The 72,089-nt window shown below is 34.2% G+C and overlaps 3 protein-coding genes across 3 annotated transcripts; all 3 read left to right on the top strand.

Moving 5' to 3' along the window:
* Positions 1-17,396: 17,396 nt before the first annotated feature.
* On the top strand, positions 17,397-23,146 carry LOC139845208 (transmembrane 9 superfamily member 1-like). Its single transcript, XM_071835450.1, has 12 exons — positions 17,397-17,631; positions 18,815-19,007; positions 19,081-19,185; positions 19,371-19,388; positions 19,483-19,577; positions 19,664-19,816; positions 20,290-20,424; positions 20,502-20,668; positions 21,650-21,744; positions 21,827-22,200; positions 22,374-22,647; positions 22,787-23,146. The coding sequence occupies exons 1-12, from the start codon at positions 17,521-17,523 to the stop codon at positions 22,852-22,854; spliced, it is 1,788 nt and encodes a 595-aa protein (XP_071691551.1). The 5' UTR covers positions 17,397-17,520; the 3' UTR covers positions 22,855-23,146.
* Positions 23,147-24,421: 1,275 nt separating this feature from the next.
* Positions 24,422-25,053, top strand: LOC139845207 (ferredoxin). The gene has a single exon (XM_071835449.1). It carries the CDS (start codon positions 24,496-24,498, stop codon positions 24,937-24,939), a length of 444 nt encoding a protein of 147 aa, XP_071691550.1. The 5' UTR covers positions 24,422-24,495; the 3' UTR covers positions 24,940-25,053.
* Positions 25,054-47,261: 22,208 nt separating this feature from the next.
* On the top strand, positions 47,262-64,126 carry LOC139842690 (multiple organellar RNA editing factor 1, mitochondrial-like). The gene is given in 5 exon segments (XM_071832806.1): positions 47,262-47,300; positions 47,302-47,648; positions 63,571-63,679; positions 63,769-63,823; positions 63,921-64,126. Coding segments are annotated over 5 exon segments (756 nt in total).
* The last annotated feature ends 7,963 nt before the right edge of the window (positions 64,127-72,089 follow it).

Here is a 72,089-nt window from a genome sequence, read left to right as displayed (position 1 = left end):
AACAATTACACTAATTACCCTTGAATGTAATCCACCCCTGTTTTAATGAGTCCATTGACTAATAATCCATCCCCGTGTCCGGTCAAATGAACAATAATTTGTATTTATAAATATCCCGCCCATCGTATCCGATTAAGCGTATGTGGTTATATATAGATACATCAAATTGTAACCTTTATATTAAATTAACGAGGTATCGTTAATTTAATATAAAGCCCATTATTAGCCCATAGTCTAATTTCCACAAGTGTCATTCTTTTGTCCAAACCCCAATTATGGTCCAAATCCCAATGACCCAAACTTAGTATTTAGCCCAACATCACGATTACTTCGGTTCAAATAAGCATAATAACAACTTAGTTACAAGACATTAATTTAAAAAGGAGAACATAACTTACATTGAGTATTTATCGCGTAGCTTTACACAGACAGAACTTCGACTTTAGAACCCATAAAATAACTTTTACATAAACTAAACTAATCTAATATAAAAAACTACACTATACTATATATATATATATATATATATATATATATATATATATATATATATTATATATATATATATATATATATATATATATAATATATATATATATTTATTATTATTACAGAGGAGTATATTATTATTATTGTGTCAAGAGTCGAGCAGAAAGGCTGGCTATTTAAAGATGTGGTATGATCCTGAGGCTCATGCGATCGCATAGGTTCTCAGTGTTAATCTCATGCGATCGCATGGCCAGCCTGGCCATGCCCAATTGCTTTGTTTGCTAATTGTCGACGTTATATTTAATTATATAATATAATATATATAATTTTATATAATTATATATATATATATTATATTATATTCTTGTTCATAGTAGACTCATAATTTTTAGTCCGTTGCGTCGGGCGTTGAGAGTTGGCTTAGGTCCCGGTTCCGAATTTTCGAACGTCCTTTCGTATAATTTAATATCTTGTACTTTGCATTTTGTAACTTGTACTCTTGTCATTTGAGCTTGGATGGTATCTTGTACATTTGAGCTTTTTGGACGTTTGCGTCTTCAAATCTTCATTTTCGCCTTTTGTCTTCGCACTTATTTAATATAAACGAATATTACTTGAAATAGAACAATTGCAACAGAAAACTTTACATATTGGAAGGATATTGATACTAAATATATGTTCATTTAGAGCACTATCAAAATCTTTGGAGCGACCAGTCCTAATCCATCTGGACGAATACATTACATTTGGTTACATTGCGAGGTACTTGACCTCTATATGATACATTTTACAAACATTGCATTCGTTTTTAAAAGACAATCTTTCATTTCATCGAAAGATGACGGCATGCATATCATTTCATAATATATCCAACTATAATTGACTTAGTAATAATCTTAATGAACTCGGCGACTTGAATGCAACGTCTTTTGAAACATGTCATGAATGACTCCAAGTAATATCTCTAATATGAGCAAATGCACTGCGGAAGATTTCTTTAATACCTGAGAATAAACATGCTTTAAAGTGTTAACCAAAAGGTTGGTGAGTTCATTAGTTTATAATAAATAATCATTTCAGATAGTATAATAGACCACACGATTTCATTTTCATAAATATCATTCTCGTATCAGGCATTTTGCAAACTGCATAGAGATAAAAATCATTCATATGGATTGAATACCTGGTAACCGACGTTAACTTAAATGCATAGAATATCCCCAAACAGAACCTCTCGTCTGTATAATAATAATCTCGAAGTACTAAAGCATTCGTACCCCGAATGAGACTTGTCAAGGTCCATAGATCTATCTTTAGGATTCGCGTCAATCAGGGGCCATTTCCCTAAATTCTTAGGTTACCAAACTTGAAGGGCGATATTGGGTTAATAATCCAACCATATAATGTAGTTTTAAGTACTTGTGTCTATTTTGTAAAACATTTATAAAATCAGCGCATGTATTCTCAGTCCCAAAAATATATAAAAAAGGGAGTAAATGAAACTCACAATACTGTATTTTGTAGTAAAAATACATATGACGACATTGAACAATGCAGGGTTGGCCTTGGATTCACGAACCTATATCAAGTATATATATTAACACCTCTAACTAACATGTAATAGTAATCAAACCAGTTTGTATATATTAATTATATAATATATTCCTTATTTAAAATAGTAATGTATTTATTATTTCAAATGTTATGTATATTTATATATGTTATAGTAACTTTAGATATACTTATGATATATGTAATATTTATATCTTTACATAATTATCTTTTGTTTAAATAATATTTATAATAAAAAAAATTAATAATACTAATACTAATAATAATAATAATAATATTTAAAAATAATATTAATAGTGATAATAATAATAATAGCTACACTAATAATATTTATAATAATAATCTTTAGTAATGATAATAATTAGGTTTAATAATGAATATGATAATAATAGTTTTGATAAAAATGATAATAATAATAACAATAATAATAATAATAATAATAATAATAATAATAATGATAATAATGATAGAAAACTACCTCAAAGAAGTAATCCTTAAAAAAATGCCCAAGTCCAGGTTTGAACCCGCGACGTCCCGCTAACCCGATAACTCCCCTATCAATCGCTCTATTTGTGTCTTTCTAAATTCAGCTAGGATTTTTAAATCCTTTTATTTACATCATATCCATCGTCATCCTTAATCTAACATCTTAATTATCTAACCTCATCATAATCATTACGCATCATTATCTTATCATGCTACGTATCATCTTTATCATAACATCGTAACATCATACGATTTACCTAATCATCATCACCTAAAATCATAATCATTCCATCAGTTATCATCATTTAATCTATCATCTAAGCATTATCATGCTCGCATATCACATATCATCATGTATCATCTTTGTTACTCGTCATCATCATCTTATATATATCACGTCGTGTATATCATTATCTATCATCTATCGATTACTATAATTGACTCATCATGTAACATTACCATTCAATATCTCGGCCCAAAAGATAAATAAAACTGGAACACGGCCAACTCAGTCTAATATATATATCAAGCCCAATAAAACATCTTAATTAAACCCAACTATGATACGGCCCATGTAAACTGATTAAAGGGTTGTTTAAGTTTCGACGGCAGGAAACGGAAATACAGCATACTCACATCCCACTATCTCACTGAATATTCCAAGTGGGTCTATCTGTTTTGGTTTTTGTGTGACTTTAAGCTGGAACAATAACAGCTGTAATATACAGCATAAATCCTAATCATTATATTCATCATTATCTTTCCTTTTCACATGAACTGAAACAGAAAATAAATTATGCTGCAGCACAAACCGTTATATTCATACAGGAAAAGAAAACAGAAAAACTGTAGCGTGGCAGCAGTAGCTGGGTTGTTTCCAGTGTTGGTTTACGATGTATAAATAGAAGTAAAAGCATTCGCAGTAGCTAAGTTGTTCTATTTTCAGGTTGGGGTTCGAAGGAGACAAAAGAAATATGCAGGTGGGTTTTAAATGGGTTTCTGTTGCTGACTGAATCAACAACCATAATACTCAGCTGTAGCAATTTAATCACGACGGTAGTAGGTGGGTTTTATGGTCGAGTATGGTGGTTTTGTAGTTTAGGTTGAGCAATAGTAATACCATTCAAAAGTAATACATCAATAATGGAAATTGTAGTTTCCTCATGTCTTTCGGTTGGTGATATTCACGAAACAGAATACGAAAGATTAAAAGAAATAACAATAACTAGGGTGAGGGTTTTAATGATGGAGGATGCCATGCGTGTATATGTGTGTGTATATATATATATATATATATATATATATATATATAAATAGGTCTTGTAATATATAAAGAAAATAAAGAAAGATGGAGAAAAACGCAGCTACAAAGTTGTTTGTGGTGGTTTTATGGTGGTCGTAGGAGGTAGTCGGGAGAGGTGGTTATTCGTGGTGCAGTGAGGGTGATCGTGGTTGCTTGGTAATGGTGATGGGTTGATGATGGAGAATAACCCGGTTGTAGAACTAGGTGAGAAAGAAATATAGCCTAGTGGATTTTTAAGTGCAAAATGGGTTTTAAGTTTCTATCACCATCTGTATGTATGTATATATGTCATAGGTATATAGATAGTTAGAACACGTACCAGTTGTTTAAAAGTCAATGCACTAGTTAAATATATATTAGTTAAAGAAAAAAAAATAAATAAAATGTTAGCAGCCTCACTTATTGATTTTTATGTCGACATCTACTTAATCATGGATATATATCGTGCTACGTCGATATTTAGTGGCGGGTAAAAGTGTTCGGAAAAATCCCCTACTTTTAAATTAACTATATTTATTTATTTTGGTCATTATGGTATAAAATTCGATCATAGATTATTAAATAAAAATTACATTAATTATTTACTCCCAACCCCTAAGTAAAATATAAAAAGTTTTAAAATTTAATAAGTAACTCCTAAATATATTTATACTAAGCCTATGATTTATAAAACCCATTTTCGGATCACCATTTATTTTGAAATCACATAAGTTCCTTTTTAACTCGTTTACAATTTATCGAATGACAATTGAACGTTACCGTCATTTATTAAATAACTTCAAAATCACAAAATATATATTCTATATACTTTATATATATATATTCTTTAAATAATAATTATTATATATTATTATTATTATTCAACATTGATTATTGATTATAACAATTATAATATATAATATATAATATTTCTTTTTATAATATACATATATGTTTATATATATATATATATATATATATATATATATATATATATATATATATATATATATATATATTTATATGCATATCTATATATTATAATTTAAATTAATAATATTAAATGTACTGATATTATTTTATATATTTATTTCCAACAATTAAATCATATATTATTTCAAATATTATTTCAAATAAAATTATATATATCTATTTACAAATTAATTGTTCGTGAATCGTCAGAAACAATCAAAGGTTATATGATTTCATGAATTAGTTCAAAACTTTTGAGACTTGATTTAATAGACTTTGCTTATCGTGTCAGAATCTTATAAAGATCAAGTTTAAATTTGGTCGGAAATTTCCGGGTCATCACAGTACCTACCCGTTAAAGAAATTTCGTCCCGAAATTTGAGTGAGGTGGTCATGGCTAACAATAAAAATATTTTCATGACCAATATGAGTTGATAATTAGAGGTTTATCATCATTGAATAATAATAATAAAATAATTCGATTATTCTAAGAATACGAATGAAGCTATCGCAAAAGAGTGAATTGAAGAAAATAAGATCTTTCCTTAACTTTTGACGTAAACAGGGTTGAATTTAGGAAAATAAGGTTCGTCTTAACTTTTAACGTTGTCTCGATTGAATTCCGAAATTCAAGGGATTTAAAAGAAAAACTTCAAAATTTATAAGATTTGATTCTTTGGTGAATAAGGAAGTTAAGATCTCTATAATTAAATACGATGATCTGCCTCGATTGCTTTGTCTGATATTTTCACTATAAATTTACCTTTTCCGTTCCATTAATTTTTACCACTTCAATAATTTCTTTCTTTATTCACATTTCCAAAGAGTTTAAGAATGTTTAATCCAGTTCTGATCCTTGTACTTATCCTGACTATCGTATCTGTCATTCTTCTTTTCCATCTACCACCGGAGGATTCTATTCACTTTTACTATTACCTTGGGGTTATAGTATTTCTAATTCTCCCGTGTCTTTATCTTGCTATACGTATTGATATACACGGTCTGTAATTTCTGTGTTTGTGATCGGCTTTATATTTCTTGTTTCGGAGCTCCATGCTATTGTTTTTCTCTTTCGGACTTCAAGTCAAGCGAATAATGGTCCAGAATTTGTAGATATAGAGTTTTGAATGATTATAATGTTCTAAGCAGGAAGGAACGTGGTAGCACGATTTGATTTTCAAATTTATCAACATCACGGAAGATAGAACCATCAAAAATACATTATTTTTTTTTTTTTTTTTGATATGTTCGAAAGTTAAGTAGAATGAAAAAGTTATGTAACATGGCACATGATGACGTTATGATCTGTGAATCATCACGTTCCATTAGAAACTCAGCATGACTTACTGTAATATAATCACGTTGATCAAGTGTCATTATATTATACTAACTCATGCTTCAGTCCCCAACACTACTTCAAAATCATTCATAATTTAAACTTGAAAGTTTACAGAATATAGAAACTAAACAGTTTCCTTTATGGTGTAATACAGAATAACGTGAAAAGATAACTGATTTCAGATAAGGACAGTTATGAAAATATCTTCAGAAATATCGTAGATATTTATGATGATATTTTGGAATTTCTAAGATCGAAGGTTGTTGAAGAAAATCCTTTCGCAAGGATTTAGAATAAATAAGGAGCAAGATATTCGCTGAAGAGTTCATCAGATACAGAATCATCTGAATTCGTTAAGTGCAGGTTTAGTCCTTGTGATTTGTCCACAGTTTTAGGGTGAGAGATCATAATTATAAGGGGTAAATGTTATATGTATATATAACTTTTGATGTAGAAACGCTGCGAGATTCAAAATACTGATTGCTGATTTCCCGATACTTGGTATGGAAATTCTCGTTACAAGATGTCGATGAGTTCATGATAAGACTTCAATTGATAAATATAGTGATTTGTCGAAGAGATTTAAGCCAAGGAGCAACGAGATTGCTGGTATGTCTGCTGGTAATATGGTGGAATATAAAAGGTTCCCCGGTAACAATAAAAGAGCACGCATATATATCAAGGTTATAATAGGGTTGTTTTGAATGAAACGTCGAAGTTGACTTGCTGAAGCTGTGACAAAATTGGTTAACTTGAAAAGGAATTGCAAAGTTATTTTCGGTAATACAACGCCAAAGGAGCTAGCACAGATATGTGTTAAACGTTTACTCAGTTTCCGAGAGTTTTTCAGGTGCATAACTGTATGCATCAATCTTTTCTTCTGTAGAGGAAGTGTAGTTGGTTCATTCTCTCGATTGAGGTATTTTCAAGAATCATGAAAGGTTTGAACGCAGATTGTAATCGTCGAGATACAGATGAGATTTAAGATGAAATCAAGTGGCAAACTTGAAGAATTGTTTAGTTTCATATGTTATAATCAATATTTTAATTCATTTTAATTATCCAATGTTGGTAGTCCACAGTTAGCAGTCCACAGTTATTAATTCAATAATTCATATATAGTTTATAATATTCGAATTAAATAATACATTTCGTGACCCGTGTACATGTCTCAAACTCGATCACAACTCAAAGTATATATATTATTGTAGAATCAACCTCAACCCTGTATAGCAAACTCTAGCATTACAGCATATAGAGTGTCTATGCTTACTCCAAATAATATATATACATGCGTCGATATGATATGTCAAAACTTTGTATACGTGTCCCGGTATTTAAAGTGCGTAAAATAAATAACAGAAATTAAATGACGATAAATAAAATTGCGAAAATATAAATTGTGATAATTAAATTGCAGTAAATAAAATGTAACCAGTTAGCTAGGATTAGTTAGCTAGGAACAGTTAGCGTGGATTCTTAACAATATTTCAATTAATTAATTCGTTTATTTCTAATAAATTTTATTTTGTTCAATGTTTTCTTCATTATGCCACTTGTTGGATTCTGAGAAGTCAAAATCCAAAAATATGAAATTGAATAAAAATGGTTATTCTGTGGTGAACGGATTCGTATATCGATGAATGTAAATAGGATAGTAAATGACTGTTGAATCAGATTCGAGGAATGTACAGTGTAACTTACTAATGTGAAATCTAAATATTTCTCGGGTATTACCTACCCGTTAAAAAAATTTTACAATTAATTTTTTGTGCAAAAGAATTTTATTACAGTCTTCATGAAAATATATATGTGTATATTTTCTTCAGATGTAACATAGATTTAATGAGCTAATATTAAATTAGACTCATTTGATTTACGGTTGAAACTAGAATTGAATAATCCCTAAAACTTTAGAAATTACATAACTTTTACGGAGTATTTCTTCAATGTATTTGAAATTATGAATCAATACTTCATTATTTATTGATGCATGATGTTGGTGTTCGTGGAATCCTTGTGAACTTCGCAAGGTACGAATGATGTCATCTGAAAAGTTTTGAGTACATCGATGATGAAAGTGTAAAATCAACATATATTTGAATAATACAATTGATTTATTATGAGATAGAATTCGTTGAATTTAAAACAGAGATTGTAGTTAACGATGGTTAAGTTTGCTGACAAAGGATGTAATCATAGCATATTAGTAATATGAATTAACCAAGTAGTTAAAATTCACACATGATAGCTTAGTACGGAAAGATTTATGATGGTTTCAAAATTTATATATATGTAAGATATACATATAAATTCTTCGGAGGGCTTGAGTTAATTCTTCATAACTCATTGATACAATATTCTCGTTGTTGATTCGTAATGATGTCCACGGTGATTATTGAATTGACGGAGTTTGTGATGTTTAGGTGCTGCTGATTCTGACGATGTTGACGGCACTGACTGTGCTGATGATGTTAACGGTACTGTTGATGCTGTTGTTAAAACAAGTCTAGCTTGTAAATCACGCGCCATTCTTGTCAAAATTTCTATTCTTCCTCCTATCATTTTGGTTCATTCATCTGATTTATGGTTAGGGCTAGAATAGATAATCTCTAAGACTTTAGAGATTACATAATTGCCGCAGAACATTTCTCCAATGAAGTTATGAATCAATACTTCATCGTTTGTGGTTGTTGGTATTCCTTGGTATCTACAGGGTATAAGACGTCGATGCTCGTGGGACAGATTGTGAAGTTGAGGTTTGCGATGCGGTTGTTGTTGGTGGTGGTAATGGTTATGCTGCTGGTGCTGCTGCTGGTATTTGTAACCTTTGCACCATATTCTCCAAAGCCACTACCCGAGCGCGAAGCTCGTTGACTTCTTCTATCACACCAGGGTGATTGTCGGTTCGGATAAGCGGATAAATGAAATCTAGAATTTGATGTAGTATGTAGTTGTGATGAGACACTCTGGAAATGAGAGAGAAAATGGTGTTTCGGATAGGTTCGCCGGTAAGTGCTTCAGGTTCTTCGCCAAGAGGGCAATGTGGCGGATGGAAAGGATCACCTTCTTCTTGTCTCCAATGATTGAGGAGGCTACGAACCCATCCCCAATTCATCCAAAATAGATGATGGCTGATTGGTTGATCCATTCCAGTCACACTGCTTTCGGAGCTTGAGTGAGATTCCATTTCAGAATCCCAGGGACTTGAACTAATGACGAATTCCATTTCATACGATTTGAATAAGGGATTGATTTTTGAATATTGGATGGTACTATAACTATATAGAATATCTATATATATAGAGCAAAAAGTTTCGTAGATTACGGCGGAATTTACGAGATATGTCAGGCAAAGTGAGCAGTAACGCTCATAGCAAGCAAGAAAGATGTTACAGTAATAGATACGATAAGATATGATTTAGCATATACGCTAAGATATGAATTTTGTCTATACACTATTCATGCAATCAATGCAGCAAGACGTGTCTAGACTAAGAATGATAAGCAGATAATTTTCGACACCAAATGATAAGCAAAACTTTTTGACATGAAGACCAGGTTCAAGTCCAGACTTATTAATATAACCTAACAACTACTAAGTCGAAGTCCAGACTCACTACTACGTCGTAACAACTCCTAGTTAGACACACTAATGCAAGACCTGGTTCGCTACGACCACCGCTCTGATACCAACTGAAGCGACCCGTCCTAATCCATCTGGACGAATACGTTACATTTGGTTACATTGCGAGGTACTTGACCTCTATATGATACATTTTACAAACATTGCATTCGTTTTTAAAAGACAATCTTTCATTTCATCGAAAGATGACGGCATGCATACCATTTCATAATATATCCAACTATAATTGACTTATTAATAATCTTAATGAACTCGACGACTTGAATGCAACGTCTTTTGAAACATGTCATGAATGACTCCAAGTAATATCTCTAATATGAGCAAATGCACAGCGGAAGATTTCTTTAATACTTGAGAATAAACATGCTTTAAAGTGTCAACCAAAACGTTGGTGAGTTCATTAGTTTATAATAAATAATCATTTCAGATAGTATAATAGACCACACGATTTCATTTTCATAAATATCATTCTCGTATCAGGCATTTCGCAAACTACATAGAGATAAAAATCATTCATATGGATTGAACACCTGGTAACTGATGTTAACTTAAATGCATAGAATATCCCTAAACAGAACCTCTCGTCTGTATAATAATAATCTCGAAGTACTAAAGCATTCGTACCCCGAATGGGACTTGTCAAGGTCCATAGATCTATCTTTAGGATTCGCGTCAATCAGGGGCCATTTCCCTAAATTCTTAGGTTACCAGACTTGAAGGGCGATATTCGGTTAATAAACCAACCATATAATGTAGTTTTAAGTACTTGTGTCTATTTTGTAAAACATTTATAAAATCAGCGCATGTATTCTCAGTCCCAAAAATATATAAAAAAATGGAGTAAATGAAACTCACAATACTGTATTTTGTAGTAAAAATGCATATGACGACATTAAACAATGCAGGGTTGGCCTTGGATTCACGAACCTATATCAAGTATATGTATTAACACCTCTAACTAACATGTAATAGTAATGTAATAGTAATCAAACCAGTTTGTATATATTAATTATATAATATATTACTTATTTAAAATAGTAATGTATTTAGTATTTCAAATGTTATGTATATTTATATATGTTATAGTAACTTTAGATATACTTATGATATATGTAATATTTATATCTTTACATAATTATCTTTTGTTTAAATAATATTTATAATAAAAAAATTTTAATAATACTAATACTAATAATAATAATAATAATAATATTTAAAAATAATATTAATAGTGATAATAATAATAATAATAGCTATACTAATAATATTTATAATAATAATCTTTAGTAATGATAATAATTAGGTTTAATAAACAATATGATAATAATAGTTTTGATAAAAATAACAATAATAACAATAATAATAATAATAATAATAATAATAATAATAATAATAATAATAATAATAATAATAATAATAATGATAATAATGATAGAAAACTACCTCAAAGAAGTAATCCTTAAAAAAATGCCCAAGTCCAGGTTCGAACCCGCGACGTCCCGCTAACCCGATAACTCCCCTAACCATCGCTCTATTTGTGTTTTTCTAAATTCAACTAGGATTTTTAATTCCTTTTATTTACATCATATCCATCGTCATCCTTAATCTAACATCTTAATTATCTAACATCATCATAATCATTACGCATCATTATCTTATCATGCTACGTATCATCTTTATCATAACATCGTAACATCATACGATTTACCTAATCATCACCTAAAATCATAATCATTCCATCAGTTATCATCATTTAATCTATCATCTAAACATTATCATGCTCGCATATCACATATCATCATGTATCATCTTTGTTACTCATCATCATCATCTTATATATATCACGTCATGTATATCATTATCTATCATCTATCGATTACTATAATTGACTCATCATGTAACATTACCATTCAATATCTCGGCCCAAAAGATAAATAAAACTGGAACACGGCCAACTCAGTCTAATATATATATCAAGCCCAATAAAACATCTTAATTAAACCCAACTATGATACAGCCCATGTAAACTGATTAAAGGGTTGTTTAAGTTTCGACGGCAGGAAACGGAAATAAAGCATACTCACATCCCACTATCTCATTGAATATTCCAAGTGGGTCTATCTGTTTTGGTTTTTGTGTGACTTTAAGCTGGAACAATAACAGCTGTAATATACAGCATAAATCCTAATCATTATATTCATCATTATCTTTCCTTTTCGCATGAACTGAAACAGAAAATAAATTATGCTGCAGCACAAACCGTTATATTCATACAGGAAAAGAAAACAAAAAAACTGTAGCGTGGCAGCAGTAGCTGGGTTGTTTCCAGTGTTGGTTTACGATGTATAAATAGAAGTAAAAGCATTCGCAGTAGCTAAGTTGTTCGATTTTCAGGTTGGGGTTCGAAGGAGACAAAAGAAATATGTAGGTGGGTTTTAAATGGGTTTCTGTTGCTGACTGAATCAACAACCATAATACTCAGCTGTAGCAATTTAATCACGACGGTAGTAGGTAGGTTTTATGGTCGAGTGGTTTTGTAGTTTAGGTTGAGCAATAGTAATACCGTTCAAAAGTAATACATCAATAATGGAAATTGTAGTTTCCTCATGTCTTTCGGTTGGTGATATTCACGAAACAGAATACGAAAGATTAAAAGAAATAACAATAACTAGGGTGAGGGTTTTAATGATGGAGGATGCCATGCGTGCATATGTATATATATATATCTATAGAAATGGGTCTTGTAATATATAAAGAAAATAAAGAAAGAAGGAGAAAAATGCAGCTACAAAGTTGTTTGTGGTGGTTTTATGGTGGTCGTGGGAGGTAGTCGGGAGAGGTGGTTATTTGTGGTGCAGTGAGGGTGATCGTGGTTGCTTGGTAATGGTGATGGGTTGATGATGGAGAATAACCCGGTTGTAGAACTAGGCGAGAAAGAAATATAGCCTAGTGGATTTTTAAGTGCAAAATGGGTTTTAAGTTTCTATCACCATCTGTATGTATGTATATATGTCATAGATATATAGATAGTTAGAACACGTACCAGTTGTTTAAAAGTCAATGCACTAGTTAAATATATATTAGTTAAAGAAAAAAAAACGTGCAATCATTAAATAAATAAATAAAATGTTAGCAGCCTCACTTATTGATTTTTTTGTTGACATCTACTTAATCATGGATATATATCGTGCTACGTCGATATTTAGTGGCGGGTGAAAGTGTTCGGAAAAATCCCCTACTTTTAAATTAACTATATTTATTTATTTTGGTCATTATGGTATAAAATTTGATCATAGATTATTAAATAAAAATTACATTAATTATTTACTCCCAACCCCTAAGTAAAATATAAAAAGTTTTAAAATTTAATAAGTAACTCCTAAATATATTTTTACTAAGCCTATGATTTATAAAACCCATTTTCGGATCACCATTTATTCTGAAATCACATAAGTTCCTTTTTAACTCGTTTACAATCTATCGAATGACAATTGAACGTTACCGTCATTTATTAAATAACTTCAAAATCACAAAATATATATTCTATATACTTTATATATATATATATATATATATATATATATATATATATATATATATATATATATATATATATATATATATATATATATATATATATATATATTCTTTAAATAATAATTATTATATATTATTATTATTCTTCAACATTGATTATTGATTATAACAATTATAATATATAATATTTCTTTTTATAATATACATATATGTTTATATATATATATATATATATTTAATTATATGCATATCTATATATTATAATTTAAATTAATAATATTAAATGTACTGATATTATTTTATATATTTATTTCCAACAATTAAATCATATATTATTTCAAATATTATTTCAAATAAAATTATATATATCTATTTACAAATTAATTGTTCGTGAATCGTCGGAAACAATCAAAGGTCATATGATTTCATGAAATAGTTCAAAACTTTTGAGACTTGATTTAATAGACTTTGCTTATCGTGTCAGAATCTTATAAAGATCAAGTTTAAATTTGGTCGGAAATTTCCGGGTCATCATAATCTTGTGGTCTATTATTACAATTTGATAAATATATAGGTTAAACCTATAACTCACCAACATTTTCGTTGACGTTTAAAGCATGTTTATTCTCAGGTGATTATTAAGAGCTTCCGCTGTTGCATGCTAATATGTGGACAAGATTTGGTGTCAAATTGCTTGTATAATATTGTTTAAAACTGCATTCGAGATTTATTTTGTTGTAACATATTAATATTGTAAACCAATATGTATTGGTAGTGTGTAAGTGTGATATTTTTAGATTATCATTTCTGGATAATGTAGGTGGTGTCTTTTTAACCTTGTCGATAAAATAAAGGTTATGGTTTGTTTTAAAAACGAATGCAGTCTTTGAAAAATATCTCATATAGAGGTCAAAACCTCGCAACGAAATCAATTAATATGGAACGTTTATAATCGATATGAACGGGACATTTCAGAAAACAACCATGTTTGAATAATAATAATATAATAACTATAATTATAATTATAATAAATATTCATAGAGTTTGTTTAAAAATTGAGTATTTATATTTTTAATAATAATTATTATTAGTAATAACAAATGCCTCTTGATAAATTTTTAAAAATAAAATAAAATTATTATATGAAGGTTGTACAATATGCTTCAAAGTTTGTACACGTGTTTATGAGGTGATTTGTAAAAGATTGTACAATTTGTTTTAAAGTTTATACATATGATCATGTGAATGTTTTATCATAAAGTTGTACATAATGCTTCAAATATTGTACATATGCCCTAAGGCCCTAAGGGTGTTTTACCATAAAGTTGTACATAATGTTTCAAATATTGTATTGGTCATGAGGTGTTTTATAATAAGGTTTTACATAATGTTACATATATTATAAAATTAAAATGTTAATATTTTTACTAAATACAATTAATTATTAATTATTTTAATAACATAATCATGAGAACTGAGAATTTTTTTCTTTATTTTTGAATTTTTTTAAGCTTAGATAAATCTTATTTATGAGATCATTAAGTAGATTAAATTTAATTGTAAAAATAATTCTATTTATGACATCACTTACATGCTCTCACAATATTATTTTTTTGATTTTTTTAAGAAGTAAAAATGGTAATTATTGCATCATAATTTTAGGATTGATTATTGGGTTGTTTTTTTAGGGTTTTATAAAAGAGGTTGAAGTCGGATGTGTTTATTTATGACAGATCAATTGGTTACAAACAGTTATTATACTTCGTATCTGCTACAAATTTCGCATTTTCTCTTTTCTATACTTCATCTTACAGATGAAAAAGAAGGCGTCTTTAAGGTTTTAATACAAAGAAACCCTAATTTGAAACATTAATAGAAGATACATAGTTAAATAGTTAATATAATTTTTTTAATTGCAAAATAAATACAATTATGACATCATTTATGGTGCTTAGATTTTTTTCTTTTTTATTTTAATTTTTTTAATAAAGGAAATTGCTTTTTATGATATCATCATTTTAGCATTATAATAGAATCTATTAGTGAAATGATCCGTGAAATCACGAATTTCTTTAAACAAAACAGTTTAATAATAATATCATAATATAATATTACATATTAAATAATATTACTGATATTACATTTTCAATGGATGTATTAAATGGATGGTTTAATGAAACATTACTAACTACTTACAATGAGCTAGATTTCGCAAACCTGCATTTTTGGAACTTATGTTAGCATAATAAATAAGATAATGCAAATATACAAAAGAAGTAAAAATTAACAACTTATGGTCAAAATATACCTTATAAACTTTTTAATCTTCCTGAACGATTTCATTCGTTATTTTCATCTTTGCATCATCCACTGTTCTTCATATTCTGTTTGAAAACCCTGATAATTTTCAAAAGCAAAAAAGCAAAGATAAGCACAAAACTAAGGGTGTAAATCAGTAACAATTCATAGACGTACTGCAACATCAAAATAAATTCACAATCAGTCATTACAGATTTAAACTTAATCTAAAAATTAAAACAAACAATAATCAAAATATAAGTAAAAGAATGCAAGGTTAGACATACCTTAGACCAAAACACAAAAATCTTGAAACTTTATGCCGGTCCGCAATTAAAAACTGACACTTGCTTGAAAGTTAGGTATATACCTTGAATAAGATACCTCTAATAAAATCAAGTAAAAAAACCCTAAAACCAAATCAAAAGATGATACCTATAATCAAGGTTGCAAAAGAAGTGAGACGGGGTCGAGACGGTCGGGTCCTAAAAAAGTCGAGACGGGGGTCGAGACGGACGTTGACCAACGTTGACTTTTTAAATATATAAGTATATAAATGTATATACGTGTACATATTTTAAAGCTAAAAACTTTAATTGACTAATTTGTAGTCATAACTTCTATCACCGTTAATATAATACATAAAATTTAAACTATAAAACGACAAATTTGACTGATTTTACTGACTTTCTGGCTTTTCTGAATTTTGAGAGACTTTGACATGATTTTTTCAACTTTGACCCGAATTTTGACCGTTGACTGTCATATTAGACGGTTTTCTTCGAGACGGGACGGACTAGTCACCAAACTGCCGCAACGGGCGTCGAGACGGGGTGTTTTGCAACAGTGCCTATAATTGAAAATCAAGAAATACAAAATCCAAGTTAAGATTAAAATGTACAGTCCTAATTACCTGTTGAATTTGAAAACAATATCGATATCGATTTACCTTGAATTTTAATTTTAAGTGTTAAAGGAAAAGATAGCAGGATCGAAAACAGCAGTAGTAGCAGAAACGACAACGACGACGGTGGTCACAACAGCGGCAACAGTGGTGGTTGATGGTGGTTGATGAAGGATGAAGATGGGAAGATGGGTCGTAGTGGTTTTTTGATTTTGGAAATTTTTAGGAAGAAAGGATTTTGAAGCTAAATGGGAGAAACCCTAGAAGAAGTTGTGAGTCTCAAAAAAATTGGTCTGTATTTTAATTAATCACGCGTGATTTTTTTTTTTATTATTATTTTCTTTATTGTAAATAAATAACAATGTTTAAATTTAATTGTAAAATACATATGTTTATGACATTACTTAGAGACCCTCATAATTTTTCTTTTTCTTTTTTGATTTTTTTTAATGAAGAAAAAAGTTTATTTATGATCTCATTATTTTAAGATTTTAATAGAAATAGATAGATATATAGATAGATAGATATAGATAGTAATTGGAAGGTGATCCTCACACACTATTTTTTATCCATACATACTTGTTTTACATAAATTGATAAGTTTGCCCTTACTTTTAACATAAAGACAAAAATGATAATGTTGACTAATATAAGGGTAGGATTGGAATTTCACGTAAAATAGTGTATATGTATCAAAAATTGGTGTGTGAGAATCACCTCTCATACTAATTAGTAATTAGTAAATTAAGTAATAAATAAATCAAAAACTTCCCAAGAAAGGTACCAAACAACTTTTTTCATTAAAATATTTATAAAAATTTCCATATAAATTGTTGACTGATTTTGGTTTCGCATAGTTTAAGAAAACTGAAAGAAAAAGCCTCATCTCACGGGATCCAAAGCATTCAAAGAATCACTTTCATTTACCATAAAAAAATCCCCTTTTTTCCGATCAATAGACGTTGGATCCAAAATCTAATTCGCCGGCGACCGCTATGTGGCCCGTCGCCCGATCGTCTTCCGCCGCCGCTTCTCTCACTGCCTTCTTCATTGCGTCAATCTACCTCATCACGTCGCCGGTGTTTGCTTCCGAGTATGATCACAAGGTTAAGTAACAACGAAACCCTATTTACTTCAATAGTGTAGATCTTTGATTTTGAATGCTGGTATGTTTATAATTTTACTGTTAGATATTTGCACAGTATTTAATTAAATCTAGAGAATTGAGGTTTATATGGTATTAGGGTTTAGATCTCGTTAGTTTTTTTGTGTTACAAGTTTCTGTTCCTGACATTTTGTTTCTGTAGCAGCCCCATGCTTTTATTTATGTACCTCGGGCAATCATGGTGCAAAAAGGTGCTTAAAAGCTGTTATTCACATTTCAATTTTGTTGATTTAGTGATAATGAGCTGAAAGAAAGATTATATATTGCATAATTCAACTGAACATAGTTGTTATGGTTTCAAGGTTTGGTTTTTATAACCCTGACTTGTACTCTAGTACTTATCAGTTAACATAAGTGATCAATACTAAATATATCTGAAATTATACCTCTTTTTTGCAAATGGTAGATATCTGAAAATCGATGGGTATCATTAGTTTATTTTATGCCGGTCTGGGCAACCACGCCTTGGCGCATGCGACTAGTTTAAATGGAAGTTACGTTGGAAGCTGCTCTCTGATATTTGAAGGGGCTTAGATGATCTAAACAGATTGAAGTCACTGGCTTTTGACTTGTTTCGGTCCTCTTTTTATCAGACGATTCTTGTTCTTGATCAAAATTGTCTTTTTAGGTTGATTTTCTCGGTCCTGTTATGGTGACAATGGTGTGATTGTATGGACCACAATCTACTGCATCAGGCAATAACGAATATTATTGTTTATTGTTTTGGTCTTGATCCCCAAGTTTTCTGCTTTCTGTGTTGACCCTCTATTCTTCGTTTTATGGAGTATGTCTGTTTTATTGAAGTTGGTAATAACTAGTTTTTTTTTTTTTTTTTTTCAACTCGAGTAGTGCATAGGTTCCATGCAAATTCATATTTGCTCCAATATTTGGAGAATTAGAAACTAAAAATTTGAAAAAAACAAATAATAGTTATGGGTGTAAATACATTACATCTATGTTGGTAGGGCTCTAATGTGTTAGCTCTTATTATGTAGGGCTTCATATTATAAATTTTGTTAATATGACATATTATCGTTTATAAATTTTCGTTTTCAGATTCTGAATGAACCTTTTTAATGACCTACTTGCCCTTTAATTGACATCTTTATTGTTTTGTTTTGCAGTACCAACCAGACGACCCAATTAACCTTTGGGTGAATAAAGTCGGGCCTTACAATAATCCACAAGAAACGTACAACTATTACAGCCTTCCATTTTGTCGTCAACCTGGTAACCCTGGTCATAAGTGGGGTGGCCTAGGTGAAGTATTAGGAGGAAATGAGCTTATTGACAGTCAATTTGACATCAAATATGAAAGTATGTTGATCTATGATCTTCCAGAGTTTTAGCACATCATGTCAAATGATACCTAACATGTTTGCATTTGCAGGAAATGTGGATAAAACAAGAATCTGTGAGCTTAAACTCGATGAAGCAAAGGTTAAGCAGTTTAAGGAGGCTATTGAGAATAACTACTGGTTTGAATTTTTCATGGGTATGCCTTATATTTGCTTCTGTGTTCGTATAACCAACTTTTGCTGTTTCTATTTTGTCATGATAATTAATGCGAAAATGGTCTGTTTACATAATGCTGAAATTAAAAAATTTAATTTATTTCACAATTGCTGGCTTCTAATATTGTTTTCCTTTGTTTTTACCATGCTTGGAACACAAACTCAGATGATTTGCCAATGTGGGGTATGTATCTACCGAACATTTCTTTCGTAACATTTCTTGACAATGTTCTACTATTTAGTAATATTGTTCATTATTTTGCTTCTTGTTCTAATAGGTTTTGTTGGAGAGTTGAATCCTGATAAGAACAGCGATAAGAAGCATCTGATATTCACACATAAAAATATTACCATACAATACAAGAAGGATCAGGTCTGTATATGAACTTGTATTCTTCGTAACTGGATCTTATAAATATGACCACCTAGTTCTTATACTATGCTGTCTTCTTATTACAGATCATTCATGTTAATCTTACTCAAGAAAACCCAAAGCCGCTAGAAGCTGGGAAAACACTAGATATGACTTACTCAGTCAAGTGGAGCGAAACTAATATCACATTTGCTCGCCGTTTTGATGTGTACTTGGATTACCATTTCTTTGAGCATCAGGTAAAGGCTGTTCACTTTCTCTTTTTTTTAAAGTTTATGTTGAGTTTTCATTCCAGATTTTTCTTGTATCACATCTGTTTCACGGGTTTGTTTTAGTCCGAGGAGATAAATTTGTCCTAGTATGAATTCGTTCCATTAGTTTAGTTTGTATTTTATTTTGAAGTGGTCAAGTAAGAAAGTCAGCTAGAAGGGGAATGGGTCAAAAGGCAAATGTCAACTTTTCAATGAATAGAAGTATTAACACACTAAATTATTTTATTTAAAGACTTAGATTATTATAGTAACAATATTGCATATCTGTTGATGATAATATGCTGAATAGGTTTTTTGTGTATATGATACGTTGATGTTTGTGGGGCAACTCAAAGCGTTTTAAGCCACTCGTCCGGACTGTACATCATAACTTTATAACCAGGTTCAAGATCGTTTTGGATTACATTCACGAGGTTATATATGTTTGTTGCATCATGCAGATTCATTGGTTCTCCATTTTCAACTCATTCATGATGGTTATCTTCCTCACTGGTTTGGTTTCTATGATTCTGATGCGGACTTTGAGAAATGACTATGCCAAGTATGCTCGTGAAGATGATGATTTGGAAAGTCTGGTAATGTCTCTACAAGTTCATGAATTTCATTAATTTTTGCAATTTGGTTGCCAGTTATTGAAATGTTTGGTTTTCAGGAGAGAGATGTAAGTGAAGAATCTGGTTGGAAGCTTGTTCATGGTGATGTTTTCCGACCACCACGCAATTTGGTTTTGTTGTCGGCTGTTGTTGGAACGGGTGCCCAGTTAGCGCTGCTGATTCTTCTCGTCATCTTGTTTGCAATTGTTGCAACGTTGTACATTGGGTATGTTATAGTAGGTTGTAGTCATGTAGAGAATGCGAGTCAATTAGGTTGTTCTCTATTATCTATAGCATTTAATGAACTATCTAACGAGTGTGTTTAAACTTTGAAGAATGATGTTACTGGCATATTTTAACCATCACATATTAAGAAAAATGGAAAAATTATCTTTAAAGGTGAAGAAAACCAGTGGGTCAGATGGGTCGGCTTATGGTATTCGGTCAAGATGAGTTTGGAATGGGTCGAAACACCTTTTATTCTATTTTCCAAGTAGTGTGTCAAAATGTTTAGAGAGATCATATATTTTTTATTGCTAAATTACTAGTAATTTTTTAAATGTGATGTCTATGAGTTTTTATGTGATTATGTACCAAGGTTGCAAAAGACGTGAGACGGGGTCGAGACGGTCGGGTCCTAAAAAGGTCTAGACGTTCGAGACGGGGTCGAGACGGGAGTCTAGACGGACGTTGACCAAAGTTGACTTTTAAATATATAAGTATATAAATGTATATATGTGTACATATTTTAAAGCCAAAAACTTTAATTGACTAATTTGTACTCATAATTGCTATCACTGTTAATATAATAATGAAAATTCAAACTAAAATACGACAAATTTGACCGATTTTACCAACTTTCTGGCTTTTTTGAATTTTGAGAGACTTTGACATGATTTTTTTTCAACTTTGACCTGAATTTTGACCGTTGACTGTCATATTAGACGGTTTTATTCGAGATGGGACGGGCTAGTCACCAAAACGTCGCAACGGGCGTCGAGACGGCTCGAGACGGGGTGTTTTGCAACAGTGTTATGTACACTTCATAGACTTTTAAACCATTGTCCTGTTTAATTGATTTGACTCGTTCCTTTTAATTTAGTCTTTGTAACTAACATATTAGATATAATATATAACCAGTGGGCCCTCTTACCTCCATCTTTATTTTTAAAATTCCATAACTGTAATTGTTCCTTCAATTTTTCAGGCGAGGAGCAATCGTCACCACGTTCATTGTTTGTTACGCCCTCACGTCTTTTGTCTCTGGATATGTAAGTGGTGGCATGCATTCGCGTAGTGGTGGTAAGGACCATACTTAATTCCCCGTATCTTACCTATAAAGTTTCTCCTATCATCTGAGAATCATCTGTTTTATTTATTACAGGGAAGCATTGGATTAAGTCGATGATCCTGACTGCATCTCTTTTCCCATTTTTGTGCTTTGGAACTGGCTTCATTTTGAACACTATCGCTATATTTTACGGGTCTCTTGCAGCAATTCCATTTGGGACAATGGTGGTTGTTTTTGTTATTTGGGCTTTCATCTCTTTCCCTCTCGCTCTTCTCGGTACCATTGTTGGAAGGAACTGGAGCGGTGCTCCAAATAACCCGTGCCGTGTGAAGACGATTCCTCGCCCTATTCCCGAGAAAAAGTGGTATCTCACTCCATTCGTCGTCTCAATAATGGGAGGACTGCTACCTTTCGGTAGTATTTTCATCGAGATGTACTTTGTCTTCACATCCTTCTGGAATTACAAGGTATCATATTATTGGTTTTTAAAGTTATTTGGACATGTTTGAAATTGTGGTTTAATTGCTATAATGTCACTCTTATCCCTGTTTATGTATGCATACCGATCCGTCGGCTTCGGTAATGAACTTAGAGGTAAAGTGCCGAAGCTATATTGAGTATTTGTTCCTTTAAATGGCAGGTGTATTACGTTTATGGCTTTATGCTACTCGTTTTCATCATTCTTGTTATTGTAACGGTGTGTGTGACAATCGTGGGGACATATTTCTTGCTAAATGCCGAGAATTACCACTGGCAATGGACTTCGTTCTTCTCTGCAGCCTCTACAGCTATCCATGTCTACTTGTATTCGATATATTACTACTCTGTGAAGACTAAGATGTCTGGCTTCTTCCAAACCGGCTTCTACTTCGGATACACGGCTATGTTTTGTCTTGCGTTAGGAATCCTCTGCGGTGAGTTCCACTACAAAATTTCATTTCTTTATCTTTTTACTATAAGCATGATTATATAGTGATTAGGAAGGTTATAGTTTTTTTAATGCTTGAATTCACTATCAAAATTTACTTATTTTTTTTCTAACTGCATTATCAGGAGCGGTTGGCTATCTGGGTTCAAATCTGTTTGTAAGACGGATTTATCGAAATATCAAGTGTGATTAAGTCTGTTAATGGAAGAACAGTACCCCACAGTGGCCTCCCCGGTTTTGTAGTTTATTTTGTCAATAGCACATGAAGACTTGCAACAAATCTTAATGGGGGTTTGGCGACTGGTTATTATACGTAGCTTTTGCGGAATGGGTTTTTCTTTTTATCTATGAAAGGCAGGTACGCGTGTAGAAGAGAAGTAGAGAAATGCAGATATTGTTTTTTTCTTTAAGATGAAAAGTGGGGGTGGGGGTTTTATTGTGGAGTTTAAAGACACTTTGTTAAGGTAGCAAGATCTTTAGGAACAACTTGTTGTATACATGTCTTATTGTATTCTTATTCATTAAACATTTCAAAAAAAGTGAACACTTGGTTATACTTGGGTAGAACCTGAAACGGGCCAGGTCATGTTGGGTTAACTATCATTTAAGAGTTACGGAGTACGTTATTATAATAGTATACTTTTGAATTTTATTTTCTGAGTATAAATGTAAGTCACGTAGACTTGTTTATGCGTAAATCTGTCAAGATTACCTTAGCCATCTCTGTTTATGCTCCGATGTTCAAGGGGAGAATTGATGCCTAAAGCTCAATTTGTTTGTGGCAAAAAGGTTGAATAACCGCCAACCCCGACCGGCTGCCAATCGGCTGCCAATTCCATAATGTCCAGTTAGCGGTTGTCCCCTAACCTCTACTTATTTCTGGGAAAATGCCCAGTTTTTGAGCCAAAAGTTATATTATACAGAAACCGCCAGATCAATACCATTTCCGGCTTTGTACTTTTAGGCAAGGTTGAAAAAGACGTGAGACGGGGCCGAAACGTTAGCGACCTCAAAACGTCGCAACGGAAAAAACGGGGTCGAAACGGATGTTGACTAACGTTGACACATATATTATATTATATATATATATATATATATATATATATATATATATATATATATATATATATATATATATATATATAGTTGACCATTTTTTTCCAACATGCCACTTAAGAACCTGTTCATGTTTGTATTTTTTTTTTTGCTTGAAAAGACAAGTATATGCATATAGATGGCAATATGATGTCCGAATGCTCCGTCAGTAAATTGGTAAAAATGCTTTAAAATTCAACAAACTCATAATAATGTGAACTATAAAGTATAATAATGTACATATGTGATCTCAATTTTACTCTTCGTTTCAGCACATTTTCTCTTACTAAAAGTGATCCACAAGGGTATACATGGTATTGTATAACTCGACTTACTTCAGTTATACTAATGGTGTTTTTGTGACTTTGTCAATTTACAAAGATATATGAATCCTATATTTTCTTACCCTGACAGTAAATATAATTTTTTTACACAAGATCTTTACACTTAAGTATCAGTATCCTTGCGAAATGAAAGGCCACAATCTATATAAAAAGTGCACCCCGTATTCACAATTAAGATTAATCTTTACAAAAACCTAAATAAATAAAAAAACAAAATTTGGTTTAAACTAGACCAGTGGTTACATAACATGATAAAACACACCACAAAGATCTGACACGTGGCAAACAACTCATCTTAAAAACACACTATTTCCACAAGCCATCACACCCTATCCTCATTCACACCACACTTCAACTTCAACTCTCTTCCATCTTTTTCTCCCAACACCATCACAATGGCAGCAGCAACCGCTACTCTCACCGGAACTTTGGCCAGCACCACCTTCCTCCGTCGCCAACAACCCATCATCCTCACCAACAAAACATCTGCCCTTTTCGGTCTCAAATCCAACTCAGGCAACCGTGGTGCTGTCACCATGATGGCCACCTACAAAGTCACCGTCATCACCCCAGAAGGAAAGACAGAATTTGACTGCCCTGATGACGTCTACATTCTTGACCATGCATGTGAGGAAGTTGGTATTGACTTGCCCTACTCATGCAGGGCTGGTTCTTGTTCTTCATGTGCCGGAAAAGTTGTCTCCGGCACCCTTGATCAGTCGGACGGCAGCTACCTTGATGATGACCAAATTGCAGCGGGGTGGGTCCTCACTTGTGTGGCTTATCCCACTAGTGATGTTGTTATTGAGACCCACAAAGAAGAAGAGCTAACTGCTTAATTTTATTGTTTTGTGAAAGTTAGCAATAAATTTTATGTGGTGGTTGTTTGTTTGTATCACGATGTAATGTACTAAACCTTAATTATATTTTCATTATTTTTATATTTAATTTTACTAATATGCTCCTATACTTTGAAATTTGCATATTGTCAATGTCGTCATATATATGTTATTGTTGTACTATATTATATGTGCGTTGTATGTGTTTTGTATTGTCTAATATTTGATGAATATTTCTATCCCTTGATTTGGTTGTATTGGTGTATAGTGTATACTATGCCAAAAAATTTAGTTTTCACAATGGAACTTTAACTAATTCCTAGTTAATTAATTAGACAAGTCTCTTTTTTCATTGCTTCTATTGTCACATAAGCATCAACCTCTTTTACTAATCTGTCATTGACACATAACTAAACACTACTACCTATCGTTAGTAAACAATACCCAAAAAAATACTGATACAGACTAGCAAAAAGTTTGACTGAGAGAGAGAGGTTCGTGAATCTGATAACGAATGGTGTTTGGCGGCCACCCTTCACGCACACAAGCCTATGGTGTCAAATTTTTGATGGCCAAACATTCTATTTCAGGGAGGGAGTAAAGCTCCCATAGCTGGGAGTGTTGTGATTAGGGGTGTGCATTAAACGGTTTCGACCACGAAACCAACCGAACCAAATTGATTTGGTTAAAGTGGGTTGGCTTATTTGGTTTTGGTTTGGTTTTCTGGTTTCACCCGAAAATATTAATGGTTTTCGGTTTGGATTTGGTTTGTAAAATAATCATTTGGTTTCAAACCGAAAAACCGAAATATACTACTACTATTTATTTATGGTATATATATTGAATATTAAATATATTAGATATTTAATTTTTTTTTTATCTATATTGATATGGTGTAAAATTGAAACCATGTACTTAATGTTTATCCATTACTCCATACTGTGAATTTATTGTACCTGGAAACTTAGTTGCTAATGCTTTCGTTTTTATTTCTATGCTACTAAATTTTTGTACGGTTCGTTGATATAATTTAGATTGTAAATATAGGTTATAGTGCATGCTTGACATTAAATATTGTATAAATTGTATACTTATAGTTTAATCAATAAAATATGTTTGCTTTTCTTAAAAAAAAAAAAAAAAAAAACTACACACTTTTTTTATCAGTGAGTTTAATTTGGTTTAACCGAAACCAAACTATGTAAACCGATTTCTTATTTGGTTGGATTGTTTGGTTTAGTCAAATTTGGTTTGGTTATTGGTTCTCAAAAATATTCTCGAAAATCGAATAAACCAAACCGAATAAACTACATAAACCATAGACCAACCGAATGAACACCCCTAGTTGTGATACATATTTTTAGTTTAACATAATGTTGTAATATATGTCTAAGGATACATTTATCAATGCTTATCATTTTTCAAACAAGTTCAACAACTTAACTGATGCTTTAATGTTTGAACATTTTTGCGACATAGAATTATGTTGAAGTACTTCGAAATGAGTTTGGTGTTGGCTGAAGAGCATGACTCTTCGGTTTTGGAGAGTATATCATGTAGACTTTGAAACGAACCTATGAAAAACTAGTATACCGTGAACCTCTTCAGAAGGGAGCTTCCTCTTTTGACCAACCTCCGACGTGAGAATAAGTAATACGATTCCGTATAAGAACAAGTAAAATAAAGTGTAGTTAATGAGTATTGAATGTCAAACTCGAAGGTAATTGTGTTGGTAGTTGTGTAGTATTTATAGCATCTTGGAGTGTGTCCTTGATCTGATTTTGGTTATTTGTTTGGACTAGTTTTATTAGCGCTCCACCATTGAGTTTGCTCATGATGTGCCATTTGACAATATTATTATGTTTTAGGCCAACATAGGTTGGGTAAAACGAGCAACTTATTCTTTCATTCCAAAACATGCCCTTTGTTTTTTGCTATTGTTCTATGTTTCTCCGACCATGTTTCATTCGGCTTCATTCTTGGCCGAAGGATATTTGATAGGGTTGTTATCAAACATTTATATATAACACAATTTGAGCATGTTTACTTTCGATTTAATGATCTGTATTTGTGCAGCTTTTGCTTCATTAATTAAAATTGTTGTTTATTTGTCACTTAATCTATCATTTAATCAGAAAAATGATTATCTTGTAGAAGACATTGAATCAGAGATCATTTTTCCAAACAGAGACATATGCAAACAACACTTAATACCAAATAAAAGTAAAAAGTCCCTTTGTTAAGCGGTGCAAGTTAAAAAAGTTTAAACTCCAGGTAATATAAGAGCTGCACATGAATGTTTCAAGGACCATAAGTAATTATTCGTCAATTACCGTATACTCGGCTACTCGCATAGTTGCATGTAAGACCCAAATATTTATTGTACATAATGTATTTATGGTGTACGATGCGTGTATGAAGTGTACGCGTTGCTTGCTCGAACGTCGAAGGAAACTGGACATTGTCCGAAGTGACAAGGTGTGTACGTATCTTTTCAACCCCAAATAAAGTTTGAGTTGATGTTTCAAAGCCTTACCATTGGATAGAATATCTTATTACGTTTCCAACGATATTTGATTCATCGAAAACGGAGTTACGGTCGAAAAGTTATGGCCAAAACAAGTTGCTGAAACCTGTTTTGGGCTCGACCACAATTTCCAGTTATTTGGAGCAGCGCTCCACCTTCTGGCGCGGCGCGCCGATTGCTGCAGAGGCAATTTTCAGCCTTTTTAAAAGGTTTAAATGAGGGGTACTTTGGTCTTTTCAATTAGGGTCGGTTTGGGGTCATCAAGACTGACCTAGAACTCCTTTGGAGCTCATTTCTCACCCACACAAACACTCTCTTCAAACCCTAGTGAGAGAAACCCACTTTTAGTGAGAGAGAGCTTGATTTGGAGAAGAAGGAGTTGGATTCTCACCAAAGCTCGGGTTTTAAAGTTGTTCTACTCGTCAACGGCATCGTTTTGGTGGTATTGGTACATTCCATCGGTGTGTTGCGGATTATTCGGTGGCATTTCTTCAAGGCGACAAGGTGAGTGGAATATTTATACATGTATGTATGTGGTTTATTTACTCGTACGCGATGTGGGCCTTTGGTGCCACATCGTGAGTAGTGGGCGTTATGTCACAAGACGGTGACATATTTGTTGGTATGATGGGATGGGAACTACAAGTCGGTAGTGTCTCGACAGGTTATTCACAAGTCGGTGATACCTCATAGTGGTTCACGGGGCTGTGACCCTTAGTAGTTGGTTGATGTCTCACAAGTCGGTGATACCCTTGGGTGATTCACAAGTCGGTGACACCCTATAGTGTTCACAAGTCGGTGACACTTAGTGGCGCTTCACAAGTCGGTGATGTCACCTGGCGTTCACAAGTCGGTGACCCATATGTATTGATGGGGGTTCACAAGTCGGTGATACCCTTGGGTGATTCACAAGTCGGTGACACCCTATAGTGTTCACAAGTCGGTGACACTTAGTGGAGCTTCACAAGTCGGTGATGTCACATGGCGTTCACAAGTCGGTGACCCATAGATATTGGAGGGTAGTTCACAAGTCGGTGACACCCTTTGATGAGTCACAAGTCGGTGACAACATACGAGTGAGACTCGACGTTATTGGTCGTCTACAAGTCGGTAGTGCCATAGCGAGGAACGGTTTGTTATATTTATGCATTATTGTGATTTAGTATATTATTGTGGCGATTTATATACTAACGTTGTTGCTAGTCGTATGTTTGGTGTTGCTAGCTCGTTTATGCATTTTGTTTGCATGGTATTGTAAGTGGATGCGTGTAGGTAAATTACTTATGTATATGTATAAGTATTGCATTCACTAAGCGTTAGCTTACCCTCTCGTTGTTGACTTTTTTATAGATTGCATGGATGCGGAGGCTCGGGTAAGCGGGGACTAGTGGACTTGCGTAGTTGCTTTAGAAGGCTTGCTTTTGGATTGATTAGGATTGGGTAGCGTATCCCCAATCGCCATGCTCGGCCTTTATTTTGTATTACAAATCATGTGGTTGAAAACTTGTATTTTCGTACGAAAGTCGTAAAACGGCCGATGTGGGCCCGGTCTTCGTAAGACTGATTTTATTAATGGAACATGTTAGTTCTACATATATTAATGTATGGTTAAAAGCGTTTTGTCTAAATACGTCGGGAAGTGGTCAAACATTTTCGCGTTTAAAGACTTTCCGGACAGGCCACGTTGGCGCGCCGCGCGGCCATATGGCGCGCCGCGCCATATGCTGTTCCAGCAAAAAAAAAAATTATTTCGCGTTATTGGTTGGTTAACGGGTTGGGTTGTTACAAGTGGTATCAGAGCATGGTCTAAGGGATTTAGGTGACTTGAGATAGGTGCCTAGACTTAGACTTTTGTATGTGCTAAATTTGTTGCGGGACTTGTAGGATTACGGGTCGGAATGGGTTTAGTTAGTGCCTTGTTTATAGGTTGACTAACATTTATATTAGTAATTCGGATATTATTAATATGCTATTGTGCTGTGATAATGATTCTTGTGTTATGTTTTGTTTGTGTTTGCGGTTGCCTATATCATCAAGAGAGGCGGTCGTTGTACTAACGAGTCGATACGACGTGTATGCGTAATAAGGACTTGCAAACCTTATTACGGGTGCAAATCGTGTCTAGCAAGTGATGTACGACGAGTGTTTAGCAAGATGGGGTGGTATTGTGTGTGTGCTTTATACGTTCGTGATCTAATCGCTTTGCATTCCTTAGAATGGCGATGGGAAATGGGATCGAGACGAACGACGTTGAGTTTAATGCTAGAGTTACACGTATGTTAGGCGATTGTAGTAGTATTCGGATGTTAGAGCGTGTTCGCTTTCGTGTTGAAGTTGATGATCCATTAGGTTCGTCGGGTGGATGAAACCCCTGAGATCAAGTGTTTGATCTAGATGAATGTTGGTAATGGAGTCTACGGGACGCAACGTTAGGTGCCTCTTTCATACCTACTAGCGTGGTATTCGACTCCGATGGTGTTGCGGCTACATTGTACTTAGGGTACCGGATAGAAACCCTTAGGTACATGAGTGACTAGGTGGAAATTTGACAAACTATAGCAATTGGATTATTGCAAGTGTAAGGTTTGTGTAAATTGTGGTAGACTCTTCGTTCAAAGAGTTTAAGGATAGGTTAAATTCCTTCGTATGCTCAAGGTTGGAGCAAGATTATGGTAACGTGCGTATTAAGAGATGCAAGACGGGTGAACCTCGTCTCTCTCATAGGAGTTACGGTAATGCGATTTGGCGCATTAGTTGTTAGGTTAGTGGTCATTCCATGGGATGCTATTATTTCGACGATGTGTTTACGGAACGGAGTTCTAGGTGGGGGAGTTTATACTCTCGCACGAAGGTATTCTAGTGTGATGTAGTGACTAGCTAGGTCGAGTTAGTCCATTGCAGTTTGACTAACCGAGTCGGGTTAATCAATTAGATGTTAGGTGTTGACCGAGGCGGGTTAACCAAGTGAGTTTGACTAACCGGGTCGGGTTAATCAATTAGATGTTAGGTGTTGACCGAGGCGGGTTAACCAAGTGAGTTTGACTAACCGGGTCGGGTTAATCAATTAGATGTTAGGTGTTGACCGAGTCGGGTTAACCAAGTGAGTTTGACTAACCGGGTCGGGTTAATCAATTAGATGTTAGGTGTTGACCGAGTCGGGTTAACCAAGTGAGTTTGACTAACCGGGTCGGGTTAATCAATTAGATGTTAGGTGTTGACCGAGGCGGGTTAACCAAGTGAGTTTGACTAACCGGGTCGGGTTAATCAATTAGATGTTAGGTGTTGACCGAGTCGGGTTAACCAAGTGAGTTTGACTAACCGGGTCGGGTTAATCAATTAGATGTTAGGTGTTGACCGAGTCGGGTTAACCAAGTGAGTTTGACTAACCGGGTCGGGTTAATCAATTAGATGTTAGGTGTTGACCGAGGCGGGTTAACCAAGTGAGTTTGACTAACCGGGTCGGGTTAATCAATTAGATGTTAGGTGTTGACCGAGGCGGGTTAACCAAGTGAGTTTGACTAACCGGGTCGGGTTAATCAATTAGATGTTAGGTGTTGACCGAGGCGGGTTAACCAAGCGAGTTTGACTAACCAAGTCGGGTTAATCAATTAGATGATAGGCATTGACCGAGTTGGGTTGACCTAAGGTATTTGACTAACCGAGTCGGGTTAATCAATTTGATGTTAGGTATTGACCGAATGCGTTTGACTAACCAAGTTGGGTTAATCATTTGTCGTTAGAGGTTTGACCAAGTCGGGTTGACCAAGTAAGTTTGACTTAACCAAGTCGGGTTAATCAATTAGGTGATAGGTGTTAATCGAGGCGGGTTGACCAAGTGTGTTTGACTAATGAGTTCGGGTTAATTGTTTTGGTGTGGAGGCTTAACCAAGTCGGGTGTAACCATGAGGTGATTAGAGGGTTACTTGTATTGTTCTCCATAATGGTTAGCGTAGAAATGGTATGCCGTTCGAGAGGCGTTTACGTTGACCAAGTATGTGTGCAAGAAGAGTCACGGATGTTGACTATCTTTGATGTGTGTAGTTTTCGGCCAGTCTTCATGATTGTTGGATGTGTGATCTATTGGTGGTTTTATACGTCGAGAGTGGGATCGTGAGGACCATGTTGTGTGATTAGTGATTGCGATAGCCGTGTTTCGCTCACGTGTTGTTACGGGTGTGACAATAGTCGATTTTGGACACCTTAGGATTAGCGTTTCCATAGTCATTTTGGGCACTTCTGGTTTTAGTCGTTGCTTATGATGTTAGGATAGTGGCGTATTGGTTGTATTGCGCACTACAAAGGATGTTTAGTGGTAAGTGTAATTCGTAAGGATTTTTGTGGTTCGATCTTCAACGTTCGGATAGTTGACTTTAGGTTGAGACTTTGTCACTTTTAGCGTTGTCCTTGGTAAAGGTACGCTAAGGAATTGATATCTCGGTACGAAAATGGTTGAGTTTTTCCTGATATGGGGAAAAGAGCAGGTTTTAGTGCTCGGATGGTGGTTTTGTTAAATCATGGGTGACGATTTAGTTGTTAAAGGCGATTCATTGGGAAGGATTGCCTAAGAAAGTTCGGATTGGAACTTAGGATTGAGGGTCGTTGAGTAGTTCCGGATTGGTTAAGTGGAGAAGATCACGAGGACGTGATCGAGTTTAAGTGGGGGAGAGTTGTAAGACCCAAATATTTATTGTACATAATGTATTTATGGTGTACGATGCGTGTATGAAGTGTACGCGTTGCTTGCTCGAACGTCGAAGGAAACTGGACGTTGTCCGAAGTGACAAGGTGTGTACGTATCTTTTCAACCCCAAATAAAGTTTGAGTTGATGTTTCAAAGCCTTACCATTGGATAGAATATCTTATTACGTTTCCAACGATATTTGATTCATCGAAAACGGAGTTACGGTCGAAAAGTTATGGCCAAAACAAGTTGCTGAAACCTGTTTTGGGCTCGACCACAATTTCCAGTTATTTGGAGCGGCGCTCCACCTTCTGGCGCGGCGCTCCGATTGCTGCAGAGGCAATTTTCAGCCTTTTTAAAAGGTTTAAATGAGGGGTACTTTGGTCTTTTCAATTAGGGTCGGTTTGGGGTCATCAAGACTGACCTAGAACTCCTTTGGAGCTCATTTCTCACCCACACAAACACTCTCTTCAAACCCTAGTGAGAGAAACCCACTTTTAGTGAGAGAGAGCTTGATTTGGAGAAGAAGGAGTTGGATTCTCACCAAAGCTCGGGTTTTAAAGTTGTTCTACTCGTCAACGGCATCGTTTTGGTGGTATTGGTACATTCCATCGGTGTGTTGCGGATTATTCGGTGGCATTTCTTCAAGGCGACAAGGTGAGTGGAATATTTATACATGTATGTATGTGGTTTATTTACTCGTACGCGATGTAGGCCTTTGGTGCCACATCGTGAGTAGTGGGCGTTATGTCACAAGACGGTGACATATTTGTTGGTATGATGGGATGGGAACTACAAGTCGGTAGTGTCTCGACAGGTTATTCACAAGTCGGTGATACCTCATAGTGGTTCACGGGGCGGTGACCCTTAGTAGTTGGTTGATGTCTCACAAGTCGGTGATACCCTTGGGTGATTCACAAGTCGGTGACACCCTATAGTGTTCACAAGTCGGTGACACTTAGTGGCGCTTCACAAGTCGGTGATGTCACATGGCGTTCACAAGTCGGTGACCCATATGTATTGATGGGGGTTCACAAGTCGGTGATACCCTTGGGTGATTCACAAGTCGGTGACACCCTATAGTGTTCACAAGTCGGTGACACTTAGTGGCGCTTCACAAGTCGGTGATGTCACATGGCGTTCACAAGTCGGTGACCCATAGATATTGGAGGGTAGTGAAATGTCCCGTTCTTATTGATTAAAAACGTTCCATATTAATTGATTTCGTTGCGAGGTTTTGACCTCTATATGAGACATTTTTCAAAGACTGCATTCCTTTTTAAAACAAACCATAACCTTTATTTCATAAATAAAGGTTTAAAAAGCTTTACGTAGATTATCAAATAATGATAATCTAAAATATCCTGTTTACACACGACCATTACATAATGGTTTACAATACAAATATGTTACATCGAAATCAGTTTCTTGAATGCAGTTTTTACACAATATCATACAAACATGGACTCCAAATCTTGTCCTTATTTTAGTATGCAACAGCGGAAGCTCTTAATATTCACCTGAGAATAAACATGCTTTAAACGTCAACAAAAATGTTGGTGAGTTATAGGTTTAACCTATATATATCAAATCGTAACAATAGACCACAAGATTTCATATTTCAATACACATCCCATACATAGAGATAAAAATCATTCATATGGTGAACACCTGGTAACCGACAATAACAAGATGCATATATAAGAATATCCCCATCATTCCGGGACACCCTTCGGATATGATATAAATTTCGAAGTACTAAAGCATCCGGTACTTTGGATGGGGTTTGTTAGGCCCAATAGATCTATCTTTAGGATTCGCGTCAATTAGGGTGTCTGTTCCCTAATTCTTAGATTACCAGACTTAATAAAAAGGGGCATATTCGATTTCGATAATTCAACCATAGAATGTAGTTTCACGTACTTGTGTCTATTTTGTAAATCATTTATAAAACCTGCATGTATTCTCATCCCAAAAATATTAGATTTTAAAAGTGGGACTATAACTCACTTTCACAGATTTTTACTTCGTCGGGAAGTAAGACTTGGCCACTGTTGATTCACGAACCTATAACAATATATACATATATATTAAAGTATGTTCAAAATATATTTACAACACTTTTAATATATTTTGATGTTTTAAGTTTATTAAGTCAGCTGTCCTCGTTAGTAACCTATAACTAGTTGTCCACAGTTAGATGTACAGAAATAAATCGATAAATATTATCTTGAATCAATCCACGACCCAGTGTATACGTATCTCAGTATTGATCACAACTCAAACTATATATATTTTGGAATCAACCTCAACCCTGTATAGCTAACTCCAACATTCACATATAGAGTGTCTATGGTTGTTCCGAAATATATATAGATGTGTCGACATGATAGGTCGAAACATTGTATACGTGTCTATGGTATCTCAAGATTACATAATATACAATACAAGTTGATTAAGTTATGGTTGGAATAGATTTGTTACCAATTTTCACGTAGCTAAAATGAGAAAAATTATCCAATCTTGTTTTACCCATAACTTCTTCATTTTAAATCCGTTTTGAGTGAATCAAATTGCTATGGTTTCATATTGAACTCTATTTTATGAATCTAAACAGAAAAAGTATAGGTTTATAGTCGGAAAAATAAGTTACAAGTCGTTTTTGTAAAGGTAGTCATTTCAGTCGAAAGAACGACGTCTAGATGACCATTTTAGAAAACATACTTCCACTCTGAGTTTAACCATAATTTTTGGATATAGTTTCATGTTCATAATAAAAATCATTTTCTCAGAATAACAACTTTTAAATCAAAGTTTATCATAGTTTTTAATTAACTAACCCAAAACAGCCCGCGGTGTTACTACGACGGCGTAAATCCGGTTTTACGGTGTTTTTCGTGTTTCCAGGTTTTAAATCATTAAGTTAGCATATCATATAGATATAGAACATGTGTTTAGTTGATTTTAAAAGTCAAGTTAGAAGGATTAACTTTTGTTTGCGAACAAGTTTAGAATTAACTAAACTATGTTCTAGTGATTACAAGTTTAAACCTTCGAATAAGATAGCTTTATATGTATGAATCGAATGATGTTATGAACATCATTACTACCTTAATTTCCTTGGATAAACCTACTGGAAAAGAGAAAAATGGATCTAGCTTCAATGGATCCTTGGATGGCTCGAAGTTCTTGAAGCAGAATCATGACACGAAAACAAGTTCAAGTAAGATCATCACTTGAAATAAGATTGTTATAGTTATAGAAATTGAACCAAAGTTTGAATATGATTATTACCTTGTATTAGAATGATAACCTACTGTAAGAAACAAAGATTTCTTGAGGTTGGATGATCACCTTACAAGATTGGAAGTGAGCTAGCAAACTTGAAAGTATTCTTGATTTTATGAAACTAGAACTTTTGGAATTTATGAAGAACACTTAGAACTTGAAGATAGAACTTGAGAGAGATCAATTAGATGAAGAAAATTGAAGAATGAAAGTGTTTGTAGGTGTTTTTGGTCGTTGGTGTATGGATTAGATATAAAGGATATGTAATTTTGTTTTCATGTAAATAAGTCATGAATGATTACTCATATTTTTGTAATTTTATGAGATATTTCATGCTAGTTGCCAAATGATGGTTCCCACATGTGTTAGGTGACTCACATGGGCTGCTAAGAGCTGATCATTGGAGTGTATATACCAATAGTACATACATCTAAAAGCTGTGTATTGTACGAGTACGAATACGGGTGCATACGAGTAGAATTATTGATGAAACTGAACGAGGATGTAATTGTAAGCATTTTTGTTAAGTAGAAGTATTTTGATAAGTGTATTGAAGTCTTTCAAAAGTGTATAAATACATATTAAAACACTACATGTATATACATTTTAACTGAGTCGTTAAGTCATCGTTAGTCGTTACATGTAAGTGTTGTTTTGAAACCTTTAGGTTAACGATCTTGTTAAATGTTGTTAACCCAATGTTTATAATATCAAATGAGATTTTAAATTATTATATTATCATGATATTATCATGTATGAATATCTCTTAATATGATATATATACATTAAATGTCTTTACAACGATAATCGTTACATATATGTCTCGTTTAAAAATCATTAAGTTAGTAGTCTTGTTTTTACATATGTAGTTCATTGTTAATATACTTTATGATATGTTTTCTTATCATAGTATCATGTTAACTATATATATATATCCATATATATGTCATCAAATAGTTTTTACAAGTTTTAACGTTCGTGAATCACCGATCAACTTGGGTGGTCAATTGTCTATATGAAACATATTTCAATTAATCAAGTCTTAACAAATTTGATTGCTTAACATGTTGGAAACATTTAATCATGTAAATATCAATCTCAATTAATATATATAAACATGGAAAAGTTCGGGTCACTACAGTACCTACCCGTTAAATAAATTTCGTCCCGAAATTTTAAGCTGTTGTAGGTGTTGACGAATCTTCTGGAAATAGATGCGGGTATTTCTTCTTCATCTGATCTTCACGCTCCCAGGTGAACTCGGGTCCTCTACGAGCATTCCATCGAACCTTAACAATTGGTATCTTGTTTTGCTTAAGTCTTTTAACCTCACGATCCATTATTTCGACGGGTTCTTCGATGAATTGAAGTTTTTCGTTGATTTGGATTTCATCTAACGGAATAGTGAGATCTTCTTTAGCAAAACATTTCTTTAAATTCGAGACGTGGAAAGTGTTATGTACAGCCGCGAGTTGTTGAGGTAACTCTAGTCGGTAAGCTACTGGTCCGACACGATCAATAATCTTGAATGGTCCAATATACCTTGGATTTAATTTCCCTCGTTTACCAAATCGAACAACGCCTTTCCAAGGTGCAACTTTAAGCATGACCATCTCTCCAATTTCAAATTCTATATCTTTTCTTTTAATGTCAGCGTAGCTCTTTTGTCGACTTTGGGCGGTTTTCAACCGTTGTTGAATTTGGATGATCTTCTCGGTAGTTTCTTGTATAATCTCCGGACCCGTAATCTGTCTATCCCCCACTTCACTCCAACAAATCGGAGACCTGCACTTTCTACCATAAAGTGCTTCAAACGGCGCCATCTCAATGCTTGAATGGTAGCTGTTGTTGTAGGAAAATTCTGCTAACGGTAGATGTCGATCCCAACTGTTTCCGAAATCAATAACACATGCTCGTAGCATGTCTTCAAGCGTTTGTATCGTCCTTTCGCTCTGCCCATCAGTTTGTGGATGATAGGCAGTACTCATGTCTAGACGAGTTCCTAATGCTTGCTGTAATGTCTGCCAGAATCTTGAAATAAATCTGCCATCCCTATCAGAGATAATAGAGATTGGTATTCCATGTCTGGAGACGACTTCCTTCAAATACAGTCGTGCTAACTTCTCCATCTTGTCATCTTCTCTTATTGGTAGGAAGTGTGCTGATTTGGTGAGACGATCAACTATTACCCAAATAGTATCAAAACCACTTGCAGTCCTTGGCAATTTAGTGATGAAATCCATGGTAATGTTTTCCCATTTCCATTCCGGGATTTCAGGTTGTTGAAGTAGACCTGATGGTTTCTGATGCTCAGCTTTGACCTTAGAACACGTCAAACATTCTCCTACGTATTTAGCAACATCGGCTTTCATACCCGGCCACCAAAAATGTTTCTTGAGATCCTTGTACATCTTCCCCGTTCCAGGATGTATTGAGTATCTGGTTTTATGAGCTTCTCTAAGTACCATTTCTCTCATATCTCCAAATTTTGGTACCCAAATCCTTTCAGCCCTATACCGGGTTCCGTCTTCCCGAATATTAAGATGCTTCTCCGATCCTTTGGGTATTTCATCCTTTAAATTTCCCTCTTTTAAAACTCCTTGTTGCGCCTCCTTTATTTGAGTAGTAATGTTATTATGAATCATTATATTCATAGATTTTACTCGAATGGGTTCTCTGTCCTTCCTGCTCAAGGCATCGGCTACCACATTTGCCTTCCCCGGGTGGTAACGAATCTCAAAGTCGTAATCATTCAATAATTCAATCCACCTACGCTGCCTCATATTCAGTTGTTTCTGATTAAATATGTGTTGAATACTTTTGTGGTCGGTATATATAATACTTTTGACCCCATATAAGTAGTGCCTCCAAGTCTTTAATGCAAAAACAACCGCGCCTAATTCCAAATCATGCGTCGTATAATTTTGTTCGTGAATCTTCAATTGTCTAGACGCATAAGCAATCACCTTCGTTCGTTGCATTAATACACAACCGAGACCTTGCTTTGATGCATCACAATAAATCACAAAATCATCATTCCCTTCAGGCAATGACAATATAGGTGCCGTAGTTAGCTTTTTCTTCAATAACTGAAACGCTTTCTCTTGTTCATCATTCCATTCAAATTTCTTCCCTTTATGCGTTAATGTAGTCAAGGGTTTTGCTATTCTGGAAAAGTCTTGGATGAACCTTCTGTAGTAACCAGCTAGTCCTAAAAACTGGCGTATGTGTTTCGGAGTTTTCGGGGTTTCCCACTTTTCAACAGTTTCTATCTTTGCCGGATCCACCTTAATACCTTCTTTGTTCACTATGTGACCGAGGAATTGAACTTCTTCCAACCAAAATGCACACTTTGAAAATTTAGCATACAATTCTTCCTTCCTCAATACTTCTAACACCTTTCTCAAATGTTCACCGTGTTCTTGGTCATTCTTTGAGTAAATAAGTATGTCATCAATGAAAACAATGACAAACTTGTCAAGGTATGGTCCACACACTCGGTTCATAAGGTCCATGAACACAGCTGGTGCATTAGTTAAACCAAACGGCATGACCATAAACTCGTAATGACCGTAACGTGTTCTGAAAGCAGTCTTTGGAATATCATCTTCTTTCACCCGCATTTGATGATACCCGGAACGTAAGTCAATCTTTGAATAAACAGACGAGCCTTGTAGTTGATCAAATAAGTCGTCGATTCTCGGTAGTGGGTAGCGGTTCTTGATGGTAAGTTTGTTCAACTCTCGGTAGTCGATACACAACCTGAATGTACCATCTTTCTTCTTGACAAACAAAACAGGAGCTCCCCACGGTGATGTGCTTGGTCGAATGAAACCACGCTCTAAAAGTTCTTGTAATTGGCTTTGCAGTTCTTTCATCTCGCTGGGTGCGAGTCTGTAAGGAGCACGAGCTATTGGTGCAGCTCCTGGTACAAGATCTATTTGAAATTCAACAGATCGATGTGGGGGTAATCTCGGTAATTCTTTCGGAAATACATCGGGAAATTCTTTTGCAATGGGAACATCATTGATGCTCTTTTCTTCAGTTTGTACTTTCTCGACGTGTGCTAGAACAGCATAGCAACCTTTTCTTATTAGTTTTTGTGCCTTCAAATTACTAATAAGATGTAGCTTCGTGTTGCCCTTTTCTCCGTACACCATTAAGGGTTTTCCTTTTTCTCGTATAATGCGAATTGCATTTTTGTAACAAACGATCTCCGCTTTCACTTCTTTCAACCAGTCCATACCGATTATCACATCAAAACTCCCTAACTCTACTGGTATCAAATCAATCTTAAATGTTTCGCTAACCAGTTTAATTTCTCGATTCCGACATATATTATCTGCTGAAATTAATTTACCATTTGCTAATTCGAGTAAAAATTTACTATCCAAAGGCGTCAATGGACAACTTAATTTAGCACAAAAATCTCTACTCATATAGCTTCTATCCGCACCCGAATCAAATAAAACGTAAGCAGATTTATTGTCAATAAGAAACGTACCCGTAACAAGCTCCGGGTCTTCCTGTGCCTCTACCGCATTAATATTGAAAACTCTTCCACGGCCTTGTCCATTCGTGTTCTCCTGGTTCGGGCAATTTCTAATAATGTGGCCTGGTTTTCCACATTTATAACAAACTACGTTGGCATAACTTGCTCCGACACTACTTGCTCCGCCATTACTCGTTCCGACACCATTTGTTCCTTTCGTTCTATTAACCCCTGGTCCGTAGACCTCACACTTCGCCGCGCTATGACCATTTCTTTTACACTTGTTGCAAAATTTGGTGCAGAACCCCGAGTGATTCTTTTCACACCTTTGGCATAGCTGCTTCTGATTGTTGTTGTTGTTGCGGTTATTATTGTTGTTGGGATGATTGTTGTAGTTGCTGTTGTTGTTGTTGTTGTTGGGCCGTTTGTTGTAGTTGCGATTGATGTTGCGATTGTTGGGATAATTGTTGCGATTATTGTTGTAATTGCTGTTGTTGTTGTATTGGTGATTCTTATCACCGTTTTCCTCCCACTTTCTTTTGACTTGCTTCACATTGGCCTCTTCAGCAGTCTGTTCTTTAATTCTTTCTTCAATCTGGTTCACTAGTTTGTGAGCCATTCTACATGCCTGTTGTATGGAGGCGGGCTCGTGTGAACTTATATCTTCTTGGATTCTTTCCGGTAATCCTTTCACAAACGCGTCGATCTTCTCTTCCTCATCTTCGAATGCTCCCGGACACAATAGGCACAATTCTGTGAATCGTCTTTCGTACGTGGTAATATCAAATCCTTGGGTTCGTAACCCTCTAAGTTCTGTCTTGAGCTTATTGACCTCGGTTCTGGGACGGTACTTCTCGTTCATCAAGTGCTTGAATGCTGACCACGGTAGTGCGTACGCATCATCTTGTCCCACTTGCTCTAGATAGGTATTCCACCATGTTAACGCAGAACCTGTGAAGGTATGCGTAGCGTACTTCACTTTGTCCTCTTCAGTACACTTACTTATGGCAAACACCGATTCAACCTTCTCGGTCCACCGTTTCAATCCGATCGGTCCTTCGGTTCCATAAAATTCCAAAGGTTTGCAGGCAGTGAATTCTTTGTAGGTGCATCCTACACGATTTCCTGTACTACTAGATCCAAGGTTATTGTTGGTATGTAGCGCAGCCTGTACTGCGGCTATGTTTGAAGCTAGAAAAGTACGGAATTCCTCTTCATTCATATTCACGGTGTGTCGAGTAGTCGGTGCCATTTCCTTCAAAATAGTTAAATGGAACAAGTTAATCATACAGAATATTAAGAGTAGTTAATAGTATTTTGTAGCATAATATGAACTCATTTATAAAAGCTTTTTCTTCATATTAGCGTTTTATAAGTTTAAATTCGGGTAGTACCTACCCGTTAAGTTCATACTTAGTAGCTAATATACAATTCAACTACTACAATTCTATATGAAAAACTGATTATAATAATATTTCGCGTTCAAACTTTTATACAATATTTTACAAACTTACAATACCGCTTATTTTACATAAAGCATGAAATATAGCACACAATAACTTTGATACAAGATAGTTGTGAAGACAATTCTAGCTAGTACACAAGTCGTTCAGCAAAGGCAATAAAGACACGTAATTCATACGTCCAGAAACAAGTCATGCATTCTGGTTTTACTAGGACTACTTCCCATCCTTGGTCTTGTGCAACATAACCGTTATGGCCGTTGATAAGACAGCGTGTTGTAACGTCATCAAAGGGACGAGGGTTACGTAATGTCCAACAGTCCCGTAATAATCTAAAAACCTCATTTCTTACCCCAATTACCGACTCCGTCACTTGTGGAAACGTTTTGTTTAATAGTTGTAGCCCGATGTTCTTGTTCTCACTTTGGTGAGAAGCGAACATTACTAATCCGTAAGCATAACATGCTTCTTTATGTTGCATGTTAGCCGCTTTTTCTAAATCACGAAGTCCAATATTCGGATATATTGAGTCAAAATAATTTCTTAACCCGTTGCGTAAAATAGCATTTGGGTTCCCCGCAATATATGCGTCAAAGTAAACACATCGTAACTTATGGGTTTCCCAATGTGATATCCCCCATCTTTCAAACGAAAGTCTCTTATAAACCAAGACATTCTTGGAACGTTCTTCGAATGTCTTACAAACTGATCTCGCCTTAAATAGTTGTGCCGAAGAATTCTGGCCGACTCTAGACAAGATTTCATCAATCATGTCTCCGGGTAGGTCTCTTAAAATATTGGGTTGTCTATCCATTTTGTGTTTTTAAACTGTAAAATAGACAAGAGTTAGATTCATAAAAAAATACTTATTAATACAAGCAATTTTTACATATATCATAAAGCATAAGAACACTATATTACATATATTACACCACACGAATACAACTATCTTATTCCGACTCGCTCGTTTCTTCTTCTTCGGTTTTGGTTCGTTTTGCCAAGTTTCTAGGGATATATGATGTTCCCCTAATACGAGCCGTCGTTGTCCACATTGGTTTAGAAAAACCTGGTGGTTTAGAGGTTCCCGGGTCATTGTTACAACTTAAGGACTTCGGGGGTTGACGATACATATAAAGTTCATCGGGGTTGGAATTAGATTTCTCTATTTTTATGCCCTTTCCCTTATTATTTTCTTTTGCCTTTTTAAATTCAGTTGGGGTAATTTCTATAACATCATCGGAATTCTCGTCGGAATCCGATTCATCGGAGAATTGGTAATCCTCCCAATATTTTGCTTCCTTGGCGGAAACACCATTGACCATAATTAACTTTGGTCGGTTGGTTGAGGATTTTCTTTTACTTAACCGTTTTATTATTTCCCCCACCGGTTCTATTTCTTCATCCGGTTCCGATTCTTCTTCCGGTTCCGATTCTTCTTCCGGTTCCGACTCTTCTTCCCGTTCCTCTTCGGGAACTTGTGAATCAGTCCACAAATCATTCCAATTTACATTTGACTCTTCATTATTATTAGGTGAGTCAATGGGACTTGTTCTAGAGGTAGACATCTATCACATAATATCAAACACGTTAAGAGATTAATATATCACATAATATTCATATGTTAAAAATATATAGTTTCCAACAAAAATGTTAAGCAATCATTTTTAAAGAAAACACGGTCGAAGTCCAGACTCACTAATGCATCCTAACAAACTCGATAAGACACACTAATGCAAATTTTCTGGTTCTCTAAGACCAACGCTCGGATACCAACTGAAATGTCCCGTTCTTATTGATTAAAAACGTTCCATATTAATTGATTTCGTTGCGAGGTTTTGACCTCTATATGAGACGTTTTTCAAAGACTGCATTCCTTTTTAAAACAAACCATAACCTTTATTTCATAAATAAAGGTTTAAAAAGCTTTACGTAGATTATCAAATAATGATAATCTAAAACATCCTGTTTACACACGACCATTACATAATGGTTTACAATACAAATATGTTACATCGAAATCAGTTTCTTGAATGCAGTTTTTACACAATATCATACAAACATGGACTCCAAATCTTGTCCTTATTTTAGTATGCAACAGCGGAAGCTCTTAATATTCACCTGAGAATAAACATGCTTTAAACGTCAACAAAAATGTTGGTGAGTTATAGGTTTAACCTATATATATCAAATCGTAACAATAGACCACAAGATTTCATATTTCAATACACATCCCATACATAGAGATAAAAATCATTCATATGGTGAACACCTGGTAACCGACAATAACAAGATGCATATATAAGAATATCCCCATCATTCCGGGACACCCTTCGGATATGATATAAATTTCGAAGTACTAAAGCATCCGGTACTTTGGATGGGGTTTGTTAGGCCCAATAGATCTATCTTTAGGATTCGCGTCAATTAGGGTGTCTGTTCCCTAATTCTTAGATTACCAGACTTAATAAAAAGGGGCATATTCGATTTCGATAATTCAACCATAGAATGTAGTTTCACGTACTTGTGTCTATTTTGTAAATCATTTATAAAACCTGCATGTATTCTCATCCCAAAAATATTAGATTTTAAAAGTGGGACTATAACTCACTTTCACAGATTTTTACTTCGTCGGGAAGTAAGACTTGGCCACTGTTGATTCACGAACCTATAACAATATATACATATATATTAAAGTATGTTCAAAATATATTTACAACACTTTTAATATATTTTGATGTTTTAAGTTTATTAAGTCAGCTGTCCTCGTTAGTAACCTATAACTAGTTGTCCACAGTTAGATGTACAGAAATAAATCGATAAATATTATCTTGAATCAATCCACGACCCAGTGTATACGTATCTCAGTATTGATCACAACTCAAACTATATATATTTTGGAATCAACCTCAACCCTGTATAGCTAACTCCAACATTCACATATAGAGTGTCTATGGTTGTTCCGAAATATATATAGATGTGTCGACATGATAGGTCGAAACATTGTATACGTGTCTATGGTATCTCAAGATTACATAATATACAATACAAGTTGATTAAGTTATGGTTGGAATAGATTTGTTACCAATTTTCACGTAGCTAAAATGAGAAAAATTATCCAATCTTGTTTTACCCATAACTTCTTCATTTTAAATCCGTTTTGAGTGAATCAAATTGCTATGGTTTCATATTGAACTCTATTTTATGAATCTAAACAGAAAAAGTATAGGTTTATAGTCGGAAAAATAAGTTACAAGTCGTTTTTGTAAAGGTAGTCATTTCAGTCGAAAGAACGACGTCTAGATGACCATTTTAGAAAACATACTTCCACTTTGAGTTTAACCATAATTTTTGGATATAGTTTCATGTTCATAATAAAAATCATTTTCTCAGAATAACAACTTTTAAATCAAAGTTTATCATAGTTTTTAATTAACTAACCCAAAACAGCCCGCGGTGTTACTACGACGGCGTAAATCCGGTTTTACGGTGTTTTTCGTGTTTCCAGGTTTTAAATCATTAAGTTAGCATATCATATAGATATAGAACATGTGTTTAGTTGATTTTAAAAGTCAAGTTAGAAGGATTAACTTTTGTTTGCGAACAAGTTTAGAATTAACTAAACTATGTTCTAGTGATTACAAGTTTAAACCTTCGAATAAGATAGCTTTATATGTATGAATCGAATGATGTTATGAACATCATTACTACCTTAATTTCCTTGGATAAACCTACTGGAAAAGAGAAAAATGGATCTAGCTTCAATGGATCCTTGGATGGCTCGAAGTTCTTGAAGCAGAATCATGACACGAAAACAAGTTCAAGTAAGATCATCACTTGAAATAAGATTGTTATAGTTATAGAAATTGAACCAAAGTTTGAATATGATTATTACCTTGTATTAGAATGATAACCTACTGTAAGAAACAAAGATTTCTTGAGGTTGGATGATCACCTTACAAGATTGGAAGTGAGCTAGCAAACTTGAAAGTATTCTTGATTTTATGAAACTAGAACTTTTGGAATTTATGAAGAACACTTAGAACTTGAAGATAGAACTTGAGAGAGATCAATTAGATGAAGAAAATTGAAGAATGAAAGTGTTTGTAGGTGTTTTTGGTCGTTGGTGTATGGATTAGATATAAAGGATATGTAATTTTGTTTTCATGTAAATAAGTCATGAATGATTACTCATATTTTTGTAATTTTATGAGATATTTCATGCTAGTTGCCAAATGATGGTTCCCACATGTGTTAGGTGACTCACATGGGCTGCTAAGAGCTGATCATTGGAGTGTATATACCAATAGTACATACATCTAAAAGCTGTGTATTGTACGAGTACGAATACGAGTGCATACGAGTAGAATTATTGATGAAACTGAACGAGGATGTAATTGTAAGCATTTTTGTTAAGTAGAAGTATTTTGATAAGTGTATTGAAGTCTTTCAAAAGTGTATAAATACATATTAAAACACTACATGTATATACATTTTAACTGAGTCGTTAAGTCATCGTTAGTCGTTACATGTAAGTGTTGTTTTGAAACCTTTAGGTTAACGATCTTGTTAAATGTTGTTAACCCAATGTTTATAATATCAAATGAGATTTTAAATTATTATATTATCATGATATTATCATGTATGAATATCTCTTAATATGATATATATACATTAAATGTCTTTACAACGATAATCGTTACATATATGTCTCGTTTAAAAATCATTAAGTTAGTAGTCTTGTTTTTACATATGTAGTTCATTGTTAATATACTTTATGATATGTTTTCTTATCATAGTATCATGTTAACTATATATATATATCCATATATATGTCATCAAATAGTTTTTACAAGTTTTAACGTTCGTGAATCACCGATCAACTTGGGTGGTCAATTGTCTATATGAAACATATTTCAATTAATCAAGTCTTAACAAATTTGATTGCTTAACATGTTGGAAACATTTAATCATGTAAATATCAATCTCAATTAATATATATAAACATGGAAAAGTTCGGGTCACTACAGGTAGTTCACAAGTCGGTGACACCCTTTGATGAGTCACAAGTCGGTGACAACATACGAGTGAGACTCGACGTTATTGGTCGTCTACAAGTCGGTAGTGCCATAGCGAGGAACGGTTTGTTATATTTATGCATTATTGTGATTTAGTATATTATTGTGGCGATTTATATACTAACGTTGTTGCTAGTCGTATGTTTGGTGTTGCTAGCTCGTTTATGCATTTTGTTTGCATGGTATTGTAAGTGGATGCATGTAGGTAAATTACATATGTATATGTATAAGTATTGCATTCACTAAGCGTTAGCTTACCCTCTCGTTGTTGACTTTTTTATAGATTGCATGGATGCGGAGGCTCGGGTAAGCGGGGACTAGTGGACTTGCGTAGTTGCTTTAGAAGGCTTGCTTTTGGATTGATTAGGATTGGGTAGCGTATCCCCAATCGCCATGCTCGGCCTTTATTTTGTATTACAAATCATGTGGTTGAAAACTTGTATTTTCGTACGAAAGTCGTAAAACGACCGATGTGGGCCCGGTCTTCGTAAGACTGATTTTATTAATGGAACATGTTAGTTCTACATATATTAATGTATGGTTAAAAGCGTTTTGTCTAAATACGTCGGGAAGTGGTCAAACATTTTCGCGTTTAAAGACTTTCCGGACAGGCCACTTTGGCGCGCCGCGCCATATGCTGTTCCAGCAAATTTTTTTTTTATTTCGCGTTATTGGTTGGTTAACGGGTTGGGTTGTTACATTGCATACCAAACGAAACCATCATTTTCCGTTAAACCCTGAAGGATAACCCTAGTTTCTACAAATTTTCTTATTCGGAACCACCACTCAGGTCCTCATGGCGGCGAACGTTCTTCGTCTCCGGAGATCACTTGCATGCACTCACAAGCTCCATCCTCAATCACTCACGATTTTTTACTTCCGCTGTAGAAACCGTATCTTCACCAACTCCCGTTAAACAAAACTATAGCTTATTTGAACACACTCAATCAAAATCTAACAGTTGCATTTTATTCAAATTCTTACCTTCAAGGTCCATTTCTTCGAGAGCTAGATACAGTTATGATGATATGGATGGTGATCATATCAGTCCGGATGCTATACTATTTGAGGGCTGCGATTACAAGCATTGGTTGATTACCATGGATTTTCTTAAAGATCCTAAACCTTCACCGGAAGAAATGGTGGAAACTTATGTTCAAACTGCTGCCAAAGTGCTTGGAAGGTTTAATATTATCTATAAGACCATTTGCATCGGCATGAAGTAACGGCGTCACATGGCCGACGTGGAGCCCAAGAGACGCCGGAACCAGCGTAACAAGGCGTCACAAGGTGGCGTTTGGGCGGCGTCAGTCGGAAAGAAACGAAGCAAGTAACAGCCGTTTCTTACACGTGGCGTGTGGTGATTGGGCGTGCGTTTTGACCAATTCTTGCGGTAGATCCATGGCGAAATTGAAGCTGTTGTGGAGAGAAATTGAAGCTCATCTGGAGGTAGATCCATGGCGAATTGAACGATTAAGTATGGATTCATGAATGAATGCAAGTATATGTATGTATATGTATATGGGAGTGTATGTATAGAATCTGATTTTGGGTGAAATGAGAAAACAAAGAAGTGTGTTTGATGGTTTTAAGAGAAATTATTTTTATTATATTTATACTCTATTTATTTTATTTATATTTTTGTATTACTCCATAAATTAAATACCGTTTTATTTAAAAAAAATTGCATATTAAGTAAAAATAAAACAAATAAAAATAAGAAAAATAAAAACAAATGTCACCTCAGCATTTCACTCAAAAATAACACCAAAAAGTAACACCACAACTACTCCACCCAAACAAGTAACACGTCATAGTCATCCAAAAAGTGCAAAAAGGCAAGTGACACCAAAAGAAACGCCACTTACCGTTACGAATGGTCTAAGGCTGTTTGCAACGGTGCAAAGTGACACCGTCACTTGCCCATGTGGCAACGAATAAATGCCAATTTTTGCTATAATGGAGTGTCACTTTGTGGCGTTACTTTGGTGTGAGTTAGAAAGTGACACCAAAAGAAATTTGGTGTCACTTGTTTATTTATTTTTTTATTAATTTAAAAATATTATTTTAATCCTCTTTCAATACTTAACCCTTATATTTTAACACATCATCACAATACTCCTAACTAACACCAAAAAGAAACACCGCCACTACTCCACCCAAAAAAGAAATACGTCATACTTGAAATGTCCCGTTCTTATTGATTAAAAACGTTCCATATTAATTGATTTCGTTGCGAGGTTTTGACCTCTATATGAGACGTTTTTCAAAGACTGCATTCATTTTTAAAACAAACCATAACCTTTATTTCATCAATAAAGGTTTAAAAAGCTTTACGTAGATTATCAAATAATGATAATCTAAAATATCCTGTTTACACACGACCATTACATAATGGTTTACAATACCAATATGTTACAACAAAATAAGTTTCTTGAATGCAGTTTTTACACTATATCATACAAGCATGGACTCCAAATCTCGTCCTTATTTAAGTATGCGACAGCGGAAGCTCTTAATAATCACCTGAGAATAAACATGTTTAAAACGTCAACAAAAATGTTGGTGAGTTATAGGTTTAACCTATATATATCAAATCATAATAATAGACCACAAGATTTCATATTTCAATACACATCCCATACATAGAGATAAAAATCATTCATATGGTGAACACCTGGTAACCTGTAACATCCCGCGTTTTTCCGTTAAATTTATTTTAACACCGTCTTTTTTTTTAAATAATATCTTTCGTCATTTAATTTGGCATCTTTCGTTAACTAACGTTCATAATATTCTCGTTATTTAATTATAACATCACTCGTTTACTCTAACATTTTAAAATATTTCGTTTGGTTAATTCCCGCACCCGACAACAAACTCGAGGGACTAGTTTCGCCAAGGGAGCAAAGATGTGACTAGCTTTTGACTAGTCAACACCCACCTCCCCATTCCCTTCCATTTTCATTTTCATTTTCTTTTAACACTTTCAAGAATTCTCTCAAATCTTCAAACAAGAAATCATCATCCATTTTAAATCGATCAAGCTTCAATCCAAACAAATTACATATTTGGAATCCTTGCATCTTCCTCTTCGATTTCATACCAACCTCATCTCGTTTGGGTAACTTTCTAAAATCACTAGATTTTTGTGTTCTTGATGTTTTTAACTTATAAAGTTGTTAATTAGTGTCTATGGCTCAAGTCTAACATGAATATATGATTTATATGTTCGATTTCGTTATTTTTGATAACTAGCATGAACTTGAAAGTTTGGTGTGTTTGATTTATGATTTGGATGCTTAAATGTTGTTAATATGTTAAAGTGCAAGTATTAGATGTGTTCCTAGTGTCACTAGCTTCAATTTGATGTGTAGGTTGATTTGTAAAACTTCATAAACTTGATTTGTGATTTTGGTGATTTTGGATTAGGGTTTGATAAGCTTTATATGAACTTTTGGTGCATCAAATGCTATGAATTGTTGTTGATAAGTGTTTAGTTGCAATGTGTGTTTGATTACCTTCAAAACGGCATATCACATGTGTGAATTGGATTCCCGAAACTTAAAATGCATTTGATGAGCTTGAAACTTTGAAAATGGATTCTTAATGATCACTTGACGGAAAATCGGTTATTGAAATTGATGAATTGCTTGATGAAATGTGCTTAGTTGTTTTCCTTGTCAAATTACCTTTCTAATGATATAGGTTATGCGTTTTAAGTGTTTTCGGTGCATGAAATATGTTAAAATGAGTTTTGGTTCGTTACTTAAGTTATTTTTCTGCAATCAGCAATTCCCCAGGTTATGCGCGCCGCGCGTGCATCTGCGCGCCGCGCAAATCAGAAAAACCAAATAAATGGTTCCCTTGGTCGAGTTCTGACCTGGTATTGCACATGGGTGCGCGCCGCGCAACCCATTGCGCACCGCGCAAATGGCCCAGGCCAACTTTCTTGTCTTTAAACGCTCCCAAAATGTTTCCCGCTTAACCGTAACTCCGATTAACATGAAACTTGACTATTATGCTCGTATATGACTTCTCATCATGAGAAAATTGTCGGACACCCGACCCGACCCCGTTGACTTTGACTTTGACCAAGTTTGACTTTTAGTCAAACTTAACCAAACGATTATACAATCGTTCTAACATACTTAACTACTTGTATCGTGCATGAAACTTGACAAATTGATTCACATGCTATATTAATCGAGTCGTAACGAGCCATAGGACTAATTGAACATCTTTGACCGTTTGTGTTTACCGTTATTGATACATCCTATATGTTTAGGTCAAGACTAGCATTGTTCTTTGCACGTTTACTTGTTGAAGTACTATTTCACTCTTGCAATCAAAGGTGAGATCATAGTACCACTTTTACTCTTTTTGAACTTATATTTGGGATGAGAAAACATAAACGATTCTTTTGAACTAAGTGAACACAAGAACGGGAAAACAAACATTCTACATACGAGTTTAGAACAAAAAGCCTCAATTCGATTATCATTAGTTACACTTGACGGGTGTAAGCGAGAACTTATGTTATATGGCCATATGGGTTGACAACCCTCATCTTTGACGGTTCGCTACCGTCTACGGATGAAATATATTTTCGAGAATCAGTGTTTGTTCTAGCACTATGGATGGGGTATACAATGGATGGAATGTTAAGCTTTGATAATTGGGTGCTCGTGAATATTAACTTTTAGAATGTGTTACTATTATTTCAACTTTGCAAACCTTGTGGTTCGACTTACTTACTTTTACTCACTTACTTACTTAAACCTATGATTTCACCAACATTTTCGTTGACAGATTTCTATGTTTTTCTCAGGTCTTACACGATATGTGAAACATGCTTCCGCTCACTATTTGATACTTGCATTGGATGTCGAGTATACATGCATTACTTGGAGCGTCTTTGACTTTACTTTAAACCGTGTCGCCTAGATTTCAAATGTACTTATAACCTTGTAACTTAACTTTTGGTTGAACAATTCTTGTAAACTTTGGGAACAATCTTTATTTTGAAATGAAGGCGACATATTTTGGTCAAACTTTGTCTTAAAGACTTATGACCATGCAATGGGACCTACGTAGACGACGCCGTCACTTGACGATTTTTCGGGGTCGCTACAAGTGGTATCAGAGCATTGGTTGTAGGGATTTAGAGTTCATTTGTGTCCACCCCGAGTCATAGGGTACATAGGTGAATCTAGACTACAACCGGCATATAGACTAAAGTAGGAATTACTTGACTATTTGTGCATTTATACTCGAACTCTTCTATCATATCTAACTCGTATTCGATCTTGATCTTACATTGATAAATTTTGTTGATGCGCCACCTTGACTTTATGAAGTAATGTTAAATGCACATGAGAATCAGGGTAATATAATTTCCGGGATTATATTACGGTGATTCACATGGACGTTCCGACACTATGACATAGAGAATTTAAGGCGAGTCAAGGAAAATTTTCTCTTTATCCTTATTCCATACTCCGGTTAGTATTGTTGAAAATACTAACCAACGATATTCTTGTGTCATGAAGGAACAATGGCTCACCAAGGTCAACACAATACTCCTCTCGAAACTCTAGAACAAGCTCTTCAACGAATGATAACCACCGCCGTGGGTACGGCCGTGGCCGATCACTTTTCTAACAACAACAATCATGGAGCCGGTAATTCAATCGAAGGTTGCTCCTACAAGAACTTCATGAAGTACAATCCTCCCACTTTCGATGGAACCGGGGGACCGGTTACTCTCACCCGATGGTTTGAACAAATGGAGACCGTTTTTAACACAAGCGGTTGTCGAGACCAAGATAAGGTCAAGTTTTCCACCCTCACTTTCACCGGTATTGCTCTCTCATGGTGGAACACGTATGTACAATTAGTGGGAAGCGATGAAGCCCACACACTCTCTTGGACCGAATTAAGAGAAAGAATGATCACCGAATACTTCCCGCGCGACGAGACTCGGAGGCTCGAACAGGGTCTAAGGAATTTAAAAAACGGTCGGGAATGACCTCGGAACTTATAATCAACGGTTCACCGAACTAGTCTCAATGTGTCCAAATCTCATGACTCCCGAATCCCTAAGAGTCGAACTTTACATGGATGGCCTCCCTAAGAGCATTCAACACGGGGTAATGGCATCCCAACCCACTAACCTACAAGAGGCTTTAACCAAGGCCCGCCAAACTTTAGAAACGGCGAATGAAATGGAAGCACCGGCACCAATGGTCGAGAACCACCCGAGTAACAACAAAAGAACATGGGAAGCCCCCCAATCGAGTAACTACAACAACAACTTTGCCAAGGAACCTCTCACCCCCGTCGGCAAGAAAAGTTATGCCGGGACACGACCTTTTTGCAACAAATGCCACAAGCATCATTTTGGTGAATGTGGCAAGCTAATTTGCCATCGGTGCCAAGGTAGTGGTCATATTGCCAAGTATTGTGGAAGTACCGCCCCCGTCACTCAAAAGGGGCTCGACGCACCAAAGCCGAGTATTTGCTACAAATGTGGCCAATCGGGTCATTTTAGGAATGAATGCCCAAAGAATAAAGCAAAAACCAACGCGCGCCGTTGAACTTACAACATCGACACCTAGGATGCCCGAGACGATGATGGACTAGTCACGGGTACGTTTCTTCACAACAAACCGTATATTTCATACTTATTCGATTCGAGTACCGTTAGACGTTTTATAACCAAGGATTTGACTCGTGCTCTTTATATTCCACCTTTTTCCCCTAGACACTACTTAGGCAATTTAAGTGACCAACGGAAAATATTGTGTGCCTATAAATTTTATTGGAGGATATACGTTAAGACTTTTGACTTGACACCTATAGAACTAGGGAGCTCGGAACCTATTCGTTAAAAAAAAAAAATGTTTCCCCATCATCTTGTATAGATTATTGTGAACTGAGTAATTTTCGGTTGGAAACCGATACCCTCTCCCTCGCATCCATGACCTCATGATTTCTTGCATGAATCCCGTGTGTATTCCAAAACGACCTCCGTTCCGGTTATCACCAATTGGGGGTTAAGGGAGACGATGTCTCCTAAGCCATCTTCCGAACTCGCAACGTTAGTTGTAAATCTCTCTTAGTACCGTTTGATTTATTTAGGACTCCGTCCGTATTCATGAACCTCCTAAACCACGTATGCAACTTATCTAGAAAAATCTGTTATCGTATTTATGGATGACATCTTAACTTATTTAAGTAAAGAAGGAAAACGAACAACATCACCATCTTACGCTCGAACTTTTGAGAAAAGAGCAACTCTATACCAAATTCTCCGAGTGAGAATTTCTGTTGAACGAAGTCCAATTTTCTAGACCATGATATTAATGGTCAAGGCATTACAATCAATCTCGAAATCAAGCCACATGTAATCAGGAAACTCTACCAACTCGGACTTGTATTCGTAAAAAAAAAAAAAAAAAAAAAAAAAAAAAAATCTTAGATCTCGTCTGTTATTACCAAAGATTCATTTCTGACTTTTCTCGTGTTACCCGACTTTTAAACTCGTTAACTCACTAAGGGAAAACTTTAAACCTCTCCGTGTTCGAACCTTGAGCGTGATTCTTCACACCAACATTTCTAGTTAAAATCGTATAGCAACAGATGGAACTCAAACATGGAAATATTTCTACATGAACGCCGAAAGGCATACTCTCTCTACTCAAAAATTAACGTAACTAAAATTCGTTATTTTGCACGAAGAATTCGAATACTAAACTGTAGATCCGATCAACTTTCTCGTCATCACGTACCACACACATACCTCTGTTATTTCACCGTTACTGTCTGATATTACTGGAATTTAAGATAACACACAATCCAACGATACTTCACTCTTCTTTGACTTAACGCCCTTGTGTTCCTGATAATCGGTCAACTATTGTTCAACCCCGAACTATACAACTACGTGTACTACCTCGTTTCTCTTTCAGACTTCAACTTTTGACAACTAGAGGCACGTTATGGCAACCTCGAGATGTAAGCTCATCCTATTCTAGGTCCTCATTTCACTCCTATCTTTATCGCTCGCATTTCCGTTTAAGGAAACTCCTTGTAACATTTCTCCATGGATAGAGAAACTCCTTATATTACATTAGTATTCGCCACGAGGGTGAATAGTCCTAACGAACATTTTTCGAACCCTAACTGACTTGTTCAAACATATCTTAAGAGATTCTACACCAACACGGTGTATCTTTGTCATTTATCCTGTATCGAAATACTCGTTTCACTTCTAGTGTTACAAGAAACCTTGGGAACCCGCTTAGACATGAGTACCGCGTACCACCCACAAACTGACGAACCGAGCAAACGAACGATTTACGTCTTGGAAAGACATGTCACAAACTCGTATTGTCACCTTTAGTAGATCACTCTTACAACAGTAGTTACCACTCGTGTGTTCACGCGCACTTTCCGAAACCCTATATGACCGCTAATGTCATACCCCTGTTCATTTAACCAAAGCATCAACCACCGAAATCTGAACTCCATCAAGAAACAACAATCGAGATCATTCAAATCCGAGGAGGGCTCGAGACGATCCGTAGTCGCCAAAAGAGTTATACCAAACTTAGATGAAAACCTCACAAATCCCAGTGTGTAACCGCGTAATATTGAGAAACCGCACCTTGGAAAGGTGTAATCCATTTTGGGAAATCGAGAAAGGCTATATCCGCAATATCGAACCTTTTGAAACCTTGGGGCGTATTGGAACCGCTTCCTACCGTTTAGAACTTCCAACTAAATTAAGTTTCCGTTTACCCTACATTTCGTGTAACAAACTTAGAAACGTGTCCTGCGAAACAGGAACGTGCAATCCTGCTAGATACACCAACTATCGATGACAAACTTCTCTTCATAGGAAAACCAGTTGAAACCGGGGATCGTAAAACCAAACCTTAATACAACGTAAAACCCTGACTATCCAAATTCATGAGAACACTCAAGGACGTACCTACACTTATTCATGTCATGAACAACGTAAAGTCTCGAGTAAGAGATATCGACTACTACTTCCAACTAAATTTCGGGACGAAATTTCTTTTGAGGTGTGGATAATGTAACATCCCGCGTTTTTCCGTTAAATTTATTTTAACACCGTCTTTTTTTTTTAAATAATATCTTTCGTCATTTAATTTGGCATCTTTCGTTAACTAACGTTCATAATATTCTCGTTATTTAATTATAACATCACTCGTTTACTCTAACGTTTTAAAATATTTCGTTTGGTTAATTCCCGCACCCGACAACAAACTCGAGGGACTAGTTTCGCCAAGGGAGCAAAGATGTGACTAGCTTTTGACTAGTCAACACCCACCTCCCCATTCCCTTCCATTTTCATTTTCATTTTCTTTTAACACTTTCAAGAATTCTCTCAAATCTTCAAACAAGAAATCATCATCCATTTTAAATCGATCAAGCTTCAATCCAAACAAATTACATATTTGGAATCCTTGCATCTTCCTCTTCGATTTCATACCAACCTCATCTCGTTTGGGTAACTTTCTAAAATCACTAGATTTTTGTGTTCTTGATGTTTTTAACTTATAAAGTTGTTAATTAGTGTCTATGGCTCAAGTCTAACATGAATATATGATTTATATGTTCGATTTCGTTATTTTTGATAACTAGCATGAACTTGAAAGTTTGGTGTGTTTGATTTATGATTTGGATGCTTAAATGTTGTTAATATGTTAAAGTGCAAGTATTAGATGTGTTCCTAGTGTCACTAGCTTCAATTTGATGTGTAGGTTGATTTGTAAAACTTCATAAACTTGATTTGTGATTTTGGTGATTTTGGATTAGGGTTTGATAAGCTTTATATGAACTTTTGGTGCATCAAATGCTATGAATTGTTGTTGATAAGTGTTTAGTTGCAATGTGTGTTTGATTACCTTCAAAACGGCATATCACATGTGTGAATTGGATTCCCGAAACTTAAAATGCATTTGATGAGCTTGAAACTTTGAAAATGGATTCTTAATGATCACTTGACGGAAAATCGGTTATTGAAATTGATGAATTGCTTGATGAAATGTGCTTAGTTGTTTTCCTTGTCAAATTACCTTTCTAATGATATAGGTTATGCGTTTTAAGTGTTTTCGGTGCATGAAATATGTTAAAATGAGTTTTGGTTCGTTACTTAAGTTATTTTTCTGCAATCAGCAATTCCCCAGGTTATGCGCGCCGCGCGTGCACCTGCGCGCCGTGCAAACCAGAAAAACCAAATAAATGGTTCCCTTGGTCGAGTTCTGACCTGGTATTGCACATGGGTGCGCGCCGCGCAACCCATTGCGCACCGCGCAAATGGCCCAGGCCAACTTTCTTGTCTTTAAACGCTCCCAAAATGTTTCCCGCTTAACCGTAACTCCGATTAACATGAAACTTGACTATTATGCTCGTATATGACTTCTCATCATGAGAAAATTGTCGGACACCCGACCCGACCCCGTTGACTTTGACTTTGACCAAGTTTGACTTTTAGTCAAACTTAACCAAACGATTATACAATCGTTCTAACATACTTAACTACTTGTATCGTGCATGAAACTTGACAAATTGATTCAAATGCTATATTAATCGAGTCGTAACGAGCCATAGGACTAATTGAACATCTTTGACCGTTTGTGTTTACCGTTATTGATACAACCTATATGTTTAGGTCAAGACTAGCATTGTTCTTTGCACGTTTACTTGTTGAAGTACTATTTCACTCTTGCAATCAAAGGTGAGATCATAGTCCCACTTTTACTCTTTTTGAACTTATATTTGGGATGAGAAAACATAAACGATTCTTTTGAACTAAGTGAACACAAGAACGGGAAAACAAACATTCTACATACGAGTTTAGAACAAAAAGCCTCAATTCGATTATCATTAGTTACACTTGACGGGTGTAAGCGAGAACTTATGTTATATGGCCATATGGGTTGACAACCCTCATCTTTGACGGTTCGCTACCGTCTACGGATGAAATATATTTTCGAGAATCAGTGTTTATTCTAGCACTATGGATGGGGTATACAATGGATGGAATGTTAAGCTTTGATAATTGGGTGCTCGTGAATATTAACTTTTAGAATGTGTTACTATTATTTCAACTTTGCAAACCTTGTGGTTCGACTTACTTACTTTTACTCACTTACTTACTTAAACCTATGATTTCACCAACGTTTTCGTTGACAGATTTCTATTTTTTTCTCAGGTCTTACACGATATGTGAAACATGCTTCCGCTCACTATTTGATACTTGCATTGGATGTCGAGTATACATGCATTACTTGGAGCGTCTTTGACTTTACTTTAAACCGTGTCGCCTAGATTTCAAATGTACTTATAACCTTGTAACTTAACTTTTGGTTGAACAATTCTTGTAAACTTTGGGAACAATCTTTATTTTGAAATGAAGGCGACATATTTTGGTCAAACTTGGTCTTAAAGACTTATGACCATGCAATGGGACCTACGTAGACGACGCCGTCACTTGACGATTTGTCGGGGTCGCTACATAACCGACATTAACAAGATGCATATATAAGAATATCCCCATCATTCCGGGACACCCTTCGGATATGATATAAATTTCGAAGTACTAAAGCATCCGGTACTTTGGATGGGGTTTGTTAGGCCCAATAGATCTATCTTTAGGATTCGCGTCAATTAGGGTGTCTGTTCCCTAATTCTTAGATTACCAGACTTAATAAAAAGGGGCATATTCGATTTCGATAATTCAACCATAGAATGTAGTTTCACGTACTTGTGTCTATTTTGTAAATCATTTATAAAACCTGCATGTATTCTCATCCCAAAATATTAGATTTTAAAAGTGGGACTATAACTCACTTTCACAGATTTTTACTTCGTCGAGAAGTAAGACTTGTCCACTGTTGATTCACGAACCTATAACAATATATACATGTATATTAAAGTATGTTCAAAATATATTTACAACACTTTTAATATATTTTGATGTTTTAAGTTTATTAAGTCAGCTGTCCTCGTTAGTAACCTACAACTAGTTGTCCACAGTTAGATGTACAGAAATAAATCGATAAATATTATCTTGAATCAATCCACGACCCAGTGTATACGTATCTCAGTATTGATCACAACTCAAACTATATATATTTTGGAATCAACCTCAACCCTGTATAGTTAACTCCAACATTCACATATAGAGTGTCTATGGTTGTTCCGAAATATATATAGATGTGTCGACATGATAGGTCGAAACATTGTATACGTGTCTATGGTATCTCAAGATTACATAATATACAATACAAGTTGATTAAGTTATGGTTGGAATAGATTTGTTACCAATTTTCACGTAGCTAAAATGAGAAAAATTATCCAATCTTGTTTTACCCATAACTTCTTCATTTTAAATCCGTTTTGAGTGAATCAAATTGCTATGGTTTCATATTGAACTCTATTTTATGAATCTAAACAGAAAAAGTATAGGTTTATAGTCGAAAAAATAAGTTACAAGTCATTTTTGTAAAGGTAGTCATTTCAGTCGAAAGAACGACGTCTAGATGACCATTTTAGAAAACATACTTCCACTTTGAGTTTAACCATAATTTTTGGATATAGTTTCATGTTCATAATAAAAATCATTTTCTCATAATAACAACTTTTAACTCAAAGTTTATCAGAGTTTTTAATTAACTAACCCAAAACAGCCCGCGGTGTTACTACGACGGCGTAAATCCGGTTTTACGGTGTTTTTCGTGTTTCCAGGTTTTAAATCATTAAGTTAGCATATCATATAGATATAGAACATGTGTTTAGTTGATTTTAAAAGTCAAGTTAGAAGGATTAACTTTTGTTTGCGAACAAGTTTAGAATTAACTAAACTATGTTCTAGTGATTACAAGTTTAAACCTTCGAATAAGATAGCTTTATATGTATGAATCGAATGATGTTATGAACATCATTACTACCTTAAGTTCCTTAGATAAACCTACTGGAAAAGAGAAAAATGGATCTAGCTTCAACAGATCCATGGATGGCTCGAAGTTCTTGAAGCAGAATCATGACACGAAAACAAGTTCAAGTAAGATCATCACTTGAAATAAGATTGTTATAGTTATAGAAATTGAACCAAAGTTTGAATATGATTATTACCTTGTATTAGAATGATAACCTAATGTAAGAAACAAAGATTTCTTGAGGTTGGATGATCACCTTACAAGATTGGAAGTGAGCTAGCAAACTTGAAAGTATTCTTGATTTTATGTAACTAGAACTTGTAGAATTTATGAAGAACACTTAGAACTTGAAGATAGAACTTGAGAGAGATCAATTAGATGAAGAAAATTGAAGAATGAAAGTGTTTGTAGGTGTTTTTGGTCGTTGGTGTATGGATTAGATATAAAGGATATGTAATTTTGTTTTCATGTAAATAAGTCATGAATGATTACTCATATTTTTGTAATTTTATGAGATATTTCATGCTAGTTGCCAAATTATGGTTCCCACATGTGTTAGGTGACTCACATGGGCTGCTAATAGCTGATCATTGGAGTGTATATACCAATAGTACATACATCTAAAATCTGTGTATTGTACGAGTACGAATGCGGGTGCATACGAGTAGAATTGTTGATGAAACTGAACGAGGATGTAATTGTAAGAATTTTTGTTAAGTAGAAGTATTTTGATAAGTGTATTGAAGTCTTTCAAAAGTGTATAAATACATATTAAAACACTACATGTATATACATTTTAACTGAGTCGTTAAGTCATCGTTAGTCGTTACATGCAAGTGTTGTTTTGAAACCTTTAGGTTAACGATCTTGTTAAATGTTGTTAACCCAATGTTTATAATATCAAATGAGATTTTAAATTATTATATTATCATGATATTATCATGTATGAATATCTCTTAATATGATATATATACATTAAATGTCTTTACAACGATAATCGTTACATATATGTCTCGTTTAAAAATCATTAAGTTAGTAGTCTTGTTTTTACATATGTAGTTCATTGTTAATATACTTAATAAAATGTTTACTTATAATAGTATCATGTTAACTATATATATATCCATATATATGTCATCATATACTTTTTACAAGTTTTAACGTTCGTGAATCACCGGTCAACTTGGGTGGTCAATTGTCTATATGAAACATATTTCAATTAATCAAGTCTTAATAAGTTTGATTGCTTAACATGTTGGAAACATTTAATCATGTAAATATCATTCTCAATTAATATATATAAACATGGAAAATTTCGGGTCACTACAATACTCAGCAAAAAAGTGCAAAAAGGCAAGTGACACCACAGAGAAACGCCACAACCGTTACAAATAGTCTAATTGTGTATAGCATATGTATAATGTATATATAATTATATAATTGTATATCTACATTGACTGTATGATTTTTGTAAATTTTAAGCCTTTAAGTTGATTACCTTAAATTATGCTGTATGTTTTTTTAAACCTTTAATTTATTGTCTAATTGTGAATATTACTTGTGCATGGTTAATTATATTGATGTATATTTCACATGAAGTGCTTTCTTATGGTTAATTTGTTGCTGCCCTAAATCAATTAGGCATGTCGGTTTCACATAGAACTTTGTATATATATGTAAAGTTTCTACAAGTGTAGATGGTAAGAAAACATATGATATATATATATATATATATATATATATATATATATATGTTTGACTGTATCTAAATATTTTACAGTAATATGTTAGTAGTTAAGTAGTAAATATAAGTTTTTAATTTTTAACTATGCAAATATGGAATTGTGTAAATGGCCAACCAATATCGTATGTAATTACGAGTAGTAATTAGCGCGAGTACTATTTGGGTGTTATGAAAATTCGTGATTTTCTATTTTTGAACCGGGTTGTATGAGACGGATTGATCTTTTTAGTTTGATTCCTAGTTTTCGTTTAGTTGGCTATTTGGCTTAAATATAAAGGTAAAAGAACTTAATTATTAAAAGTAGAGAATAAATAATTAACTCCTCTGACTTGGGATTCGGGAATTTTTGTATTCCATCCCCACGCTCCTCAGCCACCCTCCACCACCCTCCTCAGCCACCCTCTACCACCCTAAACCACCCTCCACCACCCTAAACCACCCTCCACCATCTCTTTTCATATACCAATCTTGACCAAAATTCTTTTTATTTCTTTTTATTCTTCTCTCCTTTTAGAACTTTGTTTCTTAAAACAATCACCTTCTGATCAAAACATAAACCTGTCCGTTCATCTTCTTCCACGGACAACCAACCCACCATCTTCTCCGGCCAGCCCTCTGGCCAAAGATGATGTAACCCTTATGTCAGAACCAAATGTCTCCTCGAGTTCAATGTCGAGTGATTGTCGTGTTACAGCGTTTTTGATTTTCAATTTCCTGGAGTCGTGGTCTCGTGATGATTGTCGGAGAGTATTCGGGAATTATGGGACTCTAAATGATGTGTACTTTGCTCGAAAGAGATTGTCGAGCGGCCAACGCTTCTGGTATGTCCGATTTGTTGGCGTTTCTGACATCGATTCCTTCGCGAGAGATTTAAACAACATTCAAGTCGACGGGAGGTGGATTCATGCCTACAAGGCAATCGAGAGAGATATATCCAGACAGAATAAAGGCAGTGCTTCAAACCCAATTTCCGAAGGTTTTAGTCGTACTCCTTTTCCTAATCCAAACGTCGATGACTATAAAGAATTTCCACATGCCCTTGGAGTCGTGTTTCAGCTAATACGTCAATACCATTCAGTTGGGAAGGTAAATCCTTCGCTGACTCTCTTGTAGGGGGTAATAAATCAAATCGTATCGAGATAAAAGTCGGTGGTAAATGGATTGATTTTGATCTTCCGGAATCGGTGAGCAACCATAACCTTGTTTTTAGTTTTAACAAGGATCGAATTCCATGGGCTTTGGTCAAAGTAAACAAGTCCCGGTTCGAAGATGTTGACGGCGGGTTTAAATCGGAGACGGCCAAGGGGTCTGAGCTGGGTGATAATGATCCGTCATTGGGTCCAATTTCTTCTTGTAATGTAACGGTTAATGAGGGCGAGCTTTGTGAAGATGATAAGAATGTTTTGCAGGGTGATAAACCTATTGAGAATTGCGAAGAGATTGACAATGATGTGGCTGATGTTGAAGAACTGACGCCGGATGTCGATGTGGTCGATGTGGCTGATGATGATGAGGCTGAAGAAGGAGAGTTCAAGCCGGTTAATTCGGGTGATGACACCGTTTCACCTTCGTCCGATGTCACACCTACCTCGATCTGCAAACCGGAAGTCAAAATAACTGGTGACTCGTTGCCCAATAGTTTCCAACCGTCGAGGTCGTCTGTAGCTGGTTCCCATGTCGATGGTACTGGTTTCGAGGAAAATCTGGGCACGCGTGATCCTTTTCATCAGGAATCCAAGGCGAGTTGTTGTCAAAAACTACATGAGCCTGTATCTCCTACTGGGCCAGATTATTCAAGTGCCTCTAATTTGGACAATCAGGCCCCAATTGGGCTGGAGCTGGGCTCAGATGAAAGAAACGTCGGTGACCCTAGCCCAGAAATAAGTGAATGTCGAGCATATTCCGCGGTAGCCCGTTTTCGCGTTAAAAAAAAAAAAGCTCCTCCTTTAATCAAAAGCCATTTTATTAAACAAGTGTGGGGTAGGTGTAATATGAAGCGTAACCGACGTCGAGACAATTTTCGTTGGCATGATAGATACTTTATCGAGAATGTGATGAATGACTCGGACGAGGATATTGGTTGATGCTCATGTTGCTCTTCTTGTGCGTCATCGGACTCGGAATCATAGGCTTATTGTCGTGTTGAGTCGCTATAATGTCCTCATGATTGTGCTTCTTCTATAGTTTCGAGATTAAGTGTGTTTGTGCGTCTTAATTTTGCAGTTGTATGTTGTTGTGTTTATTGTCTAGCTCCTTGCTAGTTTTCGTGTACTGTTTTTTTTCTATTAATAAAAATTGCTTGACTTTCAAAGAAAATATGGAATTGTGTACTTTTTAGATGGGTTTAAGGTGTTTTGATTTGATTGTTTCTTATCTCATGATTTTAGTGTGGAAGAGGCGAAGAAGAAAATTTATGCTTGTAGCACAACCACTTACAATAGGTTTCAGATTGAGGTGTCAGAGGAAGTTTCGGAGCAGTTTAAAGGTATGCTTCTTGTTTTCATGACAGCAGATGATCAATTGTTTCAGCTGTTGAAGCAGATGATATGATACTCTGATCGTTTCTTGAACAGCTATACCCGGAGTTTTTATTTGTGTTACCTGATTCCTATATTGATCCCGTTAACAAAGACTATAGAGGTAAGAGTTATCAGTTATGTAAATTTGATCATTTGTTATGTTTGATCAGTGAATGAATTATGATTTTCAAGCATTATGTTTGTTTTTGAAATTTCAGGAGACAAGTATATTAATGGAACTATCATACCTAGACCACTTCCCGTGCAATATGGAAGACATAGTGGAAGGTATAATGATCGGAATAGAGATTACAACAGACCACCTCGAGTTTATCAAGGAAATTATAATCAAGCTGAAGGGAAAAGTAATAACCATGCTAGAGAAACAGGGGGTGGTGGTTATGGGAAAGGCACCGGTGGCTAATACGGACAAACAGGCACTGGAAATTATGGTCAAGGGACAAGTGGACAATACGGGCAATGCGGTGTTGGACAATCTTGTGACGACCCGGGAATTTCCGACTAAAATTAAACTTAATCTTTATATGATTTCGACACTATAAGAAAAGTCTTTAATGTTGAGTCTAGAAAATTTTGGAACGATGTTCATATATTCATTTGACATTTGACAATTCCCGACGATTCATGAACGATTGTGTGCAAATAAATATGTAAACATATATATATAAATATTAACTATTCATTAAATGTTATTTTATAGTATATATACAATTAATAAACATGATATAATTAATAAGTTGTAATATTATTATATTAAATGTAATTAAAAGTTAAAATATAGTTGTTATAGTAATGTTATTATTACTTTCATTAATATTAGTAATATCAATAAATAATATTAATAATTAATCTTAGTAATAGTTATATTATAATAGATAATATATAGATATGAAATTTAACGCATATAATTTGTCATCTTTACTAATATTACTTTCATTACTATTATTTGAAAAAGTGTTTAATATTAATATCAGTGTTATTATTATTAATATGAATATTACATAATTACGAAATTTGATACAATTGATTTGTTGTATTATTATTATTATTATTATTATTATTATTATTATTATTATTATTATTATTATTATTATTAGTATTACTGTTATCATAATTAGTTGTAAGATTACAACTTTAGTAATATTAATGGATATTTATTATTATTATTATCTTTATCAATATTGGTATTATTAATATCATTAATATTACTATAGTTATTAGAAAATAATACAAACTATTATTTATATCATTAATAAAAATTATATTTCTATTATTAATAATTCTATTAGTACAAATCAGTATTTGTAATTATTATTAATTAGTATTATTATTACTAATATATATTTATTAATTATTTAAAATTAATTATATAATAAAAGTCTGAAAAAGGGATAGAATCTGTTTCATGTAGCTCTCAACCTGTTGATAAATTTTGTTTCTGTCGATTTGTTACCAGTCACGATCAAACAACAATTCATCATTATATATATTATACTCTGTAAGTAACTAGTGAATTAAATCAGAAAACTTATAAAAGAAAACAAGACATCCTCTGTTCTTGGGTTAAATTTCAAAAGCTTTGAAAACGAATTGAATCTCAAAATCCTTAAATGTAGAAGTGATAGGAATCATCCATGTAAACTATCTGTAAGTTCTCAATCCTCAAATCTTTCTATTAATTTCTAATTTCGAAGTCAAAGTTAAACTTTAAAAAGTCAACAGAGTTGTTCATCAAGAAATTCGAAATGGTTTTGAGGTTTCAGGTTAAATTGATACTTCCTAAAGTTTATAGGAGGGATTTAGAACACAATTCATGTTATAATTTTAATCTAAAACTATCTAAAAATTAAAATCCAATTTAGAGTTTATAGTGTTCTTGGTTCAATTATTCAAAAACTAGAATTTGAATTTAATTGTAAAATGTAATAATGAGGTGTTGTTAGAAATCATCCACTTAAACTTTTTGCAAAATTTCAATTTCCAAATCCTCGAAACGAATTTGAATTTTGAAGTCAAAGTTTTTATTTTAAAAAGTCAAACATTTTTCTTTGAACAAATTGGTGTAATATGTTGCAACCCAGATTCAATTGATTATACCAGTGTATTTTAATGATCATTTGAAAGATATTTCATGTAGATAATAAGGTCTCAAAACGTACAAATCGCGAAATCAATTTTTTTCTCTTCCTCAGAACCGTCGGCAGCAGCTTTTGGTTTTATATGTATATATATATATATTTTTTTGTTAAGTCTATTAATTTAAGTTCACACTTTGAAAACGTTTTCTGTTTTAATCATAGAAACAAGGAGTGATTGTTTTGATTAATTCGATTTGGGAATTGGATTGAATTGGTGAGGATGAAGTTGAGACAGGAAGTGAAGGAATAAAGAAAAATAAAACGGGTATAAAAACAGAAAAGCTGGAAACAGATGAGTGGTTTGTGTGTGTTCGGGTGTGCGAGAGGTCTTGGGTTCGAGCCTGGTTTTGGGCAATTATTATTAGGATGGTTCTTTTAAAAGGGTATACTACTTTTTTTTATTTTTATTATTATTTATTATTATTATTATTATTATTATTATTTTTATTATTATTATTATTATTATTATTATTATTATTATTATTATTATTATTATTATTAATTGTTATTAATGTTATTACAAGTATAATAATTATTACTAATACTAATATATGTATTATTATTAAAAAAAAATAGAAGTAAGATTATTATTATTATTATTATTATTATTATTATTATTATTATTATTAGCACAAAAATAATCCAAGTGATTATTACTTTCACCCAAATATTAGTATTAGTATCATTATAAGCATTATTATTATTATTATTAGTAACATAAGTATTATTATAAATATTATCATTTTTATTATTATTATTACTATCACTATCACTATTATTATTATTAGTATTACCATTATTATTATTAGCATTAGTATCAAAATGATTAATAAAATCATCGTTATTATAACTAACATTAGAATATGATTATTAGAATAATTAGTATTATTATTATTGTTATCACTAAGTATTGACATTAAGTATTATTAGTTTTATTATTACTATCATAATACAATTTATTATATTTATTACCAATATTAGTATCATTATCATATTTATAATTATTGAAATCATTAATATTATTAAAATAAGTATTATTAACATTATCAGTATTATAATTATCGTATTTAGTATTATTATAATAATTATCTTTCCAAACAACTGATATATATAAAAATGTATTAAGACACATAACATAACAAAATCAATATTTTCACACACAAAAGAATATTTGAGACATATATATATACATATATATATATATATATATATATATATATATATATATATATATATATATATATATATATATATATATATATATATGTATGTATGTATGTATATATATATATATGTATGTATGTATATATCATTAATATAAAAATGATACAACTAATAAACTATTATATATATAAAACTTATTCGCTTACAATTATGTATATTAATAAATATACAAATGATATAGGTTCGTGAATCCGAGGCCAACCCTGCATTTTTCAGTTTCGTCATATGTATTTTTACTACAAAATACAGTATTGTGAGTTTCATTTGCCTTTTTACCCTTTATATTTTTGGGCTGAGAATACATGCGCAATTTTTATAAATGTTTTACGAAATAGACACAAGTAATCGAAACTACATTATATGGTTGAATGATCGAAGCCGAATATGCCCCTTTTTGCTTGGTAACCTAAGAATTAGGGAACATCACTAATTTTGAGAATTAGTGCACGCCTAATTGACGCGAATCCTAAAGATAGATCTATTGGGCCTAACGAACCCCATCCAAAGTACCGGATGCTTTAGTACTTCGATGTTGTTTTATCATGTCCGAAGGATTTTCCGGAATGATAGGGGATATTCTTATATGCATCTTGTTAATGTCAGTTACCAGGTGTTCAATCCATATGAATGATTTTTGTCTCTATGCATGGGACGTATATTTATGAGAACTGAAAATGAAATTCTTGTGGTCTATTAAAATGATGAAAATGAATGATTATGATAAACTAATGAACTCACCAACCTTTTGGTTGACACTTTAAAGCATGTTTATTCTCAGGTATGAAAGAAATCTTCCGCTGTGCATTTGCTCATTTTAAGGATATTACTTGGAGTCATTCATGACATATTTTAAAAGACGTTGCATTCGAGTCGTTGAGTTCATCAAGATTATTATTAAGTCAATTATAGTTGAACATGTTATGAAATTGTACGCATGCCGTCAACTTTCGATGTAAAGAAAGTTTGTCTTTTAAAAACGAATGCAATGTTTGTAAAATGTATCATATAGAGGTCAAGTACCTCGCAATGTAACCAAATGTAATGTATTCGTCCAGATGGATTAGGACGGGTCGCTTCAAATCTGGGCAAGGTACAGTTGGACATTAAGGGAAAGGGACAGGTGTACAGTACATGTGATGCCCCGTACAAAACTATCGTGTACGAATCATCAACAACAGGATCATTACAAGGTTAAGTACTACATGCTGTAATAAAAGAAGTTGCATTCACGATAAAAAGATAACGTCATAACCGACGTCAATTGTTTTACACCAACAGTATGCTTCTACGAATAGCAAGCATGAATAAATGTATATTACCCTTAGGTCGTTACAAAACATAGTTTCAAATGTAATTAAGTTTGAATGCAAGATAAAGTAGTTCATGCGGTGATAACACTAGAGCAGCGGGTGTCTACGGCAAGACTAGTACACAACGGAAGCAAACCTTAAGCACCTGAGAAAAACATGCTTAAAAACATCAACACAAAGGTTGGTGAGCTATAGTTTAAGTATAACAGTATGTAAGGTAGGCCACGAGATTTCAATGCTACAAAGAGCGTTTCAAAACAGTATGATAAAGTATATGTTAACCGTGGGCACTTGGTAACTAGCTTAACGTTTATACCCCCTGAAAGTACACTTGGAAAGTGCGTATGTCTACGAAGTATTAAACACTCATTAAATGCTAGCGCTACTAGCCCGAGTGAGGATGTCAAACCCTATGGATCCATATCTAAGATTCGCGTTCACGGTTCAAAAACCAATGATTAAACGTTACCGAGCTAAAGGGAATGTTTATGCCGTTGTATAACCCACATATATAAGTTTAAGTACTCGTGCCTAGTATGTAAAACATAAAATCCGCATGTATTCTCAGTTCCCAAAATAAGTTAAAGTAAAAAGGGAATGCTATAACTCACAATGATAAAGTAGCGGTAAAGTATGACTCGGAAAGTAAGCAAGTAATGAAGGTTGTCCAAACGGGTCCTCAACCTAAGTCAAATAGTACTAAGTCAGTAAACCGTCCGAATAGGTTTAAAAGTATGTAAATAAGGTCTTAAAGGTCATCATCATTCATCATTAAACAAAAGGTGTAAAGTAAGTTTCGTTCATGAAAGTAGTTTAAAACAAAGGCTGAGTTCGGTCAGTCACCACGGCCTCTATACCTACTGAAATAAGGTGAGACCAGTGGCCATGGATCCGTCTATGAGTCCTTTAAGTGTGGTAAAAATTACAGAAGCAAACTCGTCTTCGTTTGACCGTGGCGACGGTCTAAGTGCGAGTAGGTCAGAATTTTCAGCACAACATCAAATGGACATAGTGACGATCAGAGGGCCATAAATCCTAAACCGTAACTCGGATTAAGACAAGTCCTATATGAAAAGTTATCTACTCGAATAGAGATATATGAAAATCATAGTTACAGTAGCCCAGGTCGTACGGGTCAGACACAGAAACAGTAAAACAGTAGGGTCAGTAGGTTCCGGTGGTTCTTGGTGTTCGATGCTTATCATGGTTCTCATCCTTGATGCATATAGCTTCAAGTGTGAAATGTCTTGTTCTTATTGATTAAAAACGTTCCATATTAATTGATTTCGTTGCGAGGTTTTGACCTCTATATGAGACATTTTTCAAAGACTGCATTCATTTTTAAAACAAACCATAACCTTTATTTCATAAATAAAGGTTTAAAAAGCTTTACGTAGATTATCAAATAATGATAATCTAAAATATCCTGTTTACACACGATCATTACATAATTGTTTACAATACCAATATGTTACAACAAAATAAGTTTCTTGAATGCAGTTTTTACACAATATCATACAAGCATGGACTCCAAATCTCGTCCTTATTTAAGTATGCGACAGCGGAAGCTCTTAATAATCACCTGAGAATAAACATGTTTAAAACGTCAACAAAAATGTTGGTGAGTTATAGGTTTAACCTATATATATCAAATCATAATAATAGACCACAAGATTTCATATTTCAATACACATCCCATACATAGAGATAAAAATCATTCATATGGTGAACACCTGGTAACCGACATTAACAAGATGCATATATAAGAATATCCCCATCATTCCGGGACACCCTTTGGATATGATATAAATTTCGAAGTACTAAAGCATCCGGTACTTTGGATGGGGTTTGTTAGGCCCAATAGATCTATCTTTAGGATTCGCGTCAATTAGGGTGTCTGTTCCCTAATTCTTAGATTACCAGACTTAATAAAAAGGGGCATATTCGATTTCGATAATTCAACCATAGAATGTAGTTTCACGTACTTGTGTCTATTTTGTAAATCATTTATAAAACCTGCATGTATTCTCATCCCAAAATATTAGATTTTAAAAGTGGAACTATAACTCACTTTCACAGATTTTTACTTCGTCGAGAAGTAAGACTTGGCCACTGTTGATTCACGAACCTATAACAATATATACATGTATATTAAAGTATGTTCAAAATATATTTACAACACTTTTAATATATTTTGATGTTTTAAGTTTATTAAGTCAGCTGTCCTCGTTAGTAACCTACAACTAGTTGTCCACAGTTAGATGTACAGAAATAAATCGATAAATATTATCTTGAATCAATTCACGACCCAGTGTATACGTATCTCAGTATTGATCACAACTCAAACTATATATATTTTGGAATCAACCTCAACCCTGTATAGTTAACTCCAACATTCACATATAGAGTGTCTATGGTTGTTCCGAAATATATATAGATGTGTCGACATGATAGGTCAAAACATTGTATACGTGTCTATGGTATCTCAAGATTACATAATATACAATACAAGTTGATTAAGTTATGGTTGGAATAGATTTGTTACCAATTTTCACGTAGCTAAAATGAGAAAAATTATCCAATCTTGTTTTACCCATAACTTCTTCATTTTAAATCCGTTTTGAGTGAATCAAATTGCTATGGTTTCATATTGAACTCTATTTTATGAATCTAAACAGAAAAAGTATAGGTTTATAGTCGGAAAAATAAGTTACAAGTCGTTTTTGTAAAGGTAGTCATTTCAGTCGAAAGAACGACGTCTAGATGACCATTTTAGAAAACATACTTCCACTTTGAGTTTAACCATAATTTTTGGATATAGTTTCATGTTAATAATAAAAATTATTTTATCAGAATAACAACTTTTAAATCAAAGTTTATCATAGTTTTTAATTAACTAACCCAAAACAGCCCGCGGTGTTACTACGACGGCGTAAATCCGGTTTTACGGTGTTTTTCGTGTTTCCAGGTTTTAAATCATTAAGTTAGCATATCATATAGATATAGAACATGTGTTTAGTTAATTTTAAAAGTCAAGTTAGAAGGATTAACTTTTTTTTGCGAACAAGTTTAGAATTAACTAAACTATGTTCTAGTGATTACGAGTTTAATCCTTCGAATAAGATAGTTTTATATATATGAATCGAATGATGTTATGAACATCATTACTACCTCAAGTTTAGTAGGTAAACCTACTGGAAGTGACAAGAAATGATCTAGCTTCAAAGGATCTTGGATGGCTTGAAAGTTCTTGAAGTAGGATCATGACACAAAAACAAGTTCAAGTAAGATTTTTACTCGAATTAAGATAGTTTATAGTTATAGAAATTGAATCAAAGTTTGAATATGAATATTACCTTGAATAAGAAAGATAACCTACTGTATATAACAAAGGTTTCTTGATCTTAGATGATTACTTGGAATGGATTAGAAAGCTTGGAAGTAAATTAGTAAACTTGAAGGGATTTTTGAAGTGTTCTTGAAGTGTTCTTCCTATGATGATTATAGCTTGATTCTTGAAGTGATTTTTGGTGAAGATGATGATTAACTACTGGAAAAATACGTTCATAATAGTGTGTGTGTGTTGAGAGAGAATTAGAAAGAGAATTGGAAGTGAAATGGAGTGAATGATGAGTGGTAATTGGTGAGTGGTGAGTGGGGTTAAAAGGAGTTCTAGTTAGTTGACTAGCTCATG

The sequence above is a fragment of the Rutidosis leptorrhynchoides genome, chromosome 4, assembly GCF_046630445.1.
Source record: "Rutidosis leptorrhynchoides isolate AG116_Rl617_1_P2 chromosome 4, CSIRO_AGI_Rlap_v1, whole genome shotgun sequence".
NCBI lineage: Eukaryota > Viridiplantae > Streptophyta > Magnoliopsida > Asterales > Asteraceae > Rutidosis > Rutidosis leptorrhynchoides.
The sequence above is the reverse complement of the archived record's forward strand: the minus strand, read 5'-3'. Positions and strand labels throughout refer to the sequence as shown.

Bases quoted from the DNA above. Each gene is read 5' to 3' on its own strand.
- LOC139845208 (XM_071835450.1), top strand. From the start codon at position 17,521: ATGTGGCCCGTCGCCCGATCGTCTTCCGCCGCCGCTTCTCTCACTGCC. The intron at 19,008-19,080 runs GTATGTTGATCT...TTGCATTTGCAG, and splicing joins ATTTGACATCAAATATGAAA to GAAATGTGGATAAAACAAGA. The intron at 19,817-20,289 runs GTAAAGGCTGTT...TGCATCATGCAG, and splicing joins ACCATTTCTTTGAGCATCAG to ATTCATTGGTTCTCCATTTT.
- LOC139845207 (XM_071835449.1), top strand. From the start codon at position 24,496: ATGGCAGCAGCAACCGCTACTCTCACCGGAACTTTGGCCAGCACCACC.